The 72089-nt window shown below is 37.1% G+C and overlaps 1 long non-coding RNA gene across 2 annotated transcripts; it reads right to left on the bottom strand.

The window, feature by feature from the left end:
- Positions 1–4033: 4033 nt before the first annotated feature.
- On the bottom strand, positions 4034–39238 carry LOC138175184 (uncharacterized). 2 transcript variants are annotated; one of them, XR_011171916.1, is made up of 4 exons: positions 39028–39238; positions 33570–33669; positions 12790–12894; positions 4034–5085 (listed from the first exon to the last, which is right to left on the bottom strand). It is a non-coding gene; the product is annotated as an uncharacterized lncRNA (long non-coding RNA). The 2 variants fall into 2 exon arrangements; XR_011171917.1 differs by lacking the exon at positions 39028–39238 and adding an exon at positions 34546–34864.
- Positions 39239–72089: the final 32851 nt, after the last annotated feature.

The raw sequence follows: 72089 nt of genomic DNA on the forward strand, positions 1-72089 counted from the left end.
TATTGTAGGGATGATCAACTGTGGAAGACTTAGTTATTTTGATCAAGACAATGACACAAGACAATTCTGATAAAAAAAATCCACCTCCAGAGAGAGAACTGATTAATTCTGAATACAGATTGAAGCATACTTTTAAAACTTTACTTTTCTTGTTTTTTTAATGCATGTTTTCTTTTGTAACATGGCTAATAGGGGAATGTTTTGCACATCAACATTTACAAAGTATTATATTGCTTGCTTTCTCAAGGGGTGGGAGAGAGGCAGAGAATTTGGACCTCAAAATTAAAAAAAAAAGAATCTTAAATATTTTGCGTGTAATTGGGAAATAAAGAAATAAAATATATTTTTAAAAGTAAAGATGGGTTTTAGCTATTATAAGAAGTAGGGGAGGTAGAAAAAGTAGTCTGATTGGATTAGGTATTTGTGGAGAGAACTGTGTGCTAGAGGCAGTGTAATTGTGAAGGTACTGAAGGGTCAATTGACAAGTAATGTGAAGGAGGGGAAGGTACAAAGACTGGAAAACACACACACATATACACATACACACATATTCTTGGACCTTATTCATAGTTCTGTTGTTGGTGATGTTCTCAGTCACATTAGTGCCTACTCTCTTTAGAAAATCTCTATGGGTCATCTGTACAGGAGATCTTTTATGACAACATTGGAAGGGAACAGACAGGTTTTCAAAAGAATTTGATTCCATGATGGCTTATTTCTGCCATCTCACAATTGACTGAAAGATATAAAGACTTGTCCTCATGTGAGTATTATTTGTTGATTGTCAAAAAGCATTCAACTCAGTAGGACAGACTGTTCTACAGGGGTCTTCTATTAATATGATAATGTCATTCAAGACTCCTTAGAAGATGTTCTCATTTTTTGTTTAATTTTGTTTAATTAATGTTTTTTCTCCCTCATGGTTCCTCCCATTCATTCTAATTCTTGTATACAACATGACAAAATATCGAACCTTTAAAATCCATTTTACAAGTGAAGGCTTACTGGATGGTGGAGAGGATTATTTGTAAATGAATTTGATATTAAAATAAAAGGCATCAATTTTAAAGGTAGGAGGAGGTATTTAAGAGAACCATGCAGAGGCAAGCAGCTTTATATAACAACCTGCTTTCCTTCCTCCCTGTGTCCTCTCCAGCCTCGTGCATAGTTGAGTAGTTTCCACAGTATCTCATTTGTACTTCCTTCCCTCATCTCTGGCCACTCCATTCAACCCCACAACCTGGCTTTAGTGCTTTTGGTGTTCTGTTCCTGGCTGCCCCTTGCGACATTGGCCTTGTAAATGTCAGTCATTCTTCTCCTGGTGGTTGTCCTCTGGAACAGATGAGTCATGGCTTTTGTTTCTTCAGTTATAAAGAAATGTTTTGTATGTTTTGCTGATGGAGCTCATGGAGCAGAGGCAGAACAATCTCTTAGCATAACCATTGTTGGTTAATGTACTGAGTGAGCTGGCAAGTAGGGACACTCTGTAAACATTTTATAGAAAGCATTACAGAGTAGTAAATCTGGAAGTGTCCTTAGAAATAATCTAGTACAAGCCCCTCATTTTAAAGATGAGGAAACTGAATCCGACAGGGATAAAATGACAAACCTAAGGTCATAGAATTATCACTTTATTCTTGGTCTTTGGTCTCTAATCACTTTCCTCTAAAGTGTTTGTTTTAGAAAAAGCAGCAATTTTCAAGACATTTTTAATATACATTTTTAAAATTTAAATTTGTTTATTTACTTTTAGTTTACAACATCCAGTTCCACAATCCCTTGAGTTTCAAATTTTCTCCCCCTCCCTCTCTTCCCCCTTCCCTCCCACGATGGCATGTAATCAAATATAGGTTCTACAAATACCTTCACATTGAATATTAGTCAAGTTGTAAAGAAAGATTATATAGTTATATAATGGGGTGAACAATGAGAAAGAATAAATAAAATAAAACAAGAAAAAGAGAGAGAGCAAGTAGTTTGCTTCAGTCTGCATCCATACTCTGTAGTTCTTTCTCTGGATGTGGATATCCCCTTCAAGGGGACCCATCATTTGAGGAATGGCTGAACAAGTTGTGGTGTATGAATGTAATGGAATACTACTGTGCTATAAGAAAGGAGGAGCAGCCAGACCTCATAATAACTTGGAGAGACTTATATAAACTGATGCTGAGCGAGGAGAGAAGAACCAGAAGAACTTTGTACACAAGTACAGACACATTGTATGTGTTACGACTAACTTTGTTAGACTGGGCTCCTTTCAGCAATACAAGGTTAGAAGACAACTACAAAAGAATCAAGACATTTTTGCCAAAAGATACTTTTCTTAAGAATTCCACATTAAATGATAATTAAAATTAGAGAGCTTAACATGCACGCACACGTGCACACACACACACACACACACACGTGCCTTTCTTACTGAACTTTCCCTAGAAACAGACTTCATGGTATCATAGGCTTGGTATTGAACTAGGTTCCCCTTCCTTCTCTGATACTTTGCTAGTGGTGTGGTCCAGTCATTTTACCATGCTACAAATCAATTTCTTTACCTATCAAGCAATGGGATTGGACTATACTGTTTTTAAGGTCCCCTTCAGTTCACACATTTTGTAATTTCATAGAAATTCTTAGCTATATGAGTGGAAAATCAGGACCAAATTGGACTTTTGCTAATTTCAGTCTTTCTGGGCTTAAATTTCCAGTAAATGGATAACTTTCCCATTACTTCACTTACTATTGTGTATTACAAAAATCCTGCTTCCCCACTTTTTGACTGCTGTCCTTTTAACATATATCATACCCTGCTCTTTCCCCTTTCTGCCCCAATCAATCTGTTCTTTCTGAGAAGCCAGAAGCTTTCAAAATATGTTGGGAAATAGGTTCTGATCTACCAAACAACTACTTTGGGAATATATTTATTTTGTAAAATACACTTGTGGTGGGTGGGCATCACATTTTTCCTCCGATGTTTGAAAATTAATACCATATATTTTTATAATTGTGTAAAATAATGAATTAAATTTAAAATCAGAAAGCCATTATTGTGAATAGATTTCTTTTAGTAAGCCAACATAAAGCCAAAATATGAGAAAAAGACAATTTTTTTTTAGTTTTCCAGTTTTGTGTTTATGGCCCTATTGGCAATAAAATAACCCTAATTCCTCTTCTCCTTCTCCCATTACCTTACTTTTAACTGTGGGTGTGCGTATATAATGTGTTTTTATATATGCAATTGTTGTTCAGTCATTTTCAGTCATGTCTGACTCTTTGTGACCCCATTTGGGGTTTTCTTGGCAAAAATACTGGAGAGGTTTACTTCTCCAGCTCATTTTACAGCTAAGGAAACTGAGGCAAATAGAATTAAATGACTTGCTGATGGTTACACACATAATAAGTGTCTGAGGCCAGAATGGAACTCAGGAAGAGGAGTCTTTGTGACTGCAGCCCCAGCATTCTATCCACTGCACCACCTAGTTGCATATTATCTCTCAACAGCTCCCAGAGGGACGATTTTATTTTTGTCTTTCTGTTTACAGCACCTGACACATAGTAGATGCTTAATAAATTCTTAATGATTTATTAACCTTACAGACTAAGGAACAAGTACTTGAGTTCATATCACTAGAAGCTGGAAAAGACCTCATCTGATCAGCACACACTTGGGGGAGAAGTGTGTGTATGTATGTGTTTATGAGCATGTACCTATGTATGTAAATAGAAAAATCATCTATAGACATATAAAATGTTTTATATATAATACAACTATGAAATATAAGTGAATATGTATCCATACATGTATGCACGTGTACACATTGGAATACATATATATGTAAATACATATCTATACCTATGCACATTGTTATATATATGTATATGTATATGTGTGTGTGTGTGTGTGTGTGTATATATATATACCACACAACTAGGAAATAGCAGAGAAAGAAAGGGAACCCAGGTTAGTACCTGTTCTATGATACCAGAAAGCTTGTTTTCAAAGAGGGTTCAGTTAGGTATCATATAGGTAACTAAATATATGTGTATTTATATACATACACATACATGTAAATGTATAAATAACATCTCTTTATGTACACACATATATAGGCATATGTGTATGCATAAATACATACAGGTATGTGTGTATATACACATACACACGAATGCACACATACATACTTATAGAAAAGGTGATTTCTAGAGAGGTTAGGAAAGACTTCATGGAGGGTATAATGTTTGAGCTGAGCCTTGGAGGAAACTAGGGAATTTAGGAATGAAGGTGAGGAGGGAGGACAAACAAGGCAGCAGGAAGACAGGACAAAGACAGGAAGAGGGGAAATGGGTAACCATTTCTGAAGAGTGGTAAGGAAGACTGTGTGGATGGATGCCAGTAGTGCTTGAAAAGGATTAATGAGTCTGGAAAGGTGAGAAGTGAAACTTACAAGTCCACAGAGGATTATTGAAAGATAACATGGAATTCAGCAAGAGTTAGCAGCACAATGGCCCACTTTTGTTAGTTATTGAGTGGGAGCCTCTTTCAATATATACTTTGTCTCGAGAATTCATTCCCTGTACTCTCAGTGTGCAGCAGTCTCTATTGATGTCAAATGGGCAGGGGGCTTGAAGGATACTGCCCCAGTGTTGCTCCCCTTACCCCCACTGGAAGAAAAAGATTCTATCAAGGCAGAATCAGTTTGTCCTGGTCACTTATTTTAGTGTTTATTAATCAGTCTTTATGCAGCAATTTGGCCTAAGCAGATTGTATCTGTAATAAATCCATATTAGACCAATGTCAAAACATGTAACAATCCTAGGAAGAGATAGGGTCTTCTCCAATTTTGGGGGGGGGAGCAGCCTCACGGCCATATTTGACAACAAATTTTGCTGTTAACTAACGAGGTTTGTTCTCTATCTAACAAAGAGTAACACTGTGCCTCACACTATCATTTGAAATAGGAGCTGGCCAAGAACAGGTGCCAATAAACTGGATTCCATTTTGAGTAGGAGATTGTTCTCTCCTGAGATTACCTTGTGAAGTACCAGAGTGGAGGCAGGGGCTTGTACCAGGGCTATCTAGTGGCCTTATTCCTGAAATGGAAGGGGAGAGCAAGAGGTAGACAAAGTTCATTCTTGAGAAACAAAAAGTCAAGCAAGAAAGCAAAACTCTAGCAACGAGAATGTGATTTTTCTCCAAGTAAAATTAGCAAGAATTTAGGATCTACTGTCTTCTGCATATGTAATAGCCCCAAATTACATAATAAGATATAAAAATCCACCTTTCATGGTAGATATAATGTAATTGCTGCATGTTCTGAACTGAAGGCTCTCAGCCCTCAATTTAATTTGACTGCTCTTATAAAGCTAGTGAATATTTCAAGGATGGTCTTTGTGATCCTGTATTTTTAATTTTCACTTAAGGAATTTTGATCACGACATTTTTTTCTCAGATGTTCACAGCCCTAATGCATTTTTAAGAACCAGATAATCAAGACAGTGACTTGAGAAAGACCACAAATTCCTGAGTTATTAGGAAATAAAAGTCAACAGCTAGGCATGAATACCATATAGAAACCAGTTTCTCCTTTTTCCTCATTGGGCCATCTTGTAAAAACCTTTTTTGCATAAAACTTGAACCACCACTGATGCATGATTTTGAATGCATGACAGCATTCAAAATCAGTGTGTGGGCATGGTAAAGGCTGATCCCTCCCTGCAGGTCTGCTTGGTTTGGGGGCTTTCAATGTAGCTGATAAAGATTAAGCTGTGTGAATTCCCATTAGAGAGGTCTAGCTGAAATGAACTGACCAGGGAATATACACCTTTTAAAATCCATTAATGTGAGAAGCAGCAGTAAGTCAACACCAGGAGAGGCCTAGGTATGCATTAGCTACCTTTGTGGATGAATTACACCATAGGGGTATCTTATTAACCCTAATGGCAAGCCTTGGCTAAGTAGTCCTCTGGTTATGCTTCCTAAACAGTTAATTTCTTCTTAAACCATCATGCCATAAATGTTCACTGGGCTACTCCCAGCTCACAGAGGGCACACCAATTTTGATTTCTCTTTGAGCTCACGTGCCTGGTGGTTAATTGAAATCTGTATTGGCTTTACAGCACTTCTGACTTTAAATAGAATCAACACAGGTCACTAGAAAAACAGCATAGTATCAAAAGAGTTCAGTGAGGGACCTTGGCAGGGATTTTCCATGTAGTCAAGGCCTGGTCACAGATTCCTCAATGCTAATTTAATAGCCAAGGCTAAAGTTTGTTATCTTCCGAAATGCAAAGCACAGATGCTACCCCTAAATCATAAAAGCATTTCTCCTAGCAGGTATGCATAGTGTTTGGGCTCTCAGTTACATCATAACTAAGTGAGCATGATTGAGAAAGTGTGGGCTGTAGATTAACCCTTTCAGTCTCCTAGGAAACAGATACATCTGTTGCAGAAACAGGAAGTCACATTGAAACTATAACACAATATTGAAACTAACACAAAATAAACTATCCCTAAAATCAGACACTAGCTTCAACAGCTGGAAGGCTGGCTCATTATATCAAAGAGAAAAAAAATATGTATTTTTAAAACCTCCCATGTAAGAGCCAGAAAATCACTCTTCCATGGTAACAATGTTAGGGTAATGAGAACTGTTCTTAATAGCATAATAATAATAATAACAGTAATGCTTTATAGTGTCAAGGCATTCTACATCGAGGACTATTTTAGATACCTTAGGCCTGGTGATGGAATCATTATATATATTTTACAGGTGAGGAAACTGAGACTTTGCCAATAAGTGACAGAGGCATGATTTCCAGTCAGGTCTTCTTCACTCCCAATCTAATTCTATGTCTTCTATGCTATGTTGATGCAAAAGGGTAGAAATATTTTTAGGATGATATGAACATCATGCCTATATGGGCATATGTCACTTAGCAATGACAGCTACTCTGCCTAGCTGAGAGTGAGTGAGGGAAGGAAACTTCAGGTCCCTGTGGAATAGGGAATGCCACTTCTGTGGTTTTGTAGGATTCTTAATTCACATATGCAGATAAGACATGGGCAGGGTTGAGAGTGGCTTATGTGTTCCCTAAAAGAAAGATAATGTTATACTCCACTGTGAAGAAAATGATTTACTGTTATGACAAACCACTTTTCTACAAAAACTTGTGTAACTATCAAGTCACCATTCAACTGATTCTTGAAAACATTTAGAAGGTGAGTAGGGGAAGGTTGTATCTGTCTCTGAGAGTTGGCCTTCATTTTATATGGAGAGTAAAAAAGTAGGCAGGTACAAAAATAAGTTTTAACAGTGCCTCTATTTGAATCATGGGATCATAGATTTAGAGTTGAGACATTATGGGATGTTGAGGCCAACTTCCTCACTCTACAGATGAGGAAACTGAGGCACAGAGAGGTTAAGTGACTTAACAAGGACTACACAGCTATTAAATATCTAAGACTAGATTTGAACCCAGGTCTTCCTAAATCCACACTCTGAGACTTCTCTATTATGCTTTGCTGATAACGTAGATTTTGTGAATTCATTTATGCAGGCAGTGCCTTCAATGGCATTGGTGATAATCCATTTACAGTTATCTACCCTATACCACTTTTTTCTATTTTCTCCAGTAAATCCAACAAGTTTTGGGGACCTTCTTTTGGATCTCTTGATATTGCATAGATACAAAAGAGGCACACAGACTATCTGTGTTACCTTTTACTCTCTCATCTAGCTCATCATTATTTCTGGTCATACACCCCTCCCATCATAACCTTTATGCTGCTTCTGTTGTACAATTCACTCGGAATGGGTTGCAGTCTATTCACCTCCACCATATAACTCTCCATTGCCTTTTAGGTGGCCTACATCTTTTACTCTTTAGAGGCCATGGGATTCTAAGATTCACAACCTTGCAGCATCACTGAAAGAATGTCACTATTAACAGACAGGTTTTTGTTTCAATTTTGAGAGATTGGTATTGGGGAGATAGGTAGTATGATTTGATTTCATTCCTTAAAATGCCAGCTTCTGTTTTTCACATTGCCCGTGGTCAAGTTTGTTTATACTTGCCTGTTTATTTCTCTTAAGAAGGTTTTATTGACCTGCTCTGACTCTCATCTACTTTCAGGCTGCTCCTTATACCTTGAAACACCTGGCTTTATATCATGCTTCCTTCCTAGTCCTCAACTAAGCTGCTTTCCTTCATAATGGACTGATTTTAAATGACATCAGGAACTAAGCTGGATCTACTCAATTTCATCCATCCCAGAGGTTCAATGGTAAGCCTGAATGATGCAATTATTTTAACCTTTCCTATACCTGGGTATTCAGGTATATGGTATTCGGGCAATGGGACTGGGATGGTCCTTGGGACCATGGGAGTACTTGGCAGTCTACAAGTAGAGATAGTGAAGGTAAGCAACCAAAGAATAAGAACTGAAGCAAAGAAAACCAGGTGTTTGTGAGCTTGGGAGAAAATTCTCCCTATACTTTGATTTATTATTTAATAGGTTGCAACATGTTACTAGGATGCTACTTACAATGTGTCAGGGCTGTCCCAATTACTCTTGCAGTTCACTGGAACTTACTAATAGACAATGACTAACTCTCTCTCTCTCTTTTTTTTAAAAGCAATTGTGGTTAAGTAACTTGCTCAAGGTTACACAGCCAGTTATTTCTGGGTATGGTGCTAAGTACCTGAGCCCGGATTCGATCCCCAGTTCATCCCAACACTGGGGCTGGTACTCTTACTTGCTGAGCCACCTGGCCACCCCTAAGCAATTGGGGTTAAGTAACTTGCTCAAGGTTACAGGACCAGGTGTTTCTGGGTGGGTGCTAAGTGTCTGAGCCTGGATTCAATCCCCAAGTCATCCCGACACTGGGGCCGGTGCTCTTACTCACTGTGCTACTGTGTTTCCCCGATAATAAGACACTGTCTTATTATTTTTTTTGGACAGAAAAACACCAGAGGGCTTATTTTCAGGGGAGGGCTTATATTAATGAACATTGACAGCAATTTTAATAAACAGGTAAATGTGAACAAAAAATGTACCTTTATTCAATAAGCAAATCACTGGGGAAGAACAGGATGACGCGCTCACTGCTGCAGCTCTGATTGGATGCAGCTCTGAGAGCGGCGTGCGTTTCACGGGGGGAGGGGGGACAGTGCATACAGAGGGTACCGCAACGTGTAGTGCAGGGAATCACCTTCACTACAGCAGCAATCTCAATAGGGCTTATTTTCGGGGGAGGGCTTATTTTAGAGGAATCTTACACAGTAAGGGGAGGGCTTATTTTTGGGATAGGTCTTATTATTGGGGAAACACGGTACCTGGCTGCCCCTGATTAACTCTCTTTTAATACTTTTTTTTTTGGTGCTGGATAAGATAACAATTTTTTTTTTTATCAGAGTTGGCCATAGGTGATGAGTATTTGGTCATTTATCATCCTTCCACCTTATTTAAAAAAAATGTTTTTTTTTTCCAATTACACATAAATTTTTTTAACTTTTTTTTTTACATTTTGAGTTCCAAACTCTCTCCTTCCCTCTTTCCCCTCCCACTTCATTGAGAAGGTAAGCAATGTGATACAGTCTATACATATATAGTCATGCAAAACATATTTACATCTTAGTCACATTGTGAAATATATATATATATATATATATATATGTTTCTATCTGCATTTAGATTCCTTCATTCTCTCTCTGGAGGTGGATAGCATTTTCATCATAAGTCCTATGGAAATTTTCTTCTGGTTTTGCTCCCTCACTTCTTGCATCAACTCATGTAAATCTTTGCAGGTTTTTCTGAAAGCACCCTGCTCATATTGCTTCAATTTCATATAGCTCATATTGTGCTATAAAGCACAATAGTGTTTCATCACAATAATATACCACAACTTGTTCAACCATTCCCTAATTAATGGGCATCCCATAATGAATGGGCATCCCCTCAGTTTCCAATTCTTTGCTACCACAAACAGAGCTGCTGTAAATATTTTTGTACAAATAGGTCCTTTCCCCTTTCTAAAAATCTCTTTGGAATACAGGGATAGTAGTAATATTGCTGGATCAAAGGGTACACACAGTTTTATAGTCTTCTTTGTGGATAGTTCCAAATTGTTCTCCAGAATGCTTGGGCTAGTATTGGAATGGAAAGAAATTTTAAGGTAGGACAAACAAATCAGGAGGCTATTGCAATGATTTAAGCAAGGAGAGATGAGAGTATGAACTAATCTATTATCTACATGAGTAGAGAGAATGGATAGAGTACAAGAAATGTTACAGATCTTGACATGGTGAAAATTAAGCAAATGATTACATATTGGGGCATTAAAATTATTTATATGCAGTTGAAATTATAAGATTGGAGAGAAAAAAAACTATAAACTCTTCTGTCCCAGCCTTTACAGATACCCTAAGAACTGTGTTTGTTCCCAGCAATTTCAACTGCATGTAAATAATTTAATGCCCTAGGGTGTTTTTTTTTTATTTTCATGCTTTTGCTTATACATGTCCCTTGAGGACCCTCCCTTCCCTTTACCTGTTGAATTTTTACTCTTCACCTATTGAAGTTTTATCCTTTCTTTAAAACCCAGCTCCAATGCTCTTCTTCAAGAAGATTTCCATCATTTGCACAACTAGTAATAGCCTCCTCTGTCATCTGTGATACCTCAGGCAATGTTTACCCTCTCTTGGTTTCAATTTCCTGATCTATAAAATGAGATTGGTGGTGTGAGTAAGAATTAGATGTATTCTCAAGTCCCTTATGATTCCTACCAGATCTCACATAGGTCCAAAACAAAGTGCTAATCCATCACTCCCTACCTTCTTGCAAACAGTCTTCCTGCCTACACTCTTTCCAGGAAATTTCTTAGAACTTAAAGGGAACAAACATAGGAAACCTAGATTGCATAGGTGTCGGAAACACTCTTTCCCTCTTTCTTCCTCCTTTCCTTCCACCTTTTTCTCTTCCTTCCTCCTTCCTTCCATCTTTCCTTCCTTCCATCTTTCTTTTATTTCTAGGCTAATTCCTGGGAGGCTAATTAGGCTAGACATAAAACAGTTGCTCTCCTCAAGATGCAATATATATACATAAATAAATGCAAAGTATACAGTATAAGCAAATAACAAGGTGGGGGGGGCGTTGTATGTGTGAGGAGGAGCAGAAATTAGGAAAGGTCTCACTTATGTAGGAAGTAACATGTGAGCAGAGTTTTAAAGAAAATTTACAAGATTAAAAGATGCAGAGATTGAGAAGGAAGTGCATTATCATTCTTTAAAGAATATATTCGATTGATTTAATATTTCTTAGAAACATCTATGGTTGACCTTGTCCTCACTTTTCCTGGTGTCCCTTCCTTTGTGGAATGAGGACATGGGATAGCTCTGGGAGCTACACAGAGGAGGTTACCCTCTCCTAGTACCCATTGTTGAGATAGTTTTTTGCTTTCCACCTGGGGCCAGTTTCAGGGGCCGTTTCATAGCTATACTTTTAAGAGTATAATTTTTACAAACAAGTCATTTTAAAATTTTCCCTGTTAGACACAAGGTGCGACCAAAGGTTACAAGTGGATATTTCATCATGGGATCAATTTCCACCCCACCCCCATATTATCTAATGGTTCATGTTACCAATTTAATCCCAATCTTGTCTTTTTTTTAATATTTTGATTATAATATTAACATTACTTACAGTTTGAATGGGAGTCCAATAGCAGCTAATGATGAGAAGAATTATTATATATTCAATGACATAAAAACTACGCTGTCTTTTTTCCTTCTAAGTTGAGATTGTTTCTGCTGATTTTAGATTTGATTAGTTCCCCGATCTTTCCTGGACTTAAGACTTGTTATTCATTACCACCAAAGAGAATGCATCTGCTTTACAACTGTCTGAGAAAAAGCGTAAAGGGGCAACAAATCACAGCAGTTCAAGGATCAAGCTTCAAAGTCTATTTGGGTTCTAATCAAGAAGTTAAAGAAAAGCATGCAACAGACAATAAATGTTCAAGTGATGCAAGTATATATTCCACCAGGCAAAGATTTTGCCTTTATTTGTCAAGATGTTCAAGGCAGTATGTCTCCCTTGAGACTGATAGTGGTGTGGCCTCAGGAGACAGAACTAATGCCAGATCCATTAGGTCAGTGGAACACAGATTGATGGAACCTCATAGAAGTTGTTCTAGGAGTAGAGCCAATTCCATTGTGTTATACAGTGACATCCCTTCCGAACATAAAAAGGGGGGGGGGGGGGGGTAGTCGACTGGATCTGTCAGAAAGACTGTACTTATAATAGGCATCCTATTAGGTATATCATGGCAAAGAATTACCACTGGCCCAATACAGGAAATTTCCTAGGACTCAAGGGGAATAGACATAGGAAACTTTTATTACATGGGTGTTAGAAACTGCATCCTTGGAGGGCCTTAAATGTAGTGAAGAGGGATTGGCTGATGGAGACACTCAGTAGAAATGCATTTCTAATTTTTGGAAACCTCATGACCTGGAAATCCAATAAGAAATGGCAAAATTGCTCACAAAAACTCAAGGCATGTTTTGGGGGTGGTAAAACAGCAAGGCAAACATATTCTACATGTTAACATAAAGGTGAGAACCCCATAAACTTTGTGTTCTATGCAGATTCTAAATTATGGAGACTAGTAGAACTAAGAACAGAAATGCCTGAGATGAAGGAGGAGATCAGTTTGGAATCAATGCCAATGGGCCTCACATAACAGGGAATTTATTAATGTACATTGGGTATTGGGAACATTAAGTGCAACTCACCTGGTTTCAAAGAGTTGTTAGACAATGAGAGTGATGTGGGGTTGTTTAAAAGAATATCTCCCAGGAATCCCTCTCTCCCTCCACTGTGGTCCTTTCTCTATTCAGCTATCAAAATGAACCAAAGCACAAGTCAGACCATGTCACTCCCTATCACCTCCAAGATCAAATCCAAAATCTTTCATTTCATAACTTGCCCTTTTTTATAGCCTATACTTTTCCAGACTTCTTACATCTTATATCCACCCCCACCTTCTGAGATCCTGTGACACTGACCTCCCTTTTATTCCTTGAACAAGACATTCTATCTCCAGATGCTGGGCATTTTCACTGGCTTTCCCTATGCCTGAAACACTCTCCTTCCTCATCTCTGCCTTGGGTCTTCCTTGGCTTCCTTCAGGTCCCAATTAAAATTCTTCCTTCTACAGGAAGACTTTCCTGATCCCTCATAATACTAGTGTCCCTCTCTCTATTGATTATTTCCAATTTATCTTATTATAGCTTGTTTGTACAATATTGCTTGTTTGGACATAGTTATTTGCATGTTGCCTCCTCTACAAAATTGTGAGTTCCATGAGAGCAAGTACTGGACTTTTTTTGTTTGTTTTTGCCTTTTTTTTGTATACACATAGTATGTTTAATAAGTGTTTATTGACTGACTAATAACTCCTCTTACTGTACTCATCTAATACTTTTCCCCAATGTTTCCATTCACTTTTTCTTCCCCTCCTTTTCCTAATCCTCCTTTCCTCTGTTTTTGTCTAAAGCTTGTGAGCCTCAGACAAAGAATAGCACTGACTTTCAGAACTAAGCATTTGCTGTCTCCAAAGCATCCCAACTCTAAATACATCTACCTCTATGTGGTTTATTTTGGGAGAGGTGCTATCTGCAGGGGAAATAGAATTCTCCAGTGGCTCAACTGTCTTTTTCAGTCTTTCCTTTAATTTGAAAATAGGGCAAGAGGGGCATGTATAGAAGCCTCAACTAGGCTATTTTGTTACTTGATTAAGCCCCGCTGCAGCTCAGTAAAGAAGTGATTGATGGCATTAATTTAAAACCCTACTTTAATGGCACCCAGAAAAGAAGGATAAATGGAGCTGTGGGTTCTGGCAGACCAAGACCAAGCACTGGAGCAGACTTGACACTTCATCAGAGATATACATCTCAGAGCTTCACACAGTCTGCTTAGAGGAGGCTTAATTGGATCAAGTACTTCTCTAACTAAGTGACATATAATTGTTTTCAAAGCATTCAAAGAATATTTTTCATCACTAAAGAAAGCATTCTGGTGATTCTGCCTAGTAGGGTCACTAAAATTCATCGAAATGTTGTTGGACTTTAAGCTAGGCCTTGAGCAGTCTTTGGGGCAGAGCAGCTAGATTATATGCAATGTCAAGAGGTAGCTTCATGGAGTGGAAAGAGAGGTGACCTCAGAATCAGGAAGACCTGTGTCTAAGCTCCTACTCTGAATCTGCTGTCTGTGGGACCTTGAGCAAGTCACTTTGCTAGGTTGCAGAGATGGCACCAATCTGCACTACCAGTGAAATCACAGGTCCAGGTCTTCTCCCCATGTTAAATGTAAATTGAGGAAAGGTTTATGACCCTGTCCATCCTAGAACTTGGATCTCTTTAAGAGAGTTTTAACTAAGTTAACTTTAGGGAGTGCTTGAAATGAGAATCAGAACTTAAGGATTCTGTTCCTATTCGAGTCACCTGATATTTGATGATCAATCTTTATTTGATGAGTCAGATTCTTCCTTCCTTCTTAGGAAAACACAGGAACTCTCTCATCCCAATAAGGTGAGAGAAACTTCAAGGTCTTCTTTGACTTGTACTTGTGTCCATATCAAATCTCCCATGGGGCAGCTAGGTGTCATAGTTGATAGAGCGCAGGTCAGGAAGACCTGAGTTCAAATGTGACCTCAGGCACTAACTAGCTGTGTCTCCCTGGGCCAGTCATTTCACCCTGTTTGCCTCAGTTTCCTCATCTATGAAACAAGCTGGAGAAGGAAATGGCAAGCCACTCCAATATCTTTACTTAGCAAACCCCAAATGGGGTCACAAACACACAACTAAACAATGACAAAAATCAAATCTCCCCTACTATACTAGAAACTTTTTGAAAACAGAGTGCATGTCTTTTTTTCCCTTTAAATTAACTGCTTTTTTTCTTTTTATCCTCAAAGCACCTAGCACAATGCCTTATACAAATAGGTGTGAGATATATGATTAAAATAATCCTTACTCACAATGTGTTTACATTCTAATGGAAGGGACAACAAATATATAATCTATAAGTATATCTACACTACACAAATATTAAGTTAACAAATATATACAAAGTTGGTTGGGAGGGAAAACACTAATAGTTGGAGGGATCTAGAAAGGTTCCCCCCAAATGATGACACTTAAACCTTATCTTAAGAGAAATAAGAATCTCTGAGGGGGGCAGCAAGGAGGTAATGGTTCCAGGCATGATGGAGTGAGGGGAGGAGATCATAGCAAATGAGAAGATACAGTGTTGTGTGTGAGGAACCAAGAGAAGGTCAGTTTGGGTGGATCTCAGAGTGTAGGAGAGAAAGCTAGGACCAAGAAGGCTGGAATGACAGGATAAAACCAAGTTCTTCAGGCTTGTCATCCATTCCTCTTAAATATTGTGCACAAGAAATTTGAAGAAAAATGGGGCAAGCAGGTCTTATCCATGTGCCATATTTGAGACCTGCCCACATGGTGCTTCCTGACCTGGAAGTTAACAGGGAAGTATCTTCAAGGTTACTCGAGCCACTTGTGTGTATGTCAAAGTTAGTGGAGAGGTCAACCAAAGCTTTTGTGAAGGGTTTTTCTTCAGTCATCATGGAAGGATGATCATATGCATATGCATCATATGCATCAATTTTAAATACCATATTAAGCATGTATGCTCATGCTTGGCTTAAATCTATCAATTATTCAAAAAGAATATTAAGCATCTACTATATTGCAGGGATTAGGAGGCAAAGACAAAAGTAATTTTTTTTCATGGCCCCCCCTTACATAGTCCCTGACCTCAAGGAGCTTATACTCTATTAAGGGGAAAACACATACACATATAAGTAAATGTGAACTACATATAAAGTATACACAAAAATTTTTTTTTTGCTTTTTGGAGGGGGGAAGGAAGGGCAATAGGGTTTAAGTGACTTGACCAAAGTCACAAGGCTAGTAAGTGCTAAGTATCTGAGAATGTATTTGAACTCAGCTCCTCCTGACTCCAGGAGGTGCTCTATTCACTGTGCCACCTAGCTGCCCCAGTACAATATAATTTTGAAGGAGTGATGTAGCCAGGGAGATGAGGAAAAATTTCATATGGGAGGCATTAATTGATCTGAGCCAGGAAGGGAGGTGGGAAATCTAAGAGCCAGAGATGAGAAACAATTGGATTCCAAGTATAGAGTCCAGGCTATACCAAGGCAGTGACACAGGAGATGGGATGTGATAAATGAGAATGAACCACTAGCTTTAATTGATTAATATGTAGAGTATAAGACAGGAAGTTATATGTAATATTCCTGGAAATATGGACAGGAGCTTGACTGTGAAGGACTCAATGTCCTTCACTGAAGAGTTTATAATTAATCTTCTGCTATGTCAGGTCCTCAACTGATCTGTAATATGGTACTGACTTGGCATATGTGATATTCAGGGATGGTAAAGCTCCTTTTGAATTTAGGCATTAGATTGAGCCTAATGTAAAGAGACAATCACAAATAACATGTGTCTCTGAAACATTGCACTTAGTAGATAACCAGAATAATATGAAGGGGCAGCTGGGTAGTGCAATAGATTTAACACCAGGCCTGGAATCAGGAAGACCTGAATTTAAATCTGGCCTCAGACACTTACTAGCTGTGTAACCCTGGGGAAGCCAATTCACCCTGTTTGCCTTTTTTTCCTCATCTGTAAAATACGCTGGAGAAGGAAATGGCAAACCTTTCCAAGATCTTTGCCAAGAACACCCTAAATGAGTCATGAAGAGTGAGATAGGACTGAACAAGAACAGCAACAAAACATAAGGGGAGTTGAATGGGAAAAATAGCTGGCTCTGTACGATTATGAAAAGACAAATATCTGATCAACACAATGACCATCCATGATTCCAGAAGATCCAAGGTGAAACATGCTACCTACCTTTTTTACAGGGAGAAAATGGATTTAGTGTGCATGATGTGACATTTTTGTTTTTAAACACAGTCAATGTGTGTGTGTGTGCGGGGGGGGGGGTTGTTTCTGCATATTTGTTAATAAAAATTTTGTTTTTCTTATTTCCCCCAATGGGACAAAGAGTGGAAGAAAGAGAAAATAAATTCCTGTTAATTTTTTTAAAATTAATAAAAGACTTCCAGAAGCCAAGAAGGTGGTGTAAGGAGTAAATTACTGCAACTCTCCCATATTCACCTCCAAACAACCATAAAAATAGAGCCCCAAACAAGTCTTGGGACAGCAGAACCAACAAGAAGATGGAGTGAAACAATCTTTTAGCTCAAGAAACTTGAAGGATCAGCAAGAAAGATCCATCTTTCTCAGGTGAAAGGGGAGCTCAGCCCAGGATGGGAAGTATCTCAGCAAGCCAGCAGAAAGTCCCACCTCAGCAAACCACCACATCCAGTATGGTAGAGCAGACAAACACCAATACCAAGACCCACTACATGCCTTAGCATAGGCAGAATCACTTACAGACTCTGGCTCTGACAATCACCATGTGCTTCAGCATATCCTCTGGGTGTCTAAGCAAACAAGCAGGCAACAGCTAGCACTGCCCTCTCCATTCATATTCCTGGGCAAACAGGCAGCCTCAGAGGTCAGACGGACACATGCTGCCATGGGAAAACACAGAAACAGCCCACCTGGGTCCAGTAAACACTAGACACCACAACTAGGACCCCAATTCCTCACCTGGTAAGCTGCCAGACCCCCACAGACTCCAGCAGCACTACCCCCATGCCCTCAGCACAGAACCAGAAATGAGGGTCCCCCAAATCAGTGCAGCACTAGTAAAACAGCCAGATCCTGCAGCCACTAGCACAAAAAAGCCATCGACAGTGTAACCTCCACCCTGGGAGCAGAGATCAAATTTAAAAGGAAGGAAAAAATACAAGCAGAAAACAAGAAAAAAAAAAACCCTGACCATAGAAAGTTATGGTGGCAGGGAAGATAAAGACACAAACTCAGAGGAGGACAATAGTGTTAAAGCACTTATGGGCAAAACCCAAAAGAAAAATGGGTAGTGGTCTGAAGCCCAGAAAGACCTCATGGAAGGGCTCAAAAGGGAACTTAATAATCATATAAGAGAGATAGAAGAAAAATTGGAAAAAGAAATGAGAGTGATGCAAGAGAATTATGAAAAAAGTTAACAGCCTGGAAAATTGCTTAAAAAGAACAATTGGCCAAATGGAAAAAAGACATACAAAAATCCACCAAAGAAAATAACTCCTTAAAGAATTCAATTGGCTAAAGGGAAAAGAAAATACAAAAGCTAATTGAGGAAAACAATACCTTAAAAGTTAGAATTGGGCAAGAGGAAGCTAACGACTCTATGAGACATCATGAATCAATCAAGCAGAATCAAAAGAAAGGAAAAAAATGGAAGAAAATGTAAAATTCCTCAGGGAAAAAAAGCTGACCTGGAAAATACATGCAGGAGAGACAATGTCTGAATCATTAGACTACCTAAAATCAAAGAGAGGACCTAGACAATATCTTTCAAGAAGTTATCAAGGGAAACTACCCTAATGTCCTGGAACCAGAGGGAAAAATAGGTATTGAAAGAATCCGCCATATACCTCAGGAGAGAGATCCTAAAATAAAAACCCCAAGGAACATTATAGCCAAACATTTTAGTCACGATCAGGATCACACAGCACCTTGTAACTACAACATTAAATGATCAGAGGCGATGGAACATGATATTCCAGAGGGCACAAGAGCTAGGACTACAACCAAGAATCACTTACCCAGCAAAGTTAAGTATAATACATCAAGGGGAGAAAATGGCTATTCAATGAAATAGAAGGATCTCAAGCCTTCATAAGAAGACCAGAACTAAACCAAAAATTTGACTTCTAACATCAAGACCCAAGGGAAGCATAAAAAGGTAAAAAATAAAAGAAAACATAAGGGATTAAACAGAGTTAAGCTATTTATATCCCTACACAGGAAGATGATACTTGTTACTTTTAAAAATTGTGTCATTAACAGTACAGATAGAAGGAATATATATAGACAGATGATATGGACATAAGTCGAATTTGAGGAAATGACACAAAAAAATTAAAGGATGAGAAAGAGGAGTACAAAGGGTGCAGAAAGAAAGGAAAGGTAGAGTGGGGGGTAAATTATCCCACATGAAGAAGCAAGAAAGACGTATTACAGTGGAGGGAAAGATGTGTGGGTGAGCAATGGACATTGCTTGAACCTTACTTTCATCAGTATTGACGCAGAGGGAATCATACATAATCAGTTGAATAAAGAAATCTTTCTTACCTTATGGGAGGAAGGTGGTGGTGGGAGCAGATTAAAGAAAGGTGTGTTGGGGGGGATGCTGACAGTGCAGTGGGTAGATCAACAGAAGTGGTAGACAAAAGCAAAACACTGGTGACATGGGAAAGGGTGAAAGAATAGAGGACAAACAGAAGGAAAAATAGGATGGAGGGAAATACACAGGTAATAATCATAACTGTGAATGTGAATGGGGTGAACTCTCCCATAAAAAAGAAGCAAGTACCAGAGTAGATAAAAAATCATAATCCTACAATATGTTTCTTACAAGAAACACACTTGAAGCATAAAGACACACACAGAATAAAGGTGAGGGGCTGGAGCAGAATTTATTATACTTCAGTTGAAGTAAAAAAAAAAAACAGGGACATAAATCCTAATCTTAGACAAAGTAAAAGTAAAATTAGACTTAATTAAAAGAGAAAAGGAAGGAAAATACATTGTGTTAAAAGACACCATAGACAATGAAGTAATCAAATTAGAAGGGTAAGGAATAGCCTAACTATCAGATCTATGGGGAGGGGAAGAATTCATGACCAAAAAAGAGATAGGGAGCATTACAAAATGTAGAATACATAATTTTATTGTATTAAATTGAAAAGCTTTTGTACAAACAAAACCAATGCAACCAAGACTAGAAGGAAAGCAGAAAGCTGGGAAAAAAATATTTACAGTAAGTGTCTCTGATAAAGCCCTCATTTATCAAATAAATAGAAAGCTGAACCAAATTCATAAGAAAATAAGCCATTCTCCATAAGTCAAAGGATATGAATAGGCAGTTTTTAGATGAAGAAATCAAAGATATCTATAGGCATATGAAGAAGTGATCTAAATGACTTTTGATTAGAGAAATGCAAATTAAAGCAACTCAGAGACCACCTCACACCTGTCAGATTTGCTAACATGACAAAAAATGAAAATAAAGGTTAAAGATAATATGGGAAAATTGGGACACTGATGCATTGTTGTGATGGAGTTGTGAACTGATCCAATCATTCTGGAGAGCAATTGGGAGCTATGCCCAAAGGGCAACCAAACTGTGCATACACTTAGATCCAGCAATATCAATACTTGGTTTGTATCCCAAAGAGATCAGAAGAAAGGGAAAAGGGCCTACACATGGAAAAATATTTATAGTAGACCTATCTGTTATGGCAAAATATTGGAAACTTGAGGTGACGACCATTAAGTGGGAAATGGCTGTTCAAACTGTGCTATATGAATGCAATAGTGCAATAAATGCAATATTGGTGCAATAAGAAATGATGCAATAACTACAGTGCAATAAGAAATGATGAACAGACAGATTTCAGAAAAAACCTGGAAAGATTTGAGCAAATTTATGTAAAGAGAAATGAGCAGAACCAAGAAAATATTGTACACAGTATCAGCAACACTGTATAATGATCAACTATGAATCAATCAGCTCTTCTCAGCAACGCAATGATCCAAGACATGTACAAAAGACTCATGAAGGAAAATGCTATCTGTATCCAGATAAAGAGCTGATGGAATCAGAATGCAAATTGAAGCATATTTTTTTCACTCACTTTATTCTTTCTCATGGTTTTATTTCCTTTTGATCTGTTTCTTCCTTTATCACTATGACAAATATGGAAATATGGTTTACATGATAGCACATATAAAACAATATCAAACTGCCTACCATTATCAAAAGAGAAAAGAGGTGGGGGAGCGGGAGAAAAATTTGGAACTCAAAATATTATAAAAATGAATGCTAAAAATTTTCTTCATATGTAATTGGGGAAAAAATAAAATACTATTTTAATAAAAATAATAGAAAATAAATAAAATACTATATCTGATACTTGCTATTACCTTTATGGCCTTGGGTGAGTCATCTTAATACTTCTTAGTTTCCTCATTTACACAAAGAGGAAATTAGACTATGACCTCAGCTCTAAATCTATGATTCTGAAATGTTAGTTTGAGGATAATATAATAGCATTACCTCACAAGATTGTTTTGTTTGAAAGCAATCAGAGTTAAGTGACTTGCCCAGGGTCTCACAAATAGTAAGTGTCTGAGTTCACATTTGAATTCAGGTCCTCCTGACTTCAGAGTCAGTGCTCTATCTACTGTGCCACCTAGCTGCCCCTTGACAGGATTGTTTTGATGATCAACTGAGATAATATTTGCAAAATGCTTAGCACAGTGCCTAATACATAGTAGGCACTTAACAATTACATATTCTTTTCCTTGTTTTCCCCCCCTGATTGAGAGAGGCCAGGAAAAGCCTCTTTTAGAAGCTGAGACTTAAATCTACAATGCTCTTCCCCCAATTCTAGTGCTCTTAACACCACGTCACACAAAAAAACTTACATATTCTTTCACTTGAAACACCCTTTACATTTACCATGTTCTAATTTTTATCTTAACTGTGTTTATCTTGACTCCCTCACTAGCTTTTAAGCTCCAAGATATAGATATTGAATATTATTCACCTTGTAGTCCCCCTAGTGTTTTGCCCATAACTTGACATAGTACGTATCTAAAGGCATTTGATATGTATGTGAAGGATGAATTAATCTAAAGGGGTCATCCCAGGGACCATGTATCTAGAGTTCTCCTGGAAACTTCCAGGGTTATAGTGTCTCAGTGCATGGATCTCTGAAGAATGACAGACTTATTGGATACTTTCATATATGTGGCCCAGTCCTGACAGCACTTGTGAGTATAGTATAATGTTTATAATTCTCTGTGGTCTATGGAAAATGGTAGAGATTGCATCAGTTTTAAAGAGAGACAGTTTCCAGCAGGCTCTCTTCCTTAAACTATCTCGGTGGCATCATGCAACACTCAGACATCCAGGGAAGAGTGGGAGATGGGCTGGCTTTCACTTATTCCAGTGTTAGGGTGACATGTTTCATGTGATGGTGAGAGTAGGGAAACTCTAGGTGAGTTTGCACCTGGGACCCTTGCTCCCTCTTCTGCTTTGTACTTCCTTTCTTTCCTAGGTGACTGGTTTTTAACCTTATGGTGTATGTATCTAGGTATAAAGACTGATCTGGTGAGTTCTCAAAGACTAGAGGTACTAGGTCTATTAAGTGAGACTGACTGGAAGCAAAGAACGTCTCTTCAGAAGAGATGACCCCTGGCAAGAGGAAGAGATCAAGTTCCTGGGCTGGTTTGCCAAAGGGCAAGGATTTCAGGGAAACAGTGCAAAGCCAAAGTGAAAGGTAAAATATCTAATCAGCAGTCCTGAAAACTGCTCGATGTTTTTTTATAAGGTTAAAGTATTAGCCTCTGAGTAGATTGTTACAGTAGTAATAAGTTGTTACTGACTCCTATTTTAAGTTGATCTTGCAATGAATGTGATGAGTCTATTATGTTTAGCATTTCTTTTTTATGTAAGAATGAACTACTTTTCCCATATGAAACATATTCACATTAACTGTCTTTTAACATTCTGCTTTTGGGAAGGTATGAGCCAAAAGTCAAAACTTTGAGAAATTTGTCCTTAAGACAAAAGGGTGGGAGATATGGGGCTAATGAACTGATTAATATGAGAGGAAAAAAAAGGATTCTAGCCATCTTTCTTATTAGAGGTTAGACCTATCATGATGGAACCCAAACAGACTGAATGCCTGAGCCCAGGGCAGAAGGGCCCCATAATGAAGAAGAAAGCATGGTATCCCATGCCTCTAGGCCCAATTTTATATCTTTGACATGAAAGAAGGATAATAACTGATATTCTTTTCAGCAACCTTTAGGAGACAATCAGAGGAGCTGTATCTGATACCTTCAGGCACATAGACCACTGGTACAAGTGCATTAAACATCATTCATTAAAATGTGGAGAGTACTAGGAAATGTTGTCTTCAATTGTAATGAAACATTTGAGCAATTTCCAAATGAAAAGGAAATTTGACAAGATTTATTGATATTCTTATCATTTTAATTTTGGAAGTAAGAAATCTGAAATTTGACAGAAAAAAATTATCATTAGGGATTATAGTTCCAAACTGAATCTCATTATGCTACCAGGGCTAAAATGATACAAGACTGGATTTTGATGCCCTTTGACTGCTAGCTTGCATCATGGTTTAAGGGAATGCTTTCTTTTCCGTAGTTCCTCTCCTAATTGTTCAGAATTCAGGGAAGATATAATCAGGCTGTGTTGGTGGTTATCATTCACCAGTTGCTAATTTGTGAATTAAGGTTTATGATGTCTTCCAAAGAGTTGGTATATAGGTGGATTGAACTATCCAGAAACATTAGGAAAGGAGACAATCTCAAAACTCTTGGCACCTTCTAATCTTTCAAGGTGAAAAAGGAAACACAACCAACTCTTCTGCATAGAAAGGGATTTTTAAAATTATAATAGTGGTTTTCTATTCTTTGTGCCTCTGGTACAATTTTTCTAATTGGACCTCTGGAAGCTTTTTATTTATTATTAAAAAGTGAATAGAACTGCATAGCTGGAATCCTATTGGAACTGAACTGAAATTTTAAGTCCATATATTTTTATATAGTCAAAGCAATATTTTGCCCAATCATATGCCAATAAATTAGATAATCTGAATGAAATAGATGAATATTTATGAAAATATAAATTACTTGGATCAGTGTTTCTTAAACTGTGTGTTGCAATCCCACATGGGGTCGTGTAACTGAATGTGGGGGTTGCAAAAAAAATTGACAACAATTAAAGGTTTCTGAACATACAAACAAAAATTAATTCAAAATCAAACGTAATAAATATGAGGTATTTCTGGCAGCACTTGCCTGTGTTGCATTGTGTGACTTCCCTGCATCCTTGGTTCTGAACACAACATTGACAATTATGAAATCAAAATATTGATAATGACACTAAAAAATGTTGAAGATGCTTTATATCTTGCAGTATCAAATATTCCACCAAGATTTAATGATTTATGTAAAAATAAACAAGTACCTCCATCTCATTAGTATGCAAATTTTCTTTCATCTTTAATAAATGGTAAAATTATATTTATACCAGTTGTTTTAAAATAAATTTATTTATTATTTATCACCACTAAATGTTTGATTTGTATACCTATTTTATATACCTAATTTATAAATTAAGGCTTATGATGTCCTTCAAAGAGTTAATACATAAATGGACTGAACTATCCAAGTACATTAGGAAAGGAAATAATCTAAAAAATTTTTGGTGCCTTCTTATCTTTCAAGGTGAAAAAGGAAACACAATCAACTGTTTTGCAAAGAAAGAAATTGTTTTGCTCACTTTTTTTGTTTGTTTGTATAACTTGACACATTGGGTATCTTATGGTATGTTGATACCCAGGGTCATGTAAAAATTTTTCAGACAAAAAGGGATCCTGAGTGGAAAAAATTTAAGAATTTTTGGCCTAGATTAACAGATCAGGAAACAGAATGCTTAATTAACCCCATAAAAAAAAACAACAAGCCATTAATGAACTCCCTAAGCAAAAATCCTCAGGGTCTGATGAATTCACAAGTGAATTCTACCAAACATTTGAAGAACAATTAATTCTAATATTATATAAACTATTTAGAAAAATAGGTGGAGTCCTGTGAAATGTTTTTTTCTGACACAAATATGGTACTGATATCTAAACCAAGAAGAGCCAAAACAAAGAAAGAAAATTGTAGACCAAATTCCCTGATGAATATCAATGCAAAGATTCTGAACAAAATACCAGTAAGGCAATTACAGCAATATATCACGAGGATTATATACTATAGCCAGGAGGGATTTATACCAGGAATGCAGGGTTGATTCAATATTACATATGAAAACTACCAACATAACTGACCATATCAATAGCAAAACCAACAAAAACCATATGATTATTTCAAAAAATGTTGGAAAAGTTTTTGACAATATATAGCACTCGTTCCTATTAAAAACACTAGGGAGCATAGGAATAAAGGGAATGTCCCTTAAAATAAAAAGCAATATCTGTCTAAAACCATCAGCAAGCATTATCTGTAATAAATTTGACTTACCATGTCTAAGTTGTTATTGGTAACACTGTGTCCTACTTGTACTGACTATGCATTTTTCCTTCAATTTATATTTTTGATTTGGTGTTGTTTCCATGAATAACATTCCCATAGCAACACCAGGAAAAAGGTTCCATTTTAAAAATATGGTCTTTTATAGCAGCAACCAACATGGGATCAATGGGTTTGCTGTGTAATTTCACAAACATCCAGACACATTTGTGTTGTTGTTGTTGTTATTGAGTCATTTAAGTCATATCCAACTCTTCATTATCTCATTGGGGTTTTATCGGCAAAGATACTATGGTGTTTTGCTATTTATTACCTTCTCCAGCTCATTTTATAGATGAGGAACCAAGGCAAACAAGGTTCAATGACTTGCTCAGGGTCACATAGCCAGAAAGTGCCTGAGGTGCTTTATCCACTGTGCCACTTAGCTGCCCTCACCACATCTTGTCCTGATCTTCATTCTGAGCCCAGTTCATTGTTTATCTGGAACGCCTGTCCAAGATTCACACACAAATGGACAAATTAGGTGGACCACCCATCAAAATGCATGCCTTTATCCAGACAATAAGCATCCTCTGCCCCCATGTTTTTTCCTGCCTTAATTTCCAGATAGACTGCTTTTTCATGACTATTAAAGAGACTTTGTGTTCTGGGCTTAATGCGATAGGCACAATATCATCCATAAACAGAAGCATTAAAAAAAACCCTTCCTTTGTACTCACAATACTTAGTAAAATTCTTGTCTATAGTATTCTCTTAATAAAAATAAATGCTTGTTGAATTGACTTTTAACACCTAGTAAGGATCTCTCTTGTATTTGGACTTTGTTCAGGACATCCTTTGTGACATTGGTAAACTTCTTCTGTAAATTTATATCACTATGTTTGATGATTCAGGTGACAAAAATGATCATAAAATCACAGAGGAAATAATACACATCATTGCATCTGTCACTGAATCTTGATAATCTTTATAAATGCATGGCAAATATCTTGTTAGTGGAAAGTCTTTAAGGTGACTATATTTTGCTGATACAAACCCAAGTGCATTTTTATCATTTGAAAATAAATATTAAAATCTTGTATTCTCCACTGGCCCTGGAGTCAGGAGGACCTGAGTTCAAATCTGGCCTCAGACACTTTACACTTATTACCTGTGTAACCCTGAGCAACTCACTTAACCCCAATTGCTTTGCCAAAAAAAACAAAACCTTATGATGGTATGTATCCTATTTCTAAAAATAATTGTCTAAGAATATTTGATTATAATGTATTATGCATAATGGAATACTGGAGTTGGAGCCAAGGTAAACTGGGTTCAGATCCCTCTTATGAGAGATGGGACTCTGGCCTCTCTGAGCCTCAGTTTTGTTACTTACAAATGAAGAAACTGGATTGGAGGGGCTCTAAGGTCCCTCACAATTCAAAATCTATGATCTGATGATACAACATTCCCTGCCTCCAAGACTACAAAATCTATGATCTTATGATATGACATACCCCCCCCAAGACTAACATTTCATGGATTATTCTTAAGTATGTGGGTCAGTTGTTGCTTCTTATAAATTTTTGTAATAATACCATTTTTTATTTTTTTCCTTCTTTGGAAATTTCCCATATTTCACATAGCTTGAAAATTGATTCCTCATTGCCTTTAAAATTCTATTTTCCCTAGCATAGATTTCTTCATTATGTACTTGGTCAGATCCCTACCTTAATTGTGGTTTCTTTTTCTTAAAATGTTGTTTCCACTTTCCCACATGCCACATCATGGATAAAGGTGGTAAAGACCAAATGTGAAACTTTTGCCATCACCAATAATGAATATATTTGTTTTAGAAAAGTGGAAATATTTGTTCCATTTTGCATCTATTTGTTTTTCTCTTAATTTCATCTATAAATGCTCTTTGAATTATTTTGCTTATCTGGATCTCACGCCAAGTTTTCTATACTCTCTTTTCCCCTTATGCTACATGTTGCTGTTTAGCAAAGGAATGCTTCACATTATCTCTCAGTCTTTCTTTGTAAAGTTGCACAAATGAGCTTGTATTCTAAATTAGTGCTGCCCTTAGCTGCTATGTTTTTGCTATTGTGAAGGAAGAAAATGTTTGCTGTCTGAGATGATTTCTGGAGTCTTGTAGTCTTCATGGCCATGACTACTTTATATTAGGGAAGCTTCTTTAAGAAGTGGTTATAATCAGATACAACGTTCTTACATTTATTCGTTTTTCATTTTGTGTGGGCATATGTCAACAGATTTTTTTTTATTTTGGTTATTTTATAGCTGTTGTTCTTATCTTCCTACTTCCTTCTAATTTTGTGTTGATTTTGACTCTCATTTTAATCAGTTGATAATCTAACTACCCACAGAAGCTGATCTTACAATTACTAACATCAGTCACTCATGTTATACCTGCTTTTCCAATAAATATATGAAAAATGGAAATATACTGGAGAAAACTTGATAAATACCTACTATACTTAAAAATATTATAAGACCAATACTGCTATTGATGTAACCCAGATTCATTTACTTCTTTTTTGCTTTTTGGAGGGGGAAAGTAAGGCAATCAGGGTTAAGTGACTTGCCCAAGGTCACATGGCTAGTTTTATGTTAAGTGTCTGAGACTGTATTTGAACTCAGGTCCTCCTGATTCCAGGGCCAGTGCTCTATTCATTGTGCCACCTAGCTGCCCTGATTCATTTACTTATACATATGTTCGGTCCTTTCATATCCTTTCTGGTCCCAACACAAAGCCCACAAGATTACCTCACTTAGTTGGGACCAACACTACTAGCTATACCAGAGCAAATGAACTTGATCAAGGTATTCTCACTCACTCCAGGAAAGGAGTGGTATGTTGTACAGATGAGCCACATTATCTTGGTCAAACAGATCTACCAAACTGTCTTTTATTTTTTTAATTTATGGAATAAAACAAGCATTTCCATAACATAGTATAACAAAGAAGATGATTGCACATGAAACTGCAAATCTACTATGGACAGCTCACTATACCTTTCAAATATGCAACAAAATTATCATGAAAACTTTTTTCCTTTTTTTTCTTCCCTCCCACCCTAGATATGGCTACCAAGAGACCTTTCTTTTAAAACATGAGAAAAAGCTATATATAGATGCTAATTCAAGGGGCTTGATAAAGCACTCAAAGTACCCAAAATAAACAGTCAAAAGGCTATCTTCTTCTCAACCCTGGCTTTAATTCTCAAGAAATTATAGGTTTAGCTTTAATCCCCTCCTGGGCTCTAACTAGAGGTCTCTTTATAACAGCTCTCTTTGTAGTGGCAGAAAAATAGAAATTGTGGGGGTGACTATCAATTGGGGAATGGCTGAACAAGTAGTATATGATCATGATGGAATACTACTGTGCTAAAAGAAATGATGAGCTCCTTGATTTTTGATAGATTTGCACACAATAATGAAGACCAAAATTAGCAGAACCAAACAGCAACATTATTTTAGAACAACTTTGTGTGACTAAGTCATTTTCACTATTATAAATACTCAAATTAACAACAAAGGACCTATGAAGGAAGACACTATCTGTATCCACAGAAATAACTGATGAATAGAAGTATGTGTAGAATGATTTTCCATAGATATTTCCATATCTATGGAAATGTGTGTGCATATGTATGTGTGTATACGCACATATATACGTACGCACACACATATTAGTGTCTAATGGTAGTCATGTCTACATGGGGGGAAGAAAGAAAGGGAAAACAAAAAGAAATCTGCAAGAGAACTTTATGATATATTTAAAAGGAATAGCAAGTTGTACATAATAGATTTTCAATTTAATATGCAATCTTTTTATTCTATTATGTTAAGAAACTGCTTGTTTTATTGCATACATTAAAAATAAAATTAAGGAAATTTAAAAAACCAAATGGTTAACAGTTGTGAACAATAACCATATTCACTTCCTAAGAAGTGATGCAGAATAATTCACTATCGTTTTATGAAACAAACTAAAGGGATGTCCTTGTTGGAACTTGGGAGGATTAGATGCACTTATTTTTGCTATTTGTCTAAATGTAATTCCATAAAATATCTCTTTTGTGTGTTCAAGGAATATTTATCCATGGCGAAAGTAGAATGAGGGGTCTCTGATAGTAAGCTGATAAGAGAAGGGTAATCATGATGCATGGGGGCAACTGATCTAACTGTTCCTTAATGAACTCCCCCAAATTCTAGTATTCCTGGGAATTCTTTTGACCTGTTCTTCAAGAGAAATAGCATAATGTTACAGCTGATGAGTCAGTTCCTGCTTGGGGAGCCTGCAATGACCTGACTGCCTTTAATTCGATAACCATTTATTAAGCACACAAGGTACTGTGGGTCCTGAGGATACAAAGAAAAAAAAATAGTCCTCATCCTCAAAGAATTAACATTCTAGGGTGAGAAAAAGCCTGTACATAGATCAATACAAAGCATATACTAAGTAAGACAAAATAATTTCAAGAAAAGAAAGATGGTGTTGGTAAAGATGGTGAAGTGAATGGTAGCAGAACAATCAGTTCCCACTCAAGTACTCCAGGAAATATGTTTTAAAGGAGAACTAGACTGAATAACATTCAAGAAATAGGGAGAGAAACAATAGTTCCTTCAATCCAACCCAAGTGTACACAGCAGGACAGCCAGAAACTTTGGTTTTCCAAGTAAGGGGAGCAGCCAGAGAATCTGGAGCAACCAGAGGGTACAGAATACTTCTTGTGTAGACCAAAAATCTTCCAAGATTACCTTGAACATTCAGTGATGTGTTTCAGAAAGAAGATAGATCAGAGCGCTATGAAGAGGAAGCCCTGGGGAAGTCAGATATGTATAGTTCTCCATTCCCAGGTGGAGGATATAGGAAATAAGAAAGGTCTAAATGGGAAAGCAGATTAATATTCATATCCTGAGGCATCTGAAAGTTTGAAGTACACTGATTGGTCTGAGATACCCCTAAAGGCCTTGTAAAAGACAATTTTATACTCATTATTTACTCCTGGACTTTTAATAATCCAGCACTTCCAGTGACAGGTCCCTAGAAAATACAAATCAAGATGAAACAAGAACCCATTATTTTGTCTGTACCTAATACAAAGATCCATTCATGAAGTCTTGAAATGTGAGTAAATAGATGACACTCACAAAGGAATTTGTATACATCTAGGGATAATCAAAGACACACGTTTAGAAAGAGAAAATAATTTTGCAACTATAAACAGAGCTTCTGATAAAAGAATAGTTTGGTTTAATGAATTATAAAAGTTTCTAAAAGAAAGGAAATACTGCAGCCAGCACAGTTGGTGGGCTAGGGAGTGGTGAGAATGACGAGATGGGGGTGTAATCAATAGTCTGTTTATTACAGGATCATTTCATACAGAGCCAAAGATGCAAGGACCTCACAGAGTTTTTATGTCCCCCTAAGAGAATGCAGACACCCCAAAAGAATGCAGACAATGTAGAAAGATCCTACATCAAAGGAATGCAGATAATGTAGAAGGAGCCTCCCTTAATCCTGTTCTCTATTTACCCTTGCTTGAGATTAGTTACTTATTAGGGTATTATTCTAGGACCATATCCTACCGCATAAACAAAAAAGATTACATGCCCTCTGTGATAGTAATGGCAATTAAAGATTCCCCTGTATTGGCTTGGTTTTCAAATTGATTGTGTTAAAACCCAGAGCTTGTTAATCCCACCTGTGGGATGGACTTGTTGATGTGAAAAGAAAGTCCTGAACTGGGAGGAGCTGGTGACATAGATTTGGAGAGACAAGAGAGAGGCAGAAGAACTTTTTTTTTGGAAGCAGCACCTCTTGGAGAGAGAGGGACTGCTTGTGGCCGCTTTGAATTGCCCTGGACTTTTGAGACCTGCCCCCTGAGCTGCCAAGGACTGAGGAGACATGGCTGTTTTGCTGGTACTTTGTCTGTCTGTTTTGATGTTGTTTTGCCAGATTTGTCCACTGGTGAAAGACAGTCCTTTTGTTGAAGAAGTCCTAGAACCTGGCTGTTCGCTAAGAAGCCCTGAGACTGTCCTGCAGACAGAGAGTGAATACTGTCCACTGGTGAGGGACAGTGCTGTTGTTGCAGGGGTCTGGAGACTGTCCTGCAGACAGAATGAATACTGTCCACTGGTGAAGGACAGTGCTGTTGTTGCAGGGGTCTGGAGACTGTCCTGCAGACAGAGTGAATACTGTCCACTGGTGAAGGACAGTGCTGTTGTTGCAGGGGTCTGGGAACCTTTCTGTTGGTTCGGAAGCCCTGAAGAAGGATTTTCTGGTTGTATGTTTACAGAAATCCTGGGAGAGGGTTTTGCTGATGTGTTCAGGGGTTCTAGGACTGTTCTACAGACAGAGGATGAATTCATGAAGGGACTGGCAATGTATCTTATGGCCTTGCTAAGCCTTGTCTCCCCAGGAACTAAGATTGCTGAGAACTTGCCTCCTGTCAAGATGAAGAAAAGATCTCCATTTGGGTATTAAGTGCTGTGTTTAAACTTGATGTATCTCTGGGGTAGATTCAATTGTGATCCAGGGGTGGGGAACTTTTGACCTTTTTGTGTTCTGTGGTTGAACAAATGAATGTAGTTTACTTATGTTTGGAAACTAATCTCCATTTGAGAAGAAGGGCTTTGTGGTGGACTAAATGAAGGTATAGCCTAGGGGTGGAGTAGTATTTAGACCAGGGACTTCGTAATTGATTGAATGATTGGAAGGTCCTGGGGTGGGGTAGTACTTGGAGATTATGATGTAACTCTGGGGTAGATTCAATTGTGATCCAGGGGTAGGGAACTTTTGACCTTTTTGTGCTTTGTGATGGACCAAATGAAGGTACAGCCTAGGGGTGGAGAAGTATTTAGAACTGAGACTTTGTAATTGATTGAATGATTGGAAGGTCCTGGGGTGGGGTAGTACTTGGAGATTATTTAATCACACTTAATAAATGCTGTATTTTGAATGATGTCATGTTTTGATCTTCACTGTTCTTGGTTGGTCACTGAATAAAATGGAGAGCACCTATGCTGGTATTTTGAACCTTGAGAAGTTGCCTTTCCTTGGCATTACATTACACCCTCTTGCTTATCTGCCCAGTAACCTTTGCAGGTAACTGTATAGGACAGGGGGAATATACCTTAGCATATATTCAAGGGATCCCAAAATGTCCCCTACATAATACATCCTCCTGCTTGTCTGCCCTGTAGCCTTTCATATTATATGTATGTATGTATATATGTATATATATATATATATATATATATATATATAATATAGGGGAGGGGAACATTTCATTAGCGAAGCCGAGAAACTTCTAAAAGTTCTGTACATCTCCCCCATTTATTATTATAAAAGACTGTGGGCAGGATCATGCAATTGGTCATTATTTGCACTTGTTGAATGATACGAGAAAAACAGGAAATAAGGATGGGTAAACAAGTACATAAAACCAGTAACACCACCCATATTCCTAGAAAGGTTATTATTTGCTATATTTGTCCAGGTAATATTCCCTGAGGTCTCTTTATCCAATCAACAATGTTTTCTGCCTCCAAATTTGGTAGTAGAGATTGCTGACTTTCCTGATCCATGAGGTGAGCCAAATTCTCTAAATCATTTATGTCAAGGGGGTGTGTCATGGTCACCCCATAGGCCATTAAGATGATTTCTAATTTGAGTTATGTTATATTCTGATTCATTATATGGTTTGTTTACCATACAGATATAGATATAGATATAGATATAAAATCATACATTAACCTTTGTCTGGCTTTCATTAATTCAATCTCCTAAGCTATAGCAATTAAATCATCTCTAAGATGATTTATTGCTTTATAAAAGCTCTTGTTGATTTCTGATTGCAAAAAAAATCTTCATGAAACATTGACAGACAATTCATGTAAAAATTGAGCTTGCACTATCTGATTTTGTACAGTGCCAGTGGATACAGACATAGCAACACTGCTCACTATAGTAGTAATTAAAGCAATTATTCCAACAAAAATACAGGATATACACCTCTTTTTTTCTATTGGAACTCAATAATTGATTAATTTGAGCAATAGAATGATCAGCACGAGAGTGAAACCAATGTTCACTCTCTACAGGTATCATTACCATGCTAGGTTTTCTAATAGAAAATAGCAATTGCCCTAAAGAAGTATTATCATGACATTCAGAAACCTTACAATTAATACATGTGGATTACCATCCCCGTGCCCTCCTTTAGGCTCTGACTCCTCTTTCCACCACCGACCTCGTCTGGCTCTGGTTCAGGCTGGCTGAATGTCCAGTCTCTGTATTTGTTGACACAGTCCTTGTTCTCCTTTCTGGTATCCAGACTTTCTCATTTTCATCTGTGGAGACACACAAATAACCTCGGCCTTGAACTATTTCTCTGTTCTGGCCACACTATTGTCCCTTATCTTTTTTCCACATCACCCATTCAGTAACTGCAGTTGCCTGGGTCTGTAATCTTCTAGAATTACTAATTGTGTGGTCAGCAACACCCCAGAATTTTTCTGCTGGTGTGTGTAATGCCATGCACAGAAGCTTTCCAAAAGAACTGCTACTGTGAACAGCTTTTTTAAGGTTCTGATTGCTCAGTATAGCGATTACTCTATCTATTCCATAACAAAAGCAATACATCCATGGAAAAATCTAGGTACAGCATAATTCAAAATACAGTATTCACCATATTTCAACTTATCACAGAAAATCACAATATACTATTCACAACATAGTCTCAAAGTAAAATAGTCACTCTTAAGTTAATTCAATCAGTCACAAAATAGTTACTCTTAAGTTAATTCAATCAGTCTCTTATCAGTAGTATCAAAGTACACAGTCAAAGTCTTCCACTCTTGGTGCAAAGTCTTGATTAACTCAATTAGTCACTAATCAGTAGTCTCAAAGTCTTCCACTGATGGGGCAAAGTCTTGATTAACTCAGTCACTAATTAGTAGTCTCAAAGTCTTCCACTCTTGGGGCAAAGTCTTGATTAACTCAATCAGTCACTAATCAGTAGCAATAGTCAAAGTACTCAAAGTACAATCAGTCACTTATTCAGTAAAATCTTACTAAGTAGCAAACACAAAACCCTCCACCCCTTAGGTCACTAATAAACTATAATTCCATAATTACTCAGTACCCAAGGAGAGGTTTTTTCTTCATTTTGACTTGGGGCCTGTTCTCAGATTCCCTGAATCCCCTTCCATGGTCCCAGATTCTACCTGGATTCAATGGCAGACAACTCCCAGTTCCTTGACCAGCTCTCTGGGCAGATCCTGCTCCACACTGGCATTCACAGGGTGTGGTCCATGTCAGCTCCTTCATCATTTCTGCTCCAAGGAATTCAAGGCTCAACCAAGCCAGAAACAAAGTTTCAGCATCCTGGTCATGCTTCAGTCATCTGGCCTCCTGGCTCCTGGCTCTGGGCTGTGGGGCTCCTGGGATCCTGTTCAGAAGGAGCTCCACCACTACCACAAGTTCTCACAACTCAGTTCTTCATTCTTCTGTAGCTGTTCTGCCACCAGATCTCAGTCTCAAGGAAATTCCAACTGTGCCTCTCTGGGGCTTTTCTTATATACCCAATATTATGTACTTCCTTCAACCAATTTCCTGTTATGTCAGTAACACAGGGACAGGAGTTCATACCTTCTGTTCCCCCAATCAGAGGCTTGATCAGTTACTAAGTGTTAAGTACCAGCTACTTTTGCAAACACAAAGGGATCTTCAAATTCAAAATTGCATTACCATTATATTCCACCCCTCCAGGATCCTTGGCCTTACAATTTCAATTTAAATGGCCATGGATACTGGAACAAATAGAGGCACTATGCTTTGTAATCCTTGCCAACCATGCCATAATGTAATGCCAAGCAAAGGCAACTTCCCAAGGTTCAAAATACCAGCATAGCTGCTCTCCATTTTATTCAGTGACAAATCAAGAACAGAGAAAATCAAAATATGGCATAATTCAAAATACAGCATTCACCAAGTTTAATTCAATAATCTCCAAGTATTACTCCACACCTGGACATTACATTCATTTAGTCAATCACAAAGTCCCTCTTCTAAGTACTACTCCACCCCTAGGCAGTACATTCATTTAGTCAATCACAAAGCCCCTCTTCTCAAATGGAGATTAGTTTCCAATCATAAGCAAAGTACATTCATTTGGTCAGTCACAGAGTACAAAAAAAGTCAAAAGTTTCCCACCCTTGGATCACAACTGAATAGGCCATCTACCCCAGAGTTACAACAAGCTTAAGCACAGCATTTAATACCCCAAGAGAGGTCTTTTCTTCATCTTGACCTGAGGCAAGTTCTCAGCAATCTTTGTTCCTGGGGAGACAAAGCTTAGCAAGGCCACAAGATACATTGCCAGTGCCCTCATTAATTCATTCTCTGTCTGAAGAACAGTCCTAGGACCCCTGAAAACATTAGCAAAACCCTCTTCCAGGATTTCCATAAACATACAACAAGAAAATCCTTCTTCAGGGCTTCTGAACCAACAGCAAGGTTCCAGAACCTCTGCAACAACAGCACTGGCCTTCCCCAGTCTACAGAATTCTCTGTCTGCAGAACAGTCTCTGGATCCCTGAACCAGCAGCAAGGTTCCAGGACCTCTGCAAAAACAAGGCTGTCCTTCACCAGTGGAAAAATCTGGCAAAAAAACATCAAAACAGACAGACAAAGTACCAGCATAACAGCCATGTCTCCTCAGTCCTTGGCAGCTCTGGGTGGCAGCTCTCAAAAGTCCTGGGCAGTTCGAACTGGCCCTCAGCAATCCTCTCCATCTCTCTGCTTCAAAGATGCTGCTTCCAAAAAATTCTTCTGCCTCTCTAAATTCATGTCACCAGCTCCTCCCAGTTCAACCCTCTCTTTTCATGTCAACAAGTCCATCCTATGAGGGGGATTCACAAGTTCTGGATTTTACATAATCAATCCAAAAACCAAGCCAATACAGGGGGACCTTTAAATTCCATTACTATTACAATGTTTTATTTTCATGATCTAATGTCAAATAATTTATTATAAATAGTGACAACCCCAACATTCGTCTTGGGATACCCGTGCTCCAAATTCCTCCTTTTAATTTTTGGAGTGCAGTTTTAAGTGTGCGTTTTTTTCTTTCAACAATTGCCTGACCTGTGGGGTTGTAAGGAAGTCCTGTAACATGGTGAATACCCCATTGAAGACAGAATTCAGCAAAGCCTTTTGAAGTGTAAACAGGGCCATTATCAGTCTTTAATTGTTTTGGCACACCTGCAGCAGCAAAGCATGTAATAAGATGTTCTTGAACACGAGAGGTTTTTTCCCCAGACATAGCATTTGCCCATGTAAACCCTCAATATGTGTCCACAGTTACATGTATATATTTAGTCTCCCAAAAACAGAATAATGAGTAACATCAGACTGCCAAATTTCAAGGGACTGCAAATAACACATTATGGACAGCTTTTAACTATTTGCCTAGCTTGTTCTCTAGTGATATCAAAGGTCCTAGCAATCATTCTAGCTGATTGATGAAATCTATGATGGGATTCCTTTGCTAATTCTAATGATCCCACAAGGATTTGATCAGCTATGTGATTACCTCTAAAAAGTGGTCCAGAAAACCGGTATGAGATGGGATATGCATAATGTAAAAGGGATGTGATCTGTTTTGTACAACATCTTGTAAATCACAGAACAATGTGTACAATTGAGTTTTATTTCTATGTATATTGGCTGTTTCTATCTTTTGCATTATTTGGGCTGCATATTGAGAATCTGTAATAATATTAATAGACTGAGGAAATAGAGTAAGAGCAGATATAGCTGTGAGCTCGTTCTTTTGGGTATAATCATAAGGAGTGGTGATCATTTTCATAACCTATTTATCAGGACAGTATACAAAAGCTCTGTTGTCTTTAGTGGCATCAGTGAATACATTAAATCCTAAAACAGGTTGATCCTTACATACCTTAGTGATTATGAACTCATTGTTTGTTAAGAATCTGAAAATGCCTTTTAATGTAAAATGTTGTATGGGGTTAGCATATATTAACGACAATTGCCAAGATTCTTGATTCTCAATCAATTGTTGGATTTGGTCATGAGTGTAAGGAACTGCATAAGTATACTTATACTTATAAGTAAACTTAAAAGTATAACTTCAGGTAATTTACCACTGGGGCATAAACATCATCTGATCATTTTCTTTATGAGCTGAGCCACCCCATCAGGGTAAGTTTGTAAAGAATATTTTGGCTGATGTGAAATATAACCCTATTCAATCACTAAATCATTTTGCATTAAGGCACCTGTAGGGCTGTATTTCATGTTCATTACAGTGAGTTGTATTCCTGCAGAGGGGTCTACACTTTTTGTAATAGCAGTTCTATTTTTTTTGTAATAGCTTCCTGAATGTAATCCAATGCATTCCTAGCTTCAGGTGTAAGAATTCTAGGAGAATTAAGGTTGGTATCACCTCCCAGTAATTGGTATAATGGTATCAAACATTCATTTGAAATTCCAAGACTATATCTGATCCAATTTATATCCCCTGTAAGCTTTTGCAAGTCATTTAATGTTTTGATATTATCTTTTCTGATTTCTAATTTTTGCAGTCCTACAATAGTGTTCTGTACCTTATTACCTAAATACATAAAAGGAGCTGTCTTCTGTATCTTTTCAGGGGCTATCTTAAGTCCTACAGCAGTGGAATTATTTGTAACCTCCTCTAATATTTTCTCTAGGGTAAAAACATTTTGAAGTGCACACAGAACATCATCCATGTAATGAATTAAGTAAGCTGTGGGGTATTTGTTTCTAGTTGATTCTAAGGCCTTTGCCACAAACTTTTGACATATTGTGGGACTGTTTTTCATCACTTAGGGTGTACCTTCCAACAGTATCTTTTTAGGGGCTCTTTTAGATTTATGGAAGGTATGGAAAATGCACATTTTTCTTGGTCCTCATTTTGGAGAGGTATGCTATAGAAACAATCCTTTATGTCTATTACCCATAAAGGCCATTGTGATGGTACCATGTTAGGAGATGGTAAACCAGGCTGTAATGCTCTCATATCCTTCATGACTTGATTTACTTCTTGCAAATCCATATGCATCCTCTATTTTCCTGAATTTTTTTTTCTGATTGCAAAAACTGGAGAATTCCATGCTCTATTTGTAATTTCAATATGACCTAACTTCAGCTGTTCTTGCACAATGTCTAATAGAGCAGCAATTTTTTCTGCACTTAGGGGCCACTGATCCACCCATACCAGTTTTGTGGTAAGCCATTCAATAGGATTGGCTGTTGGCTGCCCATCAATCACGGCCCCTCCTGAAAATTTGTCATGATGGTGACCTTAATTTGTGATAAAATATCTCTGCCCCATAAAGCCATTAGCAAGGAAGCCAAACAATATGGCTGGAATTTTCCTGACATGCCCTCAAATTCCCAAGTAAGTTTCTTCACACTTTTTAAAGGTTGACTAAATATATCAGCAATGCAATACTCACAATGCCTACAGCAATTGTAAATATGCTGATGTGGTTATTAATCACAAAATATATCAGGCTTTCTATAACATTTATTAAAATACCAAAAGACTGAGTCCCAAAACCAGAAAGTCAAAGCCATCAGAGTAGTTATGAAATTGGCACAGGTAGATAAAGTAGAAAGCACCCACATTCTCAAGCCTTTAAAACAGAACAGGCTACCTCAGGCAAAAGTCTTCCTCTCCCCACTCACAGCAACTACTCAGTGTCCAAGAAGTGTGCTCCTAGCAGCTCCGGCCCCTGGCAGTCCTCAGCAGGAGTCTTTAGCAGAAATTCTGGCTGGCTCAAAAAGGGGTTCGTGCCTCCACTTACTGCTGCCACTGCCTCTGCTGCTGCTGCTGCTGCCACTGCCGCCACCAGTCACCACAGGAACTCTAGCTTGGCTTCCGCTTCCTCTTGCCTCACCCCTTCCTGCTACATCAGCAAATCCAATGGGGCATGGAAGATCTTTAAATCCCATAACCCTTACATTAACTTCTCCTATGCCTTTCATATTTACATCTGATTTTTAAACAGTCCACTTTGGGTCCCATTGTTCCTGATTGATAATGGTCAGGTCTGCTCCTGTGTCTAAGAGACCCTGAATTCTCCTGCCCTCCATATATATATGAAGGGTGGGTCTTGAGGTCATAATGATTTGAGACCACATGACCTCTGGATTCTGTGTTTGAAATATCCGTTGTTCCTGTTTTAATTGGATCACAGAACTGCTGGGATTCATAATTTTAATTTTAATCTTACTATAATCTTCCCAGTCCTTTTGTTCCACATAGGTTGGAGTGTATTGCATATCCATGTAATCTCCTTCTGAGGTTAAAAAAAGTACCCCCATTGCAGGAGCAGGAGAAGAACTCCTAAAAAGCACTTCTCTCTCCTGTCCTGGGTAAATGTTTAAAAATTTAAACTTAGGCTGTAAGATAATAGCAGTTATTTCAGAGGAGGCGGGATCCAAATCGGCTTCCCCTCCTGAACTTCTGGAGTGCCAAACTGAGCATAAGGACTGCTGTTTTTTGTGGGCCTGGGACTTGGCCCTGGAGGCCATTTCCCAAATTTCTAAATCTACATTCTGAAGCCCAATGAAAGCCCTTAGGACATTAGGGGCATTTTGATTTGGGTCGTAATTCACTATTACTGCTGCCCACTTGACATTCCCTTTTGAAATGACCCACTTTGCCACATTTATAACAATTCTTATTTTTTCTCTTTGTGGCTGATTGTGCTTCTGCTATAATTTGTGCTTGAAAGACCATAGACTTTACCTCCATAGATTTTCTAATTAATTGGTCCAAGGAGGCATCAGCAGGAAGTACCAAAAAAGCTTTCTTATGATCTAAATTGCAATTCTCTCTAGCTATTTGTCTTACAAATTCTTCCAATCCCACAGTACTTCCTAGGGTATGTTCAGCTGCTTGTTGAATTTTTGCCACAAAATCAGGAAATGATTCCTCAGGTCCCTCCATGATATTTGTAAAATTTTTTCCTGCTTGACCAGAACTGATTATCTCTTTTCATGCTTGTATGGAACAGTCTTGAATAGTACAATATACTGCCACTGAATAGTCCATTTGTGTGTTGGGCAATGTATTAGGTCCATCACCCAAAAGCATGGAAATACTGTGTACGTTAGGTACTTCTGCCAACATAAGATCATATAGCTTGCTATGACATTTTTCCTTATAATTGGCTTCCCACTGTAAGTAGTCCCCTGGGGTTAGGCATATTTTAGCTGTTTGCCTCCAATCATATGGTGTCAAAGATCTTACATCAAAGGAGTGCAGATAATACAGAAGCAGCCTCCCTTAATTCTGTTCACTATTTACCCTTGCATGAGGTTAGTTACTTATTAGGGTATTATTCTAGGACCATATCCTGCGGCAAAAAAAAAAAAAAGATTACATGCCCTCTTGCTTATCTGCCCAGTAACTTTTGCAGGTAACTGTATAGGACAGGGGAATATACCTTAGCGGTCAAGGGACCCCAAAACGTCCCCGACATAATACATCCTCCTGCTTGTCTGACCTGTAGCCTTTCAGATAATAATATAGGAGAGGGAAACATTTCATTAGCGAAGCCGAGAAACTTCTGAAAGTTCTCTACAAGGAAGCAAATGATAATGAAAAATACTATCAGTGAGAAGAGAGCACTTCTTGAGGAACAGAATCAGAATGACTGTTAGAAGGTGGTATAGCCGGAGTTGTACTTTGAAAGGAGATGGAAATTTTAAGAAGTGGAAAGGGATTGAATTCTGGACTTGAGAGATGTGCTGATGCAACGGCAAGGAGTAAGAAAATAGAATGTTCTCATTGGGAAAGAGCTATCAGGCCATTTTGGCTGAAACGGAGAACAAGAAGGGGGTTAATATGAATAAGACTATAATAGGAGGTAAAAGCCAGACTGCAAAAGGCTTAAATAACAAACCTGAACAACATCTCAGTTATCACCAAGGCAACAACTTCAATAGTGATCTGTCCCCTTCTGCCTGCCACATCAGAAGAAAAGCATCAAATCTCACCTAAGGGTGACTCTTCATTGCAATTATTCTCTTAGGGATGGCTTTACATTGAAGGGGCACTTTTATGTCATAATGAAATATAATTTCTAAGGCCCTTTGTTTTATTAAATCACGTAGCCTTCTCTCTCAACAAAAATAAGGATCTCAAGCCATCTCAACCCCAAGGTCAACCGTGGTAGGAAAGCTGTTGCTTCTGCTTCTATTTTCATTCTGCTTGAAAATGGGTGCTTTCCTAGGGGCAGCTAGGTGGAGTAGTGAATAGAGCACTGGCTCTGGAGGCAGGAGAACCTGAGTTCAAATCTGGCCTCAAATATTCCTCCAATTCCAACTCCATTAGAAAAGAAAGAAAAGTGTACCAAATATTTATTCAAACAGAACAGATTTCCCCAATGCTGTACCCAAAACTATTGTTGTGAGTTTTGTCTCATTCCATTAAATATGGAGTGCAGTTTGAAGGGGTGAAAGGAATAAATACATGTATCATTGAAATCACACCATTGGAGTACCTCTTTGTCTAAATACAAATCTTCAATTCCATTTCTCTTCTGCTAACTAAAATGGCTACTAGCCATGCAATTTTTTGAGGTTGTGCTTATGCTAGTTCATGATCTCCACCAGCTCAATGCCTGTCTTGCTTCTTCATTCTCTCTCCCCCAACCCCAAGAGCATTGTACAAACATAGAAAATGGTTGTTAAAGTTTACAATTTGACAGCTGAGTAATCTGGTGAAAAAGAGAAAGCCAAGTTGACTAGCCTATATGTTCAAGCACATAAGTAAAAGATAAATAGGTAAATACGTAGAAAAATGTACAATGAATAATCAGAGACTGGTTTTTGGCTAAAAATTTTGAGGTAGGTTTTTGTCACTTTTGAGGTAACTATATAGTGGATAGGATATGGAACCAGGAGACTGGGGTTTGAGGGGCACTTCAGACATGTTTCAGGGTGATCACAGGGTAACCATCTACTTCTCAGAACCATAGTTTCCTTGTCTCTAAAGGGGGATAACATTTGTATCACCAATCTTCTAGTGTTGAAAAGTTTAAAACATTTTGTAAATTTAAAAGAATTAATATTAATGAGTAATTATTATCATTTTTCAAAATATATTTTGTGGACGTTCAGTTCCAGAATAATAGTTAACAAGAGCCCTCAGCCAATGTTCAGCAATGTTAAAAACAAATACTGTTTCAACAGCTTTCACTGTGTGGTCTTCCAGGAAATTGATTTAATGTCACAATAAATGTAGAAAGGAATGAACAATTCCAAAAAACTTAAGAGAGGTTAGATTATTTTTTACATATGAAAAAGAAGAATTTTTATTTTAACTCTATTTCCACCAATAAAAACTGAGCCACTTAATTACTGTAAGACCCTGGGCATTATTTAATCTCTTTTTGCCTCAGTTTCTTAATTCATAAAATGGGGTTATGATAGTATTTTGTCTTCTATAATTGCCTTCCAGAGTTGCTGTGAGTATTAAATGAGATAATATTTGTAACATGATTTACAAACTTTAAAGCACTAAATAAATTATAACTATTACTTATTAATGTGGTTGATGTTATTAAATCTTATGATACTAACTGGGAAAACTTGTGCAAGTCACAACCACTTTGAGACTCAATTTATTTTTTATGAGGGTTTTGGAATAAGAGGCCCCTTCCAACTCTGACACAAGTGTTTTTTCACATTTCTTTTCACATTTTTTTTTTCACATTTTTCTCTCCCAACAAAATAATGAAAACTGTTTTGCTTATAACCTGTGTGAGCTCTTTGGTATTTTTGGAGTTAACAACAATCACAAAACTTTTGTGACTCTTTGGTCATTTGTTACCAGAGTTGACAGTCTGGTTTCAGAAGTGGGAACAGCTCTGCTCTGCCACTAGTGTGACCCAAAGTATGGTGCATACAGAAGCCCTTTGAGCTCCACTCAATTCACAATTTGAGAATGGCAGTGGGTGATTTTCCTTCTCTGATTCTAGAGCTTCAATCTTTGGTCAAGTTCTGCTTCCTTGGAGGAATAAAATTTTTGTTGTCCCGACTGAAAATTTGGCCCTCCCTCAGAGGAGGTTTTGTTTGTCCTTCCTCTCCTCCCTGGGAAAGGTTTTGAGTTTTTAGTTCCTTGTTGGACTTTGTTTCAAAATGCATGTTAAGATCTTTAGAAATGGGTACTGTCTTCTTTCAGGCCCATAAACAATCTGTGTATGAAGACCCACCTCAGAAACAACTGCCTAAAATCTGTATCATGGGCCCCAAACCTGCAGGTATGTACTTAATTGGTAGAACTTCATTCAAGACAACTCCTGTCACTGTTGGCCAACTGTTGGTTCTTTTGATTGGGATAAAATAAATTACCTTAAGAAATTTCTTGATGAAGCTGGCAAAAAAATTAAATACTCCAAATGGGATGTACTCAAAACCAGCAAGAAGCCATCTATAACTTGTACGAAAACTTAGATCAAATCATGTTCATGTGTCTATGTTATCATTTTGTCTGTGTTTGTGTCTTTATAAAATGTAAAATAATTGTGTCATATTTGTGTTGTTTGTCTCTTCTGTACCTTTAAAGATTTTGGAAAAAAAAATATAGCCCACCAGAAAAAGTGCAAAGGGCTGTATCTGAAGAGTTAAGAACACTGGGAAAGGTTGATGAAATTAAATACTTGATGCAATTGTCCCAGTAAGCAGGAGCAACTCCCACTTTAGGCTTTCTGCAGGAGATTAGGTTATTTAAAAAAACAGCAAAAGTGCAAAAGACTTTATTTTTCTGTCATTTCAGCTTTAGTCACATTGAAATTACAGAAATAAAATCATATAATCAAAGTTTGTAGATTTAAGGAGATTAATTCTCAAGGAGTTCATCATGTTTAAGATTATAGGGGAGAACTCCTGGGATTTTTGGTAATTCTGGGAACTTGCTCCCTTCTGAAATATCTTAGTAAGTTTTGGGTACCACTTTGTAGAATTTGTTTTAAGGGAAAGTAAGAATTAATAAGAATTAAATTATATAAAAGTTCAAATGGCATGTTAACTTCCTCTGAAGATTGATAGCTTCATTGTTGTAGGGCAGTGAAGGAAGGTAGCTGCTTTGGAATAATCCCAGAGTGGAAAATAAAAAGTGAGTATATGTTTTGCACCCTATATTCACCCCTTGTTAACTCTTCCTTGACCATGAAAAGAGAAAAGCTTATTTAAACCAAAAATCTTCTGTAACCCCTCCTCCAATTCAGAGACCCTCTCTGTCTTATTTTGTTAATGCTTCTCATCTCAGATCACGTTCCCAAATGCAAGAGTTTTTAAAATGCTGGAAAACTGTAGAAAAAGCTGAATTATGTTCAAGTTGCAGAAATTTATTAGCTTTTTAATCTTAAGCAAGTTATCTTATCTCTGTTTACCCCAGTTTCCAATTCTGTAAAGAGAAAAATAATGGTACACACCTCCCAGGGTTGGCCTATCTAAATACTATATTATTGTTGTTATTGTTGTTTTTTTAATTGAATACAATTGTTATGAATCTAAAGTGCATTTTAAAATGCCAAACATAAGGAGAGTAATGATTTTTATGTGGCATAATTTGGAAATGCAATGAACTGAGTTCATGTCATCTGAAGTTTATTTCATGTTTTAAATACATGATATTGTTTGTGGTATTATTGTATTTCTAAATTCTCTTATATTGTGAAAATTTGAGAGAACATTGTAACAGGAATTCTGTTAGAAAAAACTTCCTTCTTAATATGGGTGCTGCTACACATGAATTGGGCTTTTAAAAGGATGTGATAAAAACAGATATTTTAAAACCATTAAATATGTAATGAGATATATTTCATTATAAGACATATAATATGAATAAGCTTCCTAAGATAGAAAATTTCATTTGAAAAATTGTGGCTATTATGAAAATGTCTATGGTGGCATTAAAATTTAGCTTCAACATATTAATGAAATGTTAACTATTAGGAAAGCATCAGGAAAGATATTCAAGCCCTAAGTTGTGGGTATTGACATTTTGCTATTTAAGGTGAAGATTCTTGGGACTGTTACTGACCATTGTTTTGAGTTTTGATTACAGATATAGTTGTCTGAATTGTCATGAAGTCAGTAGTAGAAAATGACGTGTGATGCAATCTGGGAACTACTAAAGGCTGTGCCTGGGAAATGGGGATGACCTTGGCATAGCCTAAGATAGAATCTTCCTGACTATTTCACCATTATGCCATTTTCTTTCGAAAAGGAAAATTCCCCACCTGGTTAATCTTGAGCCTTGCTTATGGTTCATGCCTGGAATCAAAATCTTTCCATTTGTTATGTACCCAACTACCAAGGCTCTGATTAACTATTGGGATTTTCTCAATGACACCTGGGATTCACTTCCCTGATAATGGCCCTCAAGGCCATTCCATCATTGTTAATAGGGAGGGGGCCAACTAACTGTGAGATTTTCTACCTTAACCCCTAAGCTCTCTAACCTAAGCCTACAGCTGTCTCTCAACTCAACATCTTATCCTGACCCAACTGGCCTCTCATGGCGTCTTGGCTTATACCTGCCTGTCCTTTATTGGACTGAAAGGAGGGGTTCTTTCAGACCCATTTCCTTTGGCCAACAGGAGGGAGTTTTTCCTTCTTTTATATAACATTGTTATAATCGTATCCCTCCTTTTCCTTTTATAACAAATTTCCATAATCAAGAAGCTTTGTGAGTATAATATTAAATCTATTCAATAGATTGATACTGGAACATCTCTGAGTTACTAAAATAGGATGCAAGTATGAACATCTTACAATTAATTTCTGGTCAAATTATAATACAGAGATGATATTCTCCTAAGGAGGAAATGATTAGCCAAAGTGATAAGACAAAGAAGTAATATAAAAGTTTTCTAAATAAATAATAATAGTAAATTTTGAGAAAAGCAACAGGATTAGAGTATTTTCTATAAGAAGTATATACATATGTAGATGATTGGCTTCCAAATTTATCTGTCATGAAAATTGAGACTTTGAGTATGTTTTGATAATAAGTTCTCAAATTTGGATTAAGGATTTTACACAGAAATTGTATTGATAATGTATGAAGTGAAATTGTTTTCCTATTTTTAAAATATCAGTCTGAGAATTTCATAATTATAGAAGAGCTTTATAGAAGAGCTAAGTTTATGGTTGGACCCTCATAAATTTTTAAAAGATTCATGTATCAGGTACAGGAGTTAGGTAAAGATAGAAACAACAAATGGTAAACAAATTGAAATTCTCTAAAGTTTCAAGATTGGAGAAACAAATTTACTAAATTGTATTAAGTCTTATTACCAGCAGAATTATCCAAAAACCTCTAGATTGGAACCAGAGAAGCAGAGCACCCTTCAGTGCTGGCCTGAAAATAAAACCTATTGTTCAAGAAAAGATATCTAGAGGCCAGACAACCACATGAGACATCTGAGACTCAAAATATGCTGGTTAAATGGACTTTGAGAATGCGTTACTAGGATACAAGGAGACTTGATGTTAGTTAACACTGGTGATACTTATTATAATGTTTTGGTCTTTTGTCTCTAGTCTCAGCTTTCCAGACTCTAGTTTCTGATTTCAGTCTTGAGATCCTGGTTTAAGTTTTAAGTTATCTTGGTTACCTTGGTGACATGTAAATCTCCCTTCTCAAAACCTTTCCATCATGAGTCCTCTAAGTAGTTTTACCTGTAACTTGACTTAATGTAATTATGATTAAGCATTTATGAAAAGTCTTATAGATTTGGCTTATAGTGGATTGAGGGGATTAAGACAGCAAGTAGTTAACAGTGAGCATTGAGTGAACCACATGCTGACTCCATGTTGTGACTCAATCCTAGAGCTAATTTAGTACCTAGTCAATTATTGGTTTAATCCAACTTTTGTCTTGTGAGAAAGCCTTATTAAATTGTAGGAATTGGGAATAAAATTTAATGCATTGTTTAAACCTAGCCCTGCATGGTTGGGAAATTGGACCATCTCCATGTGCTATTTAGAGACTCTTAACTAAGGAGCTATGCTGAACAGAAGCTCAGATCCAGAGACTGATGCAAGGAGTTTTCTCATAATTGTACATCTCAAGCAATCCATATATCTTATCAGAAAATTGTTCCTGTACTGATCAATCAATCATTGTTTCTAAGGGCTCCTACCAGGTCCCTCTGACTACTCCCACAGTTGTCAAATTCATAGGTGTGGATTCCTGGATCATCTGAAGAAAGTCTCTCTCCTGGGTGAATAGCAGAAACCTTTGGGTCCTCACGGTAGGTTTAGTATGGACCTAGAAGCAGCCAACACCCCGACGATCCAAGATTCCAAATGAGTGTTGAGTATATTGTTCTGGGTTCTTTTTCCTCTTTCTTTTTGTTATGTGCCCAACTACCAAGACTCTGACTAGCTATTGGGACTTTCTTAATGATACCTGGGACACACTTCCCTGATAGGACCCTTCCAAGGCCATTCCATCATTACTAATAGAGAGGGGATAACTACTTGTTAGATTTGCCACTAAGTTCACTAAACTAAGCCCTCACCTAGTCCTCAACTCAACATCTTGTCCTAACCCAACTGGCCTCTCATGGCATCTTGGTTTATATCTGCCTCTCCTTTATTGGACTGAAAGGAGGGGTTCTTTCAGACCCATTCACTTTGACCAAAAGGAGAAAAATATCAAGATCTAAGACCACCCATTATTTTTTTTACTATTGGGAGACATCCTGTTTTCCAGAGCAAAGGCCCAGCAAGCAAACTGTGCCTTGAGCTTGATACAACAACAATCCTTTGCACTTGACTTCTGGGTGAACACTGTTGCAACTAAATCACAGAACTGATGATCCCTGAGTTTGGGCAAGCACCAATAGAAACAAACACAAAGCCCTCCTATGAATGAAATTTGTCACTACACAACCTTGCTTCACTCTTATTGTTATGTCTCACTACTGTTGTTATACTGCACTGTTTGATTCTTTGTCCAACTACAAATATATAAATCAAGGTTTACCCCACTACCTTGGTTCTTCTACCAGAGCAGGCCCTGACATATGTGTCTAATTTCTTTCCCCCAATGGAATAAAGCTTTTTTGCTTGTAACCTATGTGATCTCTTTGGTATTTTTGGAGTTAATAACATTTGCAAAACTTCTGTGACTCTTTGGTAATTTGTCACCAGAGCTGATACCATCAAACTAGAAATTCCTAGTCAGCCTCCGCAAATAACCCCCAAATAGGAGAGGCATGTTGCAGTGGATAGAACACTGGGCTTGGAGTCAGAACAATTGGATTTCAAATTTGGCCTTGGATACTTACTAGCTTTCTAATCCCAGCAAGTCACACAACCTCAATTTCCTCATTTGTAAAATGGGCATAATAATGGCATCTACCTCCCAGGGTTGTTGTGAGGATTAAATCAAATGAGATAATAGTTGTATGTAAAGTGCTTAACATGGTGCACATAGTAAGTGCTATATGAATGCTAGCTATTATTATTATTACTTGCATAGCAAAGCCACCAATTTTATTGAAGGTAGGGAAATGAAGGTAGGGTCACTCTCAACACTCATTTTCTTTTCCTCTTGTTAAGTGAATTTCCCAGGGTGATTTACATGGCTCACAAAGGACATAGTTGGGACAAAAAAGAATTTTCTTACTCCAAGTCAAAGAGTAAGTAAACTTGGATCAGAGAGTGATAGCCAGGCAGCAGCAAAGAAGGTGCAAAGCCAGACCTGATCTTAGCTACTACTGGGTTTTACAGCCTCGTTTGCTAGTCTCTTCTCTGGGCTTGATCTAACAAAAATAGATATGATAACCCAAGTCTATGGTTAAAAGCCAAAGGATCCTTCTTGAGGGGAAAAGGCAAAATAGTAGTTGCAAATAGGAAGGGTTATGGGACAGAGTCTCTGCCAACAATATCTCCCTGAAAGTTCCATATTGGGGAGGAACCCAGGCTGACCAACCTTCACTCCCTTCCTGGCTTAACTTTTGACTTTCTGGACTTTGATGTCATGCCCCAACATAGGTACCTTCTAACCCTCCCTTCCCACCACACCCCACAAACTTTAACTCCCCTTTGTGTGTGATATTCACCCACTAGAACTGTTAAGTAAGGTCCTTGAAAACAGGCACTGTCTTTTTGCTATATTGGTATCCCTCTTAGCACAGTCACTGGAACCAAAGTAAGAGCTTAATAAATGCTTCTTGCCTACCTGCCTATTATCTCAGAAAAACTACCATAATAAACATTGCTTGAAAGGAAAGCAATCATGATGATGAAGTGCCTCTAGATGCTGTTTGAAGGATGGAGGGAGGAACTAGGAGTGCTAAGCCCGATGAAGAGGAGACTTGAATATATGTCTCCAAGTACGTGAAGGGCTGGCTATCTTGTGGAAGTGGACTTAGACACTTTGCTTGGTCCAATGGGCTAACTAAGAGCAGCAGGTGTAAGTGGCAAGGGACAGATTTAAGTTTGATGTAAGGAAAAACTGTAAGCAATAGCTAATTATTAGAGAAAACTCAAACAAGGCAGACATCCCAGATTCAAATAAGGTTTGGTAAATTTGACAAATAGACGGATTATTCCAACAAGGTAGGTAAATATTGTCATTCTCTAGTGGGAGGCTTCTATACAAAAAGCCCAGAGAAAATGCTTCATGGCATTTGGAAAATATTAGTGTCTACAGATGGGAGGAACAGTCTATTGGCAATAAAATTTCAGTCTTATGTTTTTAATAAGTCAACTGCCAGCTGCAGAGAAGGGACTATGTACATTTTCATAACTGTTCACTCTGAAATAGACGTTTTCCTTTGTGACAAAAAAAAATGACTCTTCCATGAAATTTTTGTTTCTTGACATTTTCTGCATATGTTTTCATCCATATCTTCCTCTTTATTTGTTCAGAAGTAGTTTCTCAATTCAATACAAGAGAATAAATCTTTTTTGCTTTTAAATTCACTAAATAAAATTTGAGTTTCATAGGAAGAGATCTGCGTTCTCCAAATGCATGCTTCTATGCCCAATCTGGCTCTTCTGTTTTTGTTTTCCTACTTTTATAAAAATCATAGGCAGCTAGATGGCACAGTGGATAGAGTGCCTGTCCAGGAGTCAGGAAGATATCTTCATAAGTTCAAATCTGGCCTCAGACACTTACTAGCTGTTTGATCTTGGGCAGTCACTTAATCCTTATGGCCTCCGTTTCTTCAACTATAAAATAAGTTGGAGGAGGAAATGGAAAACCATTCTAGCATTTTTGCTGAGAAAACCCCAAATGTACTCACAAAGAGCTGGTCATGACTAAAACCAACTGAACAACAACAAAGATTTAAAGCTGGAAGGAGCATCTAGTCTATCTTTTTTTTTTTAACATGAAGAAAGTGAGGTCAAGAAATAGAAATAACTTACCCAAAGTCACATAGATAGTATCAGAGCCAGGATCTGAAAGCACCAAAGTCCTCTGGATCTGCATATAGCACTGTTTCTACTTTGCCATAATCCTTTCATCAGACTTCATCCAGAAAACATGTTTCTATTAGCACATAAGGTGTCGGTAAAAAATCACTCTTCTGTCAAAATCAATCTCTCTTTACAAATTTTACTTCAGCTTTGATGTCGAATTTCAGTGCTCTAATCTCATTCATAAAGAAGTCTCCATTCCATCCTTAAAGATATTGACAGGGTTAATATCAACATCTGTTCATTAAAATTGTTCATATGTAAGCTTCTAGGCAGCTTGGTGATACAGTGAGTAGAGAGGTAGACCTGGAGTCAGGAAGATCTAAGTTCACATCTGGACTCAGAATCTACTAGTTATATGACTGTGGGTAAGTCACTTAACCTTTTCCTGCTTCAGTGTCCTCATTTGTAAAACTGGGATAAAAATAGCATTTATTTTTTGGATTACTGTGAAGATAAGAAGATAATATTTATAAAGCATTTTGCAAGCCTTAAAACACTGTAGAAATACCAATGTAATCAAGATTAGAAGGAAAGCAGAAAGTTGGGAAACAATCTTTAGAGTAAGTAACTCTGGTGAAGGCCTCATTTCTCAAATATATAGAGAATGGAGTCAAATTTATAAGAAAACAATCCATTCTCCAACTGATAAATCATCAAAGGATACAAACATGCTATTTTCAGATGAAGAAATAAAAGTTACCTATAATCATATCATAAAATGCTCTAAATCATTTTTGATTAGAGAAATGCAAATTAAAACAACTCTGAGCTACAACTTCACTTCACACTTATAGGATTGGCTAATATGATGAAAAAGGAAAATGATAAATATGGAGTGGATGTGGGAAAATTGGAACATGAATGCACTATTGGTGGAGTTGTGAACTGATCCAACCATTCTGGAGAGCAATTGGGAAATATGCCCAAAGGGCAACCAAACTATGCATATCCTTTAATCCAACAATACCACTACTAGGTCTGTATCCCAAAGAGATCATAAAAAAAGGGAAAAGGACCTACATATACAAAAATATTTATAGGATCCTTTTTTGTGGTGGCATAATATTGGAAATTGAGGGAATGCCCATCAATTGGGGAATGGCTGAACAAACTGTGGCATATGAATATAATGGTATACTATTGTATAATAAGAAATGATGAACAGGCAGGTTTCAGAAAAACCTGGAAAGACTTGTTTGAACTGATTCAAAATGAAATAAGCAAAACAAGAAGAACATTGTACATAATATCAGTGACATGGAATCATGATCATCTATGAAGGACTCAGCTCTTCTCAGCAACACAATGATCTGAGAAAAGTAAAAAAGACTCATGAAGTAAAATGCTATCCACATCCAGACAATGAACTGATGGACTCTGAATACAGATTGAAGCACACTTTTTTCACTTACTTTATTCTTTTTCATGTTTTTTATCCTTTTGATCTGTTTCTTCATTCATAGCTATGACTAATATGGAAGTAAGTTTTACAAAAGAGTGCATATATAACCTATATCAAATTGTTTACCATTTTTGGAAGAAGAGAGAGGGAGAAAAATTTGGAACTCAGAATCTTATAAAAATGAATGCTAAAAATTATCTTTACAAGTAATTGGGAAAAAATAAAATGCTATTTTAAAAATTTATGAACAAAAACCACTATAGAAATGCTAACTATTATTATTATTTATTAATAGCCCTGCTTCACTTAAATCCAATTCATGCTCAAGTCAAGACATCACCCTTGTGATGTCATTGGTCTTCTTTGAGAATGGAGGATGAAGGACTTATTAACAAATATCTATTAAGCACCTACTATACTAGCTTCTCAGGGGTTCACAGACAAAAAAAATTAAACAGTTCCTACCCTTAAGGAGCTTACATTCTGTTGGTACATTGCTTACTAATTACCTCTTGGGAGTGAATATTTACAGCTTACTAACTTTTTTATTGCATAATAGTATTCCTTTACATTCATATATCACAGCTTGTTCAGTCATTCCACAGTTGATGGGTGTTCCCTCAATTTCCAATATATTTCTATCCACAAAAGGGGCTGATTATATATAATTATATATATATACATATACACTTACAAATATTTGTACACATGCAAATATATACATGTATACACATACATACATAGGTCCTTTTTCTCTGTTTCATCATCTCTTAGAGATACAGACTTAGTAATGGTATTGCTGGATCAAAGGATATGCACAGTTGGGTTGCCCTTTGGGCATAGTTCTAGGTTGCTCTCCAGAATGATTGGATCAGTTCAACAATCCATTTGTATCCCAATTTTCCCACATCCTTCCCACATTTACCGTTGTTCTTTTTTGCCATACTGCTCAATCTAATAAGTGTGAGGTGGTACATCACTTTGACATGACAGGAGTTGTTTTAATTTGTATTTCTCAAGTCAAAAGTGATTTAGAACACTTCTTCATATTCCTCTAGATAGCTTTGATTTCTTCATCTAGAAATAGCCTGTTCATATCCTTTGCCCATTTATCAAGTGGGGATAACTCGTTTTCTTATAAATTTGACTCACTTCTCTATGTATTTGAAAAATGAGGCCTTCATCAGAGACACTTGCTGTAAAGACTGTTTCCCAGCTTTCTGATTTCCTTCTAATTTTAGTTGCTTTGTTTGTACAAAAACTTTTGAATTTAATATCAAAATTAGCATTTCATAATACTTTCTATATCTTGTTTGGTCATAAATTCTTCCTTCTCTATAGATTTGACAGGTAAACTATTCCTTGCTCTTCTAATTTGCTTAAGGTATCACCCTTTATGTCTAAATTTTATGTCCATTTTGACCTTATCTTCGTAGATGGCATGAGATGTTGATCTATACCTAATCTGTGTCCTATCGTTTTCTAGTTTTCCCAGAAGTTTTTGTCAAATACTGAGTATTTATCCCAAAAGCTGAAAGGGTTTATCAAATACTAGGTTACTCTAGTCATTGACTACTGTCTTGTGTACCTAATCTATTCCATTGATCCACAACTGTATTTTTAGCCAGTACAAGATAATTTTGATAATTACTGCTTTATAATATAGTTTTAGGTCTGGTATTGTTAGGCCACCTTTCTTTTATTTTTTTCCATTAGTTGCCTTGATATTCTTGGCCTTTTGGTCTTCAGGTGATTTTTTTTTATTTTTTCTAGGTCTATAAAATAAATTTTGGCAGCTTGATAGATATGGCACTGAATAAGTAAATTAGTTTAGGTAAAATTGTCATTTTTATTATATTGGCTCAGCCTACCCATAAGCAATTGGTATTTTTCCAGTTGTTTAGATATGACTTAATGCTATGAGAAAAGTTTTGTAATTCTGTTCATATAGGGTTTGTCTTGGCAGATAGACTCCTGAGTATTTTATATTGTTTACAATTATTTTACATGGAAATCCTTATTTCTATCTCTTGCTGCTGAGCTTTGTTGGTCATATAAAGAAATGTTGATGGTTTATGTGGGTTTATTTTATATCCTGCAAGTTTGCCAAAGTTGTTAATTATTTTAAGTAGTTTTCTAGTTGATTCTCTAGAGTTCTCTAAGTATACCATCATGTCATCTGCAAAGAGTGACTGTTTTGTTTCCTCTTTCCCTGTTCTACTTCCTTTGATTTCTTTTTCCTCTCTTACTGTGATAGTTAATATTTGTAGTACTATATTGAATAATAGTGGTGATAATGGGCATCTTTGCTTCACCCCTGATCTTATTGCAAAGGATTTCGGCTTATCCCCATTACAGATAATGCTTGCTGATAGTTTCAGATAGATACTGCTTATCATTTTAAGGAACATTTCCTTTATTCCTATACTTTTCTAGTGTTTTTAATAGTAATGGGTGCTATACTTTATATTTAACTGTTTTATGACGTTTCCTCACATCAACCCCAGAATAGTTTGTAGTGCAAATATTACCCTCATTTTATGGATGAGAAAATTGAGTCTAAGGACATTAAGTCACAAGGTAACACATAGACTGTGAGTAAAAGTGTCAGAATACAGACAAGATATTCTAATTCCAGTTCCACAGCCCTCTTTACTCTAAGGTCTCATGTAGTGAGGTAGATGACATCTAATGGTTAAAATTGAGGAGTTTTTTTTTTTCCTTTCTACCTCTTTTCCCCATTAGAGTGGACTGTAACACAAATGTAGGCAGGGTTATGGACTGAATAGGGGTAGGACAGTGGGAACAGCTGCATTTCCCTTCTTGTACTAAATCCCTAGAGCGACATAATACCATGCTACATTGTGGAAGCAAAAATAGCAATTTTATAACACAATACAACTTACTTTTGTGATCTGTCCTGTACATTGTCAAGCTTTTTAGGAAGCTCACGTGTGCATTCACATACAAATGGAAACACACAGAGGGTGCCTATTCTACCACATGGGGAGACCAATTCTAACACTTCACTCTGAGAGTCACCATTGATCTGGTATAGATTATCTAGGGCATTGATGACTCACAAAATCATAGTATTTAAGAGCTAAATTCTATGTTAGCAATTATATAATGGAAACAACTATTTTTATAGATGAGGATCCTAAGAATCACAAACTAAAATGACCCCAAATTACTTATTAATAAGAATAACAACTGGTATTTATATAGGACTTTAAATCCTATATAAATTGTTTCCCATGTCCTTTGACAAGACAGGAAGCAATACAAATATAACCTCTGTATTACAGAGAAAGAAACTGGGGTCATACAAATAATAAGTTTCAGAGGCAAGATTTAATTCTTATCTCCTGACTCCAAAGTCAGGGCTCAATCTACTGTGTCACTCTGCAAAGACAAGGGGCAGGGATAGATCCCAGATTCCCTGGTTTCCAAATAAGTGAGACCTGTAGGTTTCTTTAATTGACATGGATGAAAATCATATTTTTTCAGTCATGGCCTCATGTTCAAATAAACTTTATAGAAAACTATGATTTGAATCATTTAAAATGGTAATCATCAACATATATACTTTCTTCTTTCTTTTTTTAATATTTTATTATTTTTTTCTTTTTAAATTTTGAGTTCCAAAATCCCTCCCTCCCTTCCACCCCTTTCTCACCTACTGAGAAGTCAATCAATATGATTTTAATCATACATATGAAATCATGCTAAACATTTTTGCATTAGCCATTTTTTTTAAGTGAGAAAGAAAAAGGGAGAAAATTATACTTCAATTTGCACTCAGAGTTCATCAGTTTTCTCTCTGGAGTTCTTTTTCATGAGTCCTTTGGAATTGTTTTAGATCATTATATTGATCAGAGTAGTCAATTCTTTCACAATTGATCATCATTATAAAATTGCTCTTACAATACACAATAACCTCCCAATTTATCCTCACTTCATTTTCATCAGTCAATAAAGGACTTGTCAAACACCGCCCTCATCATTTCCAATAGCAAAATGATATTCCATCACAATCATATATCATATATTCCATCATAATCATATATTTAGCCATTCCCCAATTGATGGACATTCTCGATTTACAATTCTTAGCCACCACAAAAAAAGCTCTTATAAATATTTTTATACATAAAAGGTTTTTTTTTCCTCTTCCTTAGATTTTTTAGGGGGATACAGACCTGGTAATGGTATTGTTGGTTCAAAGGGTATGCACAGTTTTATAGCTCTTTGGGAATAGTTCCAAATTATTCTCCAGAATGATTGGACCAGTTCACTATTCTACCAGCAGTTCATTTCCCTTATCACCTCCAGAATTAATCATTTTTATAGGTGTGAGGTGGTAGCCCAGATTCTTTTAAATTGCATTTCTCCAGTCAATAGTGATTTAGAGCATTTTATATGACTATAGGTAGTTTTGATTTCTTCTTGTAAAAACTGCTTTATATTCTTTGATCATTTTTCAATTAAAGAAAGGCTATTTTTTTAAAAACATTGACTCAGTTCTATATTCAATATGTATTTGAGAAATAAAGCCTTTATCAGAGAAACTTGCTGTACAGTTTTTTTTAATATTACTTCATTGTCTATGGTACCTTTTAACAAAGTGTAGTTTCCCTGATTAATAGCCCTTTTAATTAGGGCTATTTTTGCTTTTGCTTTTGTCTGAGATAATGATTGCTACTCCTGTCTTTTTTTTACTTCACCTGAAGAATGTTATATTTTGTTCCAGTCCTTTATTTTAACTCTTTGTGTGCCTTTCTTTTTTAAGTATCTTGTAAATGACATATTGTTGGATTCTGGATTCTAATCCATTCTTCTATCTGCTTCTATTTTATGGGTGAGTTCATCTGATTCACATTCACAGTTATGAATTCTAACTATAATTCCCTTCATTCCTGTTTTTTCTCCTCCTCCTTCTTCTTCTCCTCCTCCTTCTCCTTCTTCTTTGCTTCTGCTTCTTCTCTCTCTCTCTGTAAACTCCTTTAAACTGTCTTAATGTTTTTAATAATTACATATATCATCTTCTGATACAAGAATGTAAACTGTTTAACTTTATTGAGCCCATTATGATTACTTTTTCTTGTTTACCTTTTTTATCCTTCTCTTCAGTTTATGTTTGGATGTCAAGTTTTCTATTCAGTTCTTTTCACTACCTGGTATTTTTACCAGAAAGGTTTGAAAGTTCTCTATTTAAATATCTATTTTCCCCCTGGAAGGATTACCCTCAGTTTTTCTGAGTCAATAATTCTTTATTGTAATCCAAGCTCCTTTGCCTTCCAGAAAATCACATTCCAGTCTCTCCACTCATTTCATATTGAAGCAGTTGAATCTTGTGTGGTACTGACTTTGACTCCATGATATTTGTCTTGTTTCTTTCTGCCTGGTTGAAGTATTTTCTCTTTGACCTGAGAGCTCTGGAATTTGGCTATAATATTCCTGGGAGTTTTCACTTTGGGATCTCTTTCAGATGATGATCAGAAGATTCTTTCAATGTCTCTTTTACTCTGTGATTCTAAGATACGTGGGCAGTTTTCCTTGATAATTTCTTGAAATATGATGTCGGGGTCTTTCTGTGATCATGACTTTCAAGTAGTCTAATAATCTTTAAATTATCTCTCAATATATTTTCCAGATTGGATATTTTATCATACCTTATAGGATATGTCACATTTTCTTTTCTTTTTTCATTCCTTTGACTTTGTTTTATTGTTTTTTTATATCTCGTGGAGTAATTAATTTCCACTTTTAATTTTTAAGGAACTATTATCTTCATTGAGATTTTCTACCTATTTTTCCATTTGGCCAGTTCTACTTTTTAAGGAGTTCCTTTCTTCAGTGATTTGTTGTGTCTCTTTTGCAATTAGTTTAATTTGGTTTTTTGTTGTTGTTGTTGTTTTTTTGGAGGGCAATTGGAGTTAAGAGAATTGCCCAAGGTCACACAGCTAGTAAGTGTTAAGTGTCTGAGGCTGGATTTGAACTCAGGTCCTCCTGACTTCAGGCCTGGTGCTCTACTCACTGCATCACCTAGCTGCCCCTAATTTAGTTTTTTTAAGGTGTTATTTTCTTCAGTATTCTTGTGCCTCTTTTACCAAGCTATTAATTCTCTTTTCATGTTCATTTCTTTTCACAATTTTTACTCTACCATTCTTATCTCTTTCTTTAACACTTCCAGCAAGTCCTGTTGGGTTAGAGTCCAATTAGAATTCTCTTTGAGGCTTTCTTGGTAGCTGTCTTCACATCGTTGTCTTCTTCTGGGTTTGTCTTACTCTTTCTCCACCATAGTAGCTTTTAGTGGTCAAATTATTATTATTATTATTTTTTTGGTTTGTTCATTTTTCCAGTCTATTTTTTTTTTACTTTGAACTTTATGTTGAAATAGGACTCTGATCCCCTGGGGGTGGGGAGGCACTTGTCCCAGTCTTTTTCATACTGCTGTGTTCAGAGTTACATCTGGGGGTCTGCAACTTTTTCGTGCTTCCAAGGTGAATGTGATTCTGGGAGGGATATGGTTACTGCTCTTCTGGTCTGGGCTCTGATCTTTACCCAGACAGGGACCCTCCTGTGTATTTCACAATAAAAATAAAACCAGAGGTTAATTAATAATTTCTAAAATTAATTATATTAAGAAAACAGTGCATATGAAATAGGGATTTTTGGTGCCAAGAGCTTAGAAACATGGCCCCTCCTCCCAAGGCACTGATTCATGCTAAATAGTAGCAATTACTGACTGATGGAGGAAGAATTGTTATTATTTTAATCCTTTCAGCAATTCACAATTGCTGAACTTTTTAAAAATAAAAATGATCATTTTTTTTTTCCTCAGAAAAATTCCAAGTAACAAAGGCTAGAAAAGATTTTGAAACCAGAAAGAAGTAGGGTAGATAAATTCCATTTGGATAATGGCTTAGACCTTGTAACTAATTTAGAGATTCTGTGATCCTAGATTAGGTTAGTTTTTTATGAGGATTTGCCCTAGGGTGATCCTTCTTGTCCACAAATTGCTATTCCTAAAGCATAGATTTGACCCTGTCACTCCCCAGTTTAAAACTCGTAAATGACCCCTTCTAGCATAAAATGCAAATTCCTTGGAAGGGTGTTTAAATCCACAATCTGACTCCCACTGACCTTTCCAGTCTTATTTCAGATGTTTCTCTTTCCTATGTTTCCTGTTCTAGTCAAACTGCTATAGTAACTTCCCTTATAAGACATTCCATCTCTAACCTTTGGGTTTTTGTAGAATGTCTGCTCCCTGCTCCTCCCCCCTGCCCCTGCCCCATGTTTAGAATATACTCTCTTCTTACTTTGGCCTCTTAGCGTTCTTCCTTTCTTTCAAAGAACAAGTGATCGGAGCCACCCTTTCCTGAGGGGTCCCAACTATGCTCACTTCACTACAAACTTGACTCATTCCCTCAACTTCTCCCACTCCTCTTCAGGTTTCTTCCTACCACCTGGCAAGCAGTTGGATTGTGCAATTGATAAAGGCCTAGTCAGGAAGATCTGATTCAAATTTTACCTCAGTCGCTAACTAGCTGTGTGACCTTCCACAAATTGCTTAATCTCTGTTTGCTTCAGTTTCTTCAACTGTAAAGTGGAGACCCTATGTTCCAGGGTTGTTGTGAGGATCAAATGAGATAAAATTTATAAAGCATTTAGCAAAATAATTGAAATATAGAAGATGTTATTTAAATGATATTATTCATATTTCTGCAGAGAAATCTCCACACTGGGACCCCCTCTCTTGACTGATGAGTCCTTTGCTTGGACTTATTTCAGGAGGAGCTCAAGGCATGCACACCTCACTCTTGCCTAGACTCTCTCTCAAGACTCCTCTGTCTTCTCTCCAATCACTTTGCCCCCATAGGCATACTATGTCCTGAACTTTCCAGATCCCCTTAATGTGTTGTTTTTCCTCTTAGAGTGCAAACTCCCTGAAGTAGGCACTATCTTGCTTGCTAACATAATGGTGCATTGGCATTAGCCAATGAAAGCTTTGTCCTTATGACCATGTTCAAACTATTGCGCTGATGTTATACTTCTAAAGACTCTAGAGTATTTCAACTAAGGCAATCCCCTTGTGGACTTCCAGGTGTGAGCTCTTACTGTTTCTCTGCTGGTTACCACATAAGGAGAGGAGACTTTCAACCAACTACTGAATCAGAACTGAGAATGCTTACAAAAAACCGGAACCAGATGATTTGAGGCATCTTTTTTTTTTTTTTGGCTCTTCAATCTAGCGAGGCTTGTTGTAAACCTCCGGGTAGGAAGACAGGTTTGTCTTCTGTCACTGCATCAAGGAGTATGTGGTGCAGAATAAGATGTAAGAAGACTAGAAAGGTAAGAGTGGGCTAGGTTATAAGAGCTTTGAATGCCAGACAGGGCATTTTGTATTTGCTCCTGGAACCACTAGGAAGCTACTGGAGTTTATTAAATGGGGGAGGGGGGCGGGGAGGAGGGGCTGGGTGACATGATCTGGCTGTATTTTGGGAAAATCACTTTAGTGACTTTAGTTTTAGCCCACTTTTTCCAGGTATAACTTGGGTGTGAGAAGAATACTAGTAGATGTTGGGGAAGAACTGTTTGTGTTTGATCTTGCTCTATCTTCTCAGTAAATATCCCTTTGTTAATTGATACAAATTGCTTCAATGATTGTTCAGTTATGTCTGACTTGTTACCCCCCCCTTTTTTTAGAGGGGCTTTGCCACTGGAAGCGGTTACTCTCTGCTTGACAAATAAGGACTTGCTGACCAAGGTACTTATAGACATTTTTTGTCCTCTTGTTAAGACAATTGATTTACATTTTAAACTTTTGTTTGAAATTCTTGCAACTTGTCTTCTGTGTTTTTTCTTCATATTTTATAGTAAATGATAAAAATTACTCAGTAATAAGCATTTGATGGAAGACATAAAGGCTATGTCGTGAAGGAAATTGCTATGCTAAAATAACAATCTACAGTAATAGTTATTTATATAATAATGATGATGACAGCTGGCATTTATGTTAGAATAATAGTTGACATTTGTAGAGAATTTTAAGTTCTATATTAGAACTTTACAAAGTACTTTTCATATACTATCTCATTTGTTCTGCACTATAACCCTTCAAGGCATGTGACACAAGTGTCATTTCCCTCATTTTATAGGTGATGGAGCTATTTCTTGGAGAGCTTATGGGGCTTGATCAGTGGCTAGGAAATATTGGAGAAGGGCTTTGAACTCAGGTCTCCCTTAACTCCAAGTCCAATGAGCCATAAGTAGGGATTTTTGCACCCAATGCAAACCACACCAGAGGCAAATCACATGCAAATTATCCTCAGAGGAAGAGGAGCTAGGACATTGCCCAGTAAGGGAGAAACAGAAAATCCAAGATACCAGAGCAAGACCACTGGTAAAGAGGCTTCTACTATATGTGAAGGAAAGTCACTCCTTTATATGATGGGATATGGGAAGGACTTAGTCTTATCATATTGTATTTTAATTAATTATTTTAAACTAGATGACAAGCTCAAAATAAACTTAAAAACTCCATCAGTTTACAAAAAAAAATAAAAGAGTATCATTTGGTGGATCATTTTTGTTCAGCCTCATCATATACTACTGTTCTTCATGCATACTGTACTTTGGTCAATGTAAATTAATATCACTCTACCAATTCAGAAGACCTGGGTCCTAAATTGACTCCATACTACATATCTTGAGCTACTATCTCCTCCAAATAAACCCTGCATAAGAGCATATTTCTTGGGAGGATATCACCATGTAAGACAGTGATAAAATCCTCAACCAGAATCACTAGACTTGGTTATACTCTAGAGGTTATCACTACTTTTTGACAAATTCCCTGTTCCATGAGTCTTTAGTGAAATAAAAAAGTCATATGTGGGTACTGTGGTACTTTTCCTCTTAGTTTCTGAGGGCTATCAAGACATTTCTCAAAATGTAGATCTAATGCAAGGATGGACTTTCCCTGTAGAGTACATATAGATGGGATATTCCAATTACTGTTGAATATTGCATCTCTCTTTACTATAGAGGCAGGAAGGTAGGCCAATATGGTTACCAGTTTAGGACCCAGAGTGATCATATTACTGATGGAAATTTAGGAGTAGGGTTGGGAATGGACATGTTCCTGTTATTCTTCTGATAAACATCACTTTTGTCCATAACCACAAATCACTAATGTAATTAACTGCCCTACCACATAACTTAAGTAGTCATTGCTAAACACTGCAGATTAACATAATCCCCATGGTTTTCCACCTTTGCTCTATGCCTAGAACTCATTAACCCTAATACCATTGCCCTGTTGAGTTTCTATAAAATTTTAAAGCCCAATTCAAGGACTAATTTCTGGGAGTCTTCCTGGATTCTCAGCATGGATAATAACCTTTCCCTACTTGACCATTAAGTAGGATGTTGTACCTCTTATTTTCTATTCTAATTATTGTTACACTGTTAAACTTAATTAGGTTGAAGACTGTGTTTTTCTCAATTTGTATATCCTAAAGTACCAAACACAGGGTCCTTTATCCTATAGGGATTTACTAAAAGTTTTTTTTTTAATTTAATTGGAGAAGGATGAACTCTCAATGCCATTCCTTCAATTTGCTATTTCAATATGCCATCTGTCTGTGTATCAGCCTCATCTCTCTAAAAAGATTAAAGCAATAATTTATTTTCCCTTAGACATCAGAGGTAGAGTTGGATTTTAGAGTGGGCAAGCCACAGAGAATATCTAGGCCAATGCTTTATTTTGCCAAATCCTTTTTATGATTACTGTTTTGTAGAATTGTTTGAAATAAGATACTGTTTTTTCCTCCTTCCTTCCCACTTTTCTTCTATTATTTCCCTTGAGATTCTCAACCTCCAGATTTATCTAGTTCCTTAAAGTAATGCCTTTATAAGTATATATATATGTATATACTTATATATATAATATATACTTATATAATACATATAAGAATCTATGTATTAATTTGGGTGGCATTGATATTTTTAATTATATTTGCATAGCTTAACATGAGCAATCAATTCTTCTCCAGTTATTGAAGTATTTAGTTTATTTATGAGGTATTTCGTGTTTATAGCTATATTCATAAAGCTGTGTGTGTGTCTTAAATACATTCTAAGATGTTTTCTACATTCTGCAATTATTTAAAATGGACTTTTTTTGTCTCTTCATGCTTGCTTTGTTGTTAATATAAAGACTGATAATTTATGTGGGTTTATTTTATATCTGTCACTTCACTAAAGTTAAAACAGTAGTATTCTATAATTAAAGTTATTCGTTCCCACTCTTTTGCCCCCGCTTCTTTTCATTGTCTAGATCCTGACCAATGGTTCTTGTAGTTTCTCTCCCTTTTGTTCCCCTTTTATACTCTAAACTCTGAAGCTATAGTTTATTTAGCTTAGAACTATTTCTTCCCCCAACTTCCCTCTTAAGCCCCCTCTCCACTCTATTTATTTCTGCCTTTTTTCTCCTACTTGATTTCAAGTATTTCCACACAAAACTATGGGTTTGTCCATTTCATCCTTCTTTGCCAAGCTCAGATAAGAATGAAGTTCATGAGATGTTGTTGCCTCTCCTCCTTTTTGTTTAAATTCTCTTCTTCTCACAAAAACGTTATGTGCTGTTTTCCTGATTTCTTTACTACTTTTTCCCTTTTTTCCCAACAATACCAAACTAAGTCACCCAAGTCCCTGCATTTGTCTTTCTATACTCCCTCTGTAATTCCATTCACTAATAGGATGCTCAAGGGCCACTTTTCTCAGAATGAAAACATTTCATCTTCCAGTTCCTTTCCATTGCCCAAATATATTCATCCTTCTAGGTTTCTCTTATATTCTGTCTTTACATTTCCAAAATTCTTCCCAGTTCTGGTCTGTTTATCAGGAATGTTTAAAACTTCTCTATTGTCAATGATCCATTTTAACCCTATAAGATTATATTCATTCTTTCAGGTTAACTTACTCTTGATTGTAAGCCTTTATTTTTTGTATTTTGGAGCATCATGTTACAAGATTTTCTCTCTTATATAGTAATTGTAGTATTTCCACATGTAATCCTGAATATAGGTCTTTGTTAACTTTTTTTTCTTTTTACAAATGGCATTTTTGCTATGATTTTTCCTTTTGGCATTTCTTCCAGAAGTTTGTTAGTGTATTCTTTCTCATTTCACTCTGTTCTCTGGTTCTGATATATCTGGACAGTTTTCATTTATGATTACTTAAACTGTAATAAGGTAATTATTAAAACAAATTGTTTTCATGGAGCAGTTAGGTGGTACAGTGAATAGAGCACCAGCCCTGGAGTCAGGAGGACCTGAATTCAAATACAGCCTCACACACTTAACACTTAATAGCCGTATGACCTTGGGCAAGTCACTGAACCCCAATTGCCCTGCCTTCCCCTCTCCAAAAAGCAAAAAAAAAAGTTTTCAGAGAATCTAATAAGAATTCTCAAATCCTCTCTCAACCTGCTTTTAAGGTAAAGTTGTTTTGTTTTTAAATAGAAGATACCTTGCATTTTATTCTAAGTTCTCAATATTTTAATTTGTTTTCTTATGGTGTTTTTGAGTTATGATGATTCCACTCAACTTTTAAGGAAGTGCACTACTTGGCAAAAGTTTTTCCATATTCTGTTCTAAGGTATATATTCTCCTTCCAAGTTTGTGTCTCCAAAGCTCTTACTTCAGTTCTAATTTCATTTTCAAGTTTCTTGCTTCATTTTTTCCAGCCATTTGTTGCAATCTTGTAGCCAAGTCATTCTTTTCTCTGGGGCTGTACTTGAACTTTTTATGGAGTGATTTTCTTCTGTTTCCTCATCTGTAAAATAAGGAAAGATTGTACTAGATGGCTTGAAAGACACCTTCCAAATCTCTGTCTATGGTTCTATAATTCTTGGTTTACCTCCTGGATTTCTCCAAAGCCTAATTATTTATTTTGTTTTACGTGTTCCTCTCCAGACTAGGTGTTACTGCCTCTGTTGATCTGAAGAGGGCAGCTAAGCCTAAATCTTGCCCTCTATAGGAATCCCTGGTTGAGTCAGATTTAGGTCTCTCAAATCTCTGTATCCTTATGCTTACTTGATCTCCAACTAACAGTAGCTGCATCCATTGCTATGATGCTGAGAGGTTTCAATTAGATGCCTCTGTTTACTTTAATGGAACTTGGGACCTGTGTTTGTGCTGCACTGTTCAAAGGCTGTACCCATCCTTTCTTTTGTTATGACTCTAGAGAAGGCTATGGCTTCTGTCTCTCCCAAGTACTACTTACTGTCTCAGCTCAGAGTATCCACAGACAACTGAAAATATTCTTGTGAAGTTCTCAGTTAGATGAAGGAATTTATAGCTATTTCTCTTTGTGTAACACCCTGTTACTCTAATTTAATTACTCTATTTAAGCCTAAGTATATTATAATGGTCTCCAAGATCTATATGGTTCTCTCCTCTTTGGTTTTAGGGAGGTTATTTTAGATGAAATGCTATGAGTTCAATCATAATCATCCAAGCACCCAGTTGGGATTATTCCTAATAGGTAGACATTGGGTTTTCTGCCTAATTTTACATTTATATTTCTCTTCTGTAAGGCAGGTGAAAGACTGAGAAAACAAAGATTTGAGTTTCCAAGCATTTCAATTTATTAAGCAATGCCAATTGCCTGACAAATTGAAACCAGGTCTCTTCCTCAGCTTCCTCATTTCACCTCTAAATGGACTCCAAAAAAGGTAGGGGCAGGGGGCACACAGATTTTTATAAATAAAAAGCAATCAAGTAAGACCAATTAGTTAAAAGGAAACAATTCACTAGGTAATCTGATTTCTAATTGGAGAATAAATAGGGACTTCCAAAGTTGGGAAGGGAAGAATGACCGGGTACAATTCCCTGAAATCAGAAAAAGAGATGGTCCACTCCCCCCAAATGTCTATGAAAAATCAAAGAAAATGAGGGGCAGCTAGATGGCGCAGCGAGTAAAATCTCCAGCCCTGGAGTCAGGAGGACCCGAGTTCGGCCGGCCTCAGACACAACACCCACACAAAAAAAAAACTAGCCGTGTAACTTTGGGTAAGTTACTTAACCCCAATTACCCTCCAAAAAGGCAAAAAAAAAAAAAAATTAAAATGGGAACAATACCTAATGATGAATATGGGGCCAGTTTTCAGATAAGACATATGGGTTGCTTGAGAAGTATAACTTTGAGCAAACTTCTTGCATCAATCTTCAGAGCTGATTGGTTTTCTGGTCAGTATAATCTAGGTCTTTAGTCTATAAGCAGCAGGTAGGTGTGGTCCAGCTGAGGTTTTTCCTCTTCCTCCCAGCTTGATTTTTTTTCTTTTATTGTAATTAAAAGGGTCATCTCTTGACTCACTTCTTAAAGAGACCTATTCACTGAATGGGCTTTACCTCATTCTAAGTGAGTAGGTGTAATGGCAAGCAAAAGAATACTTATCTCCTTGTTTCAATTTATTTAGCAACTTGTTTGAGCCCCGCCTTGTGATTTGAAGGTGGGAGGAATTTGCTGATGGTAAGGAAGGGTAGACCAGGAAGGAGAACCACATATAAAAGCAGGAGCACAACCTGGAACAAAACAGAACTAAGAAGGAGAACACTTGTGGAGTTCGGCACTCAGTCTGTTCTATCAGTGTTGATTTATATTTGTATATTTTGTCAGACAGGAACCTTCTGTCTATTGTTTGTGTTACTTTGTCAGACAGATGTGCCCTGTCTCTTGACTTGTGTGATTTCACAAGCAGAAAGTGAATTGAGATGATAGTGCCAGCAATGTGTGTGAATGTTGTTGCAATTCTGCTAAACTTGATGTGTGTAGATATTGTTGTGGCTCTGTTAAGTTTTCTCTTCCCACGAACAGAGACTTCAAAGGCCACCTGCAGCAGAATGGGTACAAAGGTTCCTGGAAATCATGGCTATCCTCAAAGAATGGAATGGCTCAACACTGAGCTGACGACACCACCTTTCACTGTCAGTATGATCATGTAATCTTGTTATTTTGTGTTTAGTCCTGTGTTCATTCTGAGGCAGCTGGCTATGCCCCAACCTGGAAGCCAGGACCAGCTCCCTATTTCCTTCCCTAATCTTCCCCTGTCAATAAACCACTTGCTGAAGCATCAGTCTATTGTGTCAAGTTTTCATTTCATGGGAATATTGAACTCTGACCAGACTTTCCAGGACACTTTATCTACATTTGGAATGCTCTACCCTTTATACTAACTTCCTTCAAAACCAGCTCAGATCTTATGTATTCCCAGAGACTTTTCCCAGCTCTACCCCTTACCCCTACCCCAGCTTCTAATATTTTCCCCTCTCTGATCACCTCCCATAAACACTATATACATCTTGCATGTACTTACTTGTTTACATGTTGTCTCTCTTATTAAAATATAAGCTTCTAGAGGACAGGGGCTGTCCTTACCTTTATTTGTAACCCCAATGCTTAGTACTTTGCTTGGTTCATAGTAGCTCTTAACGAATGTTTGTCAACCTGCTTACTTCTCCTCAACTCAGGTCTCACAAAAAAGCTCTAACAAAGTGTGGAAAAGGTATTAGAAGGACATACTACCCTTTTGGAAAATCATCTCAGTAGCTGAGTGGAAATGGTGGATTGGAATGGGGAGAGACTAATAGGAAGACCAGTTGGAAGGCTCTCTCAATATTCCAAGCAAAAGATAATGCTGGCTTGAACTAGGTTGGTGGCTAGGTGACATGGCAACATGTATATGAAAGATATGATAAGAGTAGAAGCAACAAGATTTGGCAACAGATTGGATATACAGAATGAGTGAGAGTGAGGAGTGAAGGATCATGGTGAGCTTATAAGTCTAGGTGAATAGGAGGATAGTAGTGTCTTTGACAGTAAAGTGTAAATTGGAAAACTAAGAGGTTTGCCGGGGGGAAGATAATGAATTCAGTTTTTCACATGTTGAATTTTAGATACTGTAGTGCCAATGCAATATTCACGGTGCCAATGGTCACTATAAATATGTCTGCATAGTGCTCAATCACAAAATATAAAAGATTCTCCATATAGAAGACAGAAGCAAAACATTTATTCACATACCAGAAAACCAAATCCCAAAACCAGTAAGCCAATTTCATCCTAGTAGCAAAGAAGTTAGTAAACCATAATAGCAAACAGAGAGTTACAGTATCCTTTAGCTTTCCCATAAACCAACATTTACTTACAAGCCTAACTGTCTCCCTCTAATACATCCTCTCCTCCCTCCAGTCTAGCTGCTCTGACTCCCAGCTTCCTGTGGGCTCTGCTCCACCCTTCATCAAACTCCTCCCACCACAGACTCCATGTGATCACATTCAGCCTATTAGGGGGTAGGGCTTATCTTCAAAGCAGGGAAGGTCTTCAATTCCCTTAGGCTTATTAAGGGGCAGGGAAGATCTTCAAATTCCCATTACCATTACAGATGTCTATGGAAGATTGAATCGAAGTTTCAAAAGGTTGGTGACAGCCTGGAGCTAACGGAAGAGAATAAGATTGGAGATGTTTAACTAGAAATTTTCTGCATAGAGAACATCATCAAATGTTCATCCATGCGAATTGATGAGATTGCCAAATAAAATATATAGAGTGAAAAGAGAAGAGGACTCAGAGAAGAGCCTTGGGGGACCATCCACAGATAGTTAGTGTGGTGTGGATGTAGGATCTTAAAAAGAATGTGAGTTGTCAGTAGATAGGAGAACCAGGAGAGAGCAGTGCCATAGAATTCCAGAGAGGAGAAAGCATCCAGGAGGAGACAATGAACAGAGAAGTCAAGAAGGACCAGGATTGAGGAAAAAGCCATTAGGTTTGACCACTTCAAGATCATTAGCAATTTGGGAGAGAAGCTGAATGATGGTGTTAGTAGCCAGATTGCAGAGGTTTCAAAATTGAGTGAGAGGAAAGGAAATGGTGACCGGAAATGTGAACAAATTTTTCGAGTTAGCCATGAAGAAAGGGGAAGAGTGTTACAGGACAACAATTGGCTCAGACAGTAGGATATAATGAGGTTTGTTTTGTTTTTAAGGATGGAGGAGTTAGGGGCTTGTTTGTAGGAAGTAGGGAAGAATCCAGAAGATAGTGAGAGATTGAAAGTGACAGAAGGAGTAGGGATGATAGTTGGAGTAATATTCTGGAGAGGACGGGGGAAGATGAGAGCAATTGTATATATAGAAGAGAAACTTTAGTAAAGAAAAGGCAGAAAGTACTCACAGGATCCCACAATTATAGAAAATACATAAAGTTATCAATATAGGAGTCTATGAACTAGAAAGAAAAGAAATAAGCATTCATTAATTGTCTTCTATGTGCCAGATGTTTTACAAATAATCTAATTTGATTCTCACAACAACCCTGGGAGGTAAGTAGTATGACTCCCATTTTATGGTTGAGATAACAGAGGCAAAAGAGGTTAAATGATTTGACCAGAGTCACACAGCCAGCACTATGTGGCCCAGTACTCTGTCCACTGTGCCAACTACCTCTAGCCTCAGAAGGCAATTGACCTCACGTTTGCCACCAGAAACAATCTAACATTTTGGTGAATCCTCACCTTTCCCATAGGGTTCAAATTTCCCCCTAAGACTTATTGTACTACCATGTAATATGGACCCTATCTTATTCCAAAGATGAATACTTTCAGGCTGCTGAGCATTCAATCTCTTATAATAGTAGGAGGTAAACATAGTTCTTCTCCCCCAAGACATGCATGGTTAAATCCTCCAGCTGTTGGCCATATGGGTGATCTTTTTCTCTGTATAAAAGGCAAGCAACTCAGGAACTCTATTTCTCTTTTTGGGGGACCAGTTCTTGAAATCTGAAATGTGGGGGTTAGTTCCAAGGTCACTCCCCAGGATTGCACTACCTAAGAAACCTCCATTTTCTGCTAGAAGGCTAGATTCCAGGGTCATGTTGTCTAGGAAACTCCTCTACTTTTCATGAAATGTTTGGGTCCAGGAACATTGGTATCAAATCTTCTCTCTTGATTAAGTATCTCCCTCTTTTCATGTGCTTCCACACGATCCCTTGAAAGGTCAGTCTTTCTAACTCTTGGAACTGGGAAAGTCTATTCTTAGTCGTCTGGTTTCTGAACTATGCCCCAAAAGGCAGAAACAGTTAAGAACTCAAGGTCTGGGAATTTCCTTCTAAACATCCTAACATTGATTAAAGCATGGATTTTGCCACACAATTCTGTGGAAAAGCAGCCATTAGTGACTACTAGAGGTTGGAGAGAAAGAATCCTATTGTCTTTCTATCACTTTACTTCACAGCAAAAGAAAGGTATGAGAGTAAAGATGGGGGGAAAGTGAGGAAATGGTAGAAAGCTGTCTGTCAGTTCTCTTTTATGCCAATACAGATTTCTTTGACAAGGGTCCTCCTCTCTAGAGTTCTACTTAACCAAAGCTTCTTGGAGAAAGCCCCAGGCATTGGAACCTATCCCTAGGAGGTGGCTGCAAACCAACTAACTCACTTTGTGTTTATCTCAAAGACCTAATTAGGAGTAATATTTGTCCTCTGAAACAGAAGTTATGAATATGCTGCTTTTCTAGTGGGAGAAGTGGTTTCTAAAATCCCAGAGGTATTCATCCCATGCTGTAAACCCATCATATTGAACTCATTAAGGGAATTGCCTTGATCCCCTTAGCAAGAGCTAGCTCTTGTCCAAAATAATTCCCTTTAATTAGATAAAATAGAAATATTTCTTTGTTGATTTAAGAATCATGGATACTCAGAGTTAGAAAGGACTTCAGAAATCATTTATTCCACACCTTACCTGAAGGGAAATACCTCTAAGCATCCCTAAGAGGAGGTCATATAAGTTTTCTCTTGCAGATCTCTAGAGAAGATATTCTAAGGTTGCAGAAACATTTCTAACATCTGGTCAGAGCTTTCTAATACAACAAAATCAATTGTGTAACTATTTAAGATAATTTCAAAATCTAGTTTATCCCCAGTATACAAGATTGATGATATAAACAGAAGTATCAATACTCAGTAGCATGAAGCTAAACAGAGGAATTAATAAAATTATTATGATATATAGACCAATGAAAAGCAAAATGAATTTATGTACTTGACAGAGAAATCATGACTAGAGTCCTATTTAGGGTTTGATTTCTCCTAAGAGTATTATGAAATATTTCCAAAGATGTCATTTAAATAGATAAGCTAACTTTAAACTCTGATGGAAAGAAATAAAGTGCAAATGTATTTATGATTAAGGACATTATTCCTAGTTAAATTTATATAATTATACATTCTACATCTACAATTGGATTTAAGTACAGATTTAATTTGCATAGCTTTCAACATGGGGAAAATAGAAAATACTTCAAATAAATGTGAAGGCAAAATGAAAACTCTAGCTCATTTATGACATATTATATTATGATAAGCATCATGGAGCTAGGGAGCTGGCATTGAAGCCAGAAAGACCTTGGATAAAGTCTAATCTTTAACAGAAAAAATCAAAAATGAATATTTTTAAAAATTATGAAAATCAAACATAGCTTAAAAAGATATGAGAATAACTCCAACCCACCTTTCCATAGGTGGGTGGTCCACAGGTATTGCACACCAGACATATATCCAGACTTTTTCAATCTGTTGGGTTGTTTTTTTTCCTCTTTCTTGTTTTCTTTCTTTTAATCTTTAAAAAATACTAATTGTCATGGGATGGCTCTCAAGAAGGGGAAGGGGTAAGGGTAGGAGGAAAAACTATGATGGTGTGAAACACAAAAGGTAACAATAAAAACTTATTTAAAAAAAAGTTATGTTTCCCCAGGCAGAAAAGAGGTTATCAATGTCTAGTAACAGTAGGTGGGTTAA

This window comes from Petaurus breviceps, unplaced genomic scaffold (assembly GCF_028583685.1).
Source record: "Petaurus breviceps papuanus isolate PSGF00001 unplaced genomic scaffold, PetGlider_PUasm1.0 76, whole genome shotgun sequence".
Taxonomy (NCBI): domain Eukaryota; kingdom Metazoa; phylum Chordata; class Mammalia; order Diprotodontia; family Petauridae; genus Petaurus; species Petaurus breviceps.